This window comes from Tenrec ecaudatus, chromosome 7 (assembly GCF_050624435.1).
Source record: "Tenrec ecaudatus isolate mTenEca1 chromosome 7, mTenEca1.hap1, whole genome shotgun sequence".
Lineage (NCBI taxonomy): Eukaryota > Metazoa > Chordata > Mammalia > Afrosoricida > Tenrecidae > Tenrec > Tenrec ecaudatus.
This window is the reverse complement of record NC_134536.1, coordinates 54,865,963-54,938,051: the sequence shown is the minus strand read 5'-3', so window position 1 is coordinate 54,938,051 and position 72,089 is coordinate 54,865,963. Positions and strand designations below refer to the sequence as shown.

General features: G+C 38.8%; 1 protein-coding gene and 1 pseudogene across 1 annotated transcript; both read right to left on the bottom strand.

Moving 5' to 3' along the window:
- Positions 1–25,160: 25,160 nt before the first annotated feature.
- Positions 25,161–55,570, bottom strand: LOC142452746 (amine sulfotransferase-like). Its single transcript, XM_075553969.1, has 6 exons — positions 55,429–55,570; positions 50,128–50,336; positions 47,247–47,373; positions 43,792–43,886; positions 35,484–35,667; positions 25,161–25,282 (listed from the first exon to the last, which is right to left on the bottom strand). Exons 1-6 carry the CDS (start codon positions 55,568–55,570, stop codon positions 25,161–25,163), a joined length of 879 nt encoding a protein of 292 aa, XP_075410084.1.
- Positions 55,571–68,480: 12,910 nt separating this feature from the next.
- LOC142452369 (asparagine synthetase [glutamine-hydrolyzing] pseudogene) overlaps positions 68,481–72,089 on the bottom strand; it is a 6,440-nt pseudogene continuing 2,831 nt past the window's right edge.

Below are 72,089 nucleotides of genomic sequence, written 5' to 3'. Positions count from 1 at the left end.
GGGTTACGGAGAGTCAAAATTGTTACTGCTTAACATGCACGGGAATCCGCATATGTGCTCCACAAATGGCTAAGGATGTCAAATAGAAAGCACCAGGCATCGAAAATTTTGCTGTGTCAGCAGAATGGTGTACCTGCTTCATGAATAAGTTTGGCCTACTGCGTTTGAGACAAAGGACAAAGATTTCCAAGAAATTGCCACAAGACCTTGAAGAAAAAATTATGTCATACCAGTCATTTATTATAAAACAAAGAAGGATTTATAAATATGACCTGCCAGATATTGGGAATGTGGATGAAACTGCCATGACATTTGATCTTCCAAGCAACAGAACTGTGGCAAGTTTGGGAGAAAAAATATTTTTCTCAAAACCACAGGAAATGAAACAAAACCACTTTACAGTTGTTCTATCATATTTGGCTAATGGAACTGAGCTGCATCCTGTCATTATCTTTAAAAGAAAGACCTTGCCTAAAAAGATCAATTTCCCACCAAGAATTACTGTGCATGCACATGTTAAAGGCTGGATGGATGAAGACAGAACAAAAAAATGGCTGGAAGAAATTTGGAACCGACGACCAGGAGCACCCTTAAAGAAAAAGCCATCATTACTTGTTTGGGATATGTTCAGAGCCCATCTATCAAATGACATAAAATAAAAATGGCAAAATCTACTAAAGTTTCTTTAGCCGTCATTCCAGGTGGGCTTACATCTGTACTGAAGCCTCTGGGTGTATTGTTGAATAACCCTTTACAAAGGATGTGTACAAATGATGTGGCATGAATGGATGTCATGTGGTCAAGCCTGACTAACAAAAGGAGGAAATCTCATGAAGCCTGACATAGAGTTAATAGCAAAGTGGGTTCGAGATACATGGGACAACATTCCAGAAGACATGGTGCGACGTGCCTTCCAGAAATGTAGTATTAATAATGCTATGGATGGCAGTGAAGACTGAGCTTTATATGAAAATGACAGCAGTGATGGTGATGATGGTGATCTCAGTGAGGATAGCATCTATGATGACCTCACACGACATGAAGTTCTGCATTGGGGTACGGATGATGATGAGGAATCCAGTTTTGAAGGATTTTAACTCTTTACATTTTAGCTGGGTTGCTGATTGAGCTCAGGGAATAGTACTCTCAATGTATCATTGTTGATACTTTAATTGTTTTGTTTTGTTTTAACATTTTATTAGGGGCTCATACAACTCTTATAACAATCCATACATATACATACATCAATTGTATAAAGCACATCTGTACATTCTTTGCCCTAATCATTTTCTTTTTTTTCTCCTTTTTTCTTTTTTTACGTTTAATTAGGGGCTCATACAACTCTTATCACAATCCATACATATACATACATCAATTGTATAAAGCACATCTGCACATTCCCTGCCCCAATCATTTTCAAAGCATTTGCTCTCCACTTAAACCCTTTGCATCAGGTCCTCTTTTTTTTTCCCCTCCCTCACCGCTCCCCCCTCCCTCATGAGCCCTTGATAATTTATAGATTGTTATTTTGTCATATCTTGCCCTATCTGATGTCTCCCTTCCCCCACTTCTCTGCCGTCCATCTCCCAGGGAGGAGGTCACATGTGGATCCTTGTAATCAGTTCCCCCGTTCCAACCCACTCACCCTCCACTCTCCCAGCATCGCCCCTCACACCCTTGGTCCTGAAGGTATCATCCACCCTGGATTCCCTGTGCCTCCAGCCTCCGTATGTACCAGTGATCTGAATTCTACCTTGCAGGGCTGGATAGGGCAGAGGCTGTACACTTTAATTGTTTTTGTTGAACTTATTTTCCACTTACCGTGCTGGTTTACTAATGTTAAATGACTTGTTGTCTTTTTATTTTGTTTTTTATATAAATTAATTATTTAAATACATTACTCCACTGATGTCTCCATTTTTAGTAGTTTTATTTTCATTTGTTTTGATTATTGAAATTCACCAATAGCTTCTGCATTTTGCACCCTAGCCTTATACTCGAATCAATCAGTTTTTCCGGTTTCCCAGGTAATAATTAGGTACCTCGGTTTTTACTCAGGTCGGCTTATATTCGAGTATATATGGTACTTCCTTTAAGATTTACTAAATCAGTCTTCTTTTCCCATTATTTTATTAGCTCAATTCATGTTTATATGATTTATAATTCATTATATTGATTCATATGTAAAATGTCATTATAATTTTGTCTTCATAAGCTGCTCATTGAAATTTTCTGTTCAAGTCTTAGACTTCATCATTTCCCATTTGTCTAAATTGCTCAATGATTAAGAGCAAGTATCAAAGGCTCTCTTGACAATTTCTTAGGGTTTTTTTTCCAGCTTTTTGTCTTTTTAATTGCCTTTTGCATTATTTATGTTAATGTCATAACACATTAAATCTATTGTATAGATGTTCTCAAAATTGAGATGGGATACACTCAATGCCATAATTTAGCTCTCCTGGACTTGTTTTAATTTTCTTCAACTTCAGCGTTGACTTGCATATGTGAAATTAATTGATGGCATGTTCCACAGTCTGCTCTTGGCCTGGTTTTAAATACTGATATTGAACTTTCCATATATCCTCCAAAAGATGAACTCAATTTTATTTGAATGTATGCCAATTAGAAATCCACATTTTTGTTATCTTTTTTTTTGCTGGATTTATATATATTTGTAAAGAAGACGTCATGGGCCTTGCAAAATCCTATCATGTGATCTCCAGCTTCATTTCTAACACCAAGGCCATATTTTCAAAATGAGCACCTAAAACCAGAACAGGGGCCGACTGTGGAACAGTCCATCAATTGCTCATAAGTAAGCTCAGGTTACGCTGAAAAAAATGAAAACAAGTCCACAGGTGCCAAAATATCTTGAGTCTGACCCTTCTAAATGCTTGAGATCATCTCAATAAATGATTTGAACGATTGAATGCTAATGACAGAAGACTTGATGAGCGAGGGAAAGACATCAAGACCATCATCCATAAAGTAAAAGGTCATTTTTTTAAAAGCAGGAAAGAAAGAAAAGATGAGCTGTCAGAAGAGACTCTGATACTTGATAGCAATCATAGAGTAGCTAAAGCAAATAGAAGAATGAATGAGGTCAAGGAGCTGAATAGAAAATTTCAAAGGGCAGCTCGAGAAGACAAAGCTAAATATAACAAAATGTGCAATCACTGAGAATTATAAAACCAAAAGTGATGAACATGCTCAGCATATCTGAAATAGAAAGGACTCAAGTAAAAGTCAAGCCTTGAAGTGCAATTTTGAGATTCTATAAGCAAAATCTTGAATGATGCAGGAAATATCAAAAGAAGATGGGAAGAATACAGGGTCGTTGTAACAGAAAGGACCAGTCAACATCCCACCGTTTCAGGAGCTAGCATATGAACAAGAACCAGTGGTGCTAAAGGAAGAAGTTCACACCATACAGAATGCATTAGGCAAAAATGAGGTGCCAGGAATTGATAGAATGCCATTTAAATGTTTCAGAAAGCCAAAGAAGCACTGAAAGCATTCGCTCATCTATTCCAGATAATTTGGAAGACAGCTACTTGGCCAACCGACTCGAAGAGATCCACATTTTTTCCCATTCCAAAGACAGGTGACCAAAGAGAATGCTCCTATTATAGAATTATATCATTGATATTGCACACAAACTATTGCTTAATATCATCCAACAATGGTTATAGCAGTTAATTTGTGGGTGGGGGGGACTGACAGAAGTTTAGGCCAGATTCAGAAGAGGACATGGGACTAGAGATATCATTGCTGATGTCAGATAGATATTGGCTCAAAGAAGACAATACCAAAAAGGTGTTTACCAGTATGTCACTGACTGTTCAAAGGCATTCAATTGTGTAGAACATAGGAAACTGTGGATAACTTTGAGAAGAATGGGAATTCCAAAACCCTTCACTCTGCTCATGAGTAAATTGTACATGGATCAAGAGGCAATTCTGTGAACACAGCAAGGGAACATGGCATGGTTCAAAATCAGGAAAGGTGTGTGTCAGGGATGTATCCTCCTACCATACTGTTCAATCCAAATGCTGAGCAAATAATCAGAGCAGCTGGCTTGCATGAAAAAAGGTGAGGAATTTGGAACAGAAGAAGGCTCATTAACAACCTGCAGTACACAGATGGCACAACCATGCTTGCTGAAAGTGAGGAGGGATTGAAGCACTTGGTGATGAAGATAAAGGATTTTAGCCTTCAGTATGAATTACAACTCAAAGTAATCAACACTAAAATCTTCACAACTGGACCAAGAGGCAGCATCATTAAAAATGAAGGAAAGGTTGAATTATTAAAGATTTTGTCTTATTTCGAACCATGATCACTGCCCATGGAAGTATCACTCAAGAGATCAAAAGAAATGCTGCATTTTGTAAATATGCTGCACAGAACCTGACGAAGGTGCTCCTGACACAAGCCATGGTATTTTCAATTGTATCATATGCATGTGAATGTTGGATATTGAATAAGCAAGACTGGAGAAGAGTTGATGCTTTTGAATTGTGGGGCTGGAGAAGCATATAGAACGTTCCATGGACTGTAAAGGGGACAAATTAATCAGCCTTGGAACAAAAAAGGCCAGAATGATCCTTAAAGACAAGGATGGCAAGATTACATGGACTTATTGTCAGGAAAGATCAGTCACTGGAGAATGACATCATGCTTGATAAAGTACAGGGACAACAAGAAAGGGGAAGGCCCTGAAGGAGATGGATTGACACAGTAGCTGCCTCAATGGGTCTAAAAATAAGCACATTTGTGATAATGATACAGAACTGGGCTGTGGCACCTTCTTTGTGTACTGGGTCATTATGAGTCAGAAATGATTGGATGGTACCTAACAATAACATTTAGGATTATTACATAAGAATATAGTAACAAACCATGTGAGGCAAAAAACAAATTGAATGGCAGGGAAGAATAGGCAAAGTCATTATTATCCCCTCTTCTCCAAAAGTAAGACATTCCCCGAAAATAAGACCTATTTACAGTTTTTCCCCTTGCTGAAATATAAGGCACCCCCCCAAAATAAGACCCTTCCGAAACTTCCGTACCTCTGGACTATGGACCGTAGTAGTGAGTGCTGCCACGCAGCTCACTGTGGGCCGCAGTGCAGCTGATGCAGACAGGAAGTGTGAAGTCTCTTTTAAAAAAACAATAAACAATAAATATGTACCATATTCTGCTTCATGGAAAAATAAGGCATCCCTGAAAATAAGACCTAGCACATCTTTGGGGGCAAAAATTAATATAAGACACTGTCTTATTTTGGGGGAAACAGGGTAGTTGATAATTTCAATGCCACTCTATCAGTATTTGACAGGTTCAATAAGGACACAGTTGACCTGAATAGCACCGTAAGTCAGTGGGAACTAATTGATATTTGCTGAATCATCACTAATAACATCAGAATACAAATTCTTCTGAAACCAAAGAATAGAAACTAAGCAAACTCTGTCCTCAGAGCATAGTGGAATTAAACCAGAAATCAGTAAAAGAAAGATACCTTGCGATCCAAATTATTTGGAGATTAAGTAGCACACCTCAAAACAACACATAGGTGAAAGAAGTCTGAAGAGAAATTTGATGTTTTTAACTAAATGAAAAGAAGACATACTTTATTTGTATGTGTAGGGTGCAGTCGACGCAGTGTTGTGAAGGAAATGTAAAGTATTAAATGGATGTATGAAAAGAAATATCCAAAATCAATAAGTTTTCATGTGCTGCGAAAACAAATGGATCTGTTTTGGAGAAGTATAACCAGGCCAGATACTATTGTGTTGGTTAAGGTTGTATGTCAAATGATGTGAGCCATGATTCTCAGTGATTAGGCAGTTTTGATGTAGTCATCCCCTCGATGAGATCTGATGTCATTAGCACCTCTTTGTTGGGATCTTCTAAGAATAATTGATCAATGGCAATAAAGTGTCATCAAAGGTGTGGCCAGTTTCCAATATATGTGGAAATTCTAGCAAAGGTTGCTTGCTTTTTGCTGCATCTGGAACACACAATCTGACCTTTAGTTCTTTGGATTTGAGGCAGAATCCTGCTACATTCCCTGCCAATCTTATGAGTTGTAGGCAGCTTGCCAACTCAACTCTAACTGTGAATTCATTCAGCAATCAGCAGAAGTGCCCATGTTGGGTTTTCAGCCCCATAACATATGTGAGTCAGGAGAAGCCTCCATCCTGGCACCTGAGTCATAGGCTTAGAACTTTCCAATGTCTATAACTGTGTGAGCCTTTTCCTGCGATAAATAAGCCCCATTGGCTTGCTTCTCTAGAGAAAGGAAGGCCCTCAATGCAATGAAGTGACAGAATGGCTGCAATAACATTGTCAACTGACGCAGCAATTGTGCTAGGGGCACATGACCCCGCAGGGTTTTGTTCTCTTGTGCATGTGGTCACTTTGAGTTAAATTCAACTCAACATCCCCTAACAACCATAACATATCAGTCGTGCTAAGGAACCAAGAGAAAGAAGGACAAATTAAATTCAAATTAAGCAAGAGAAAATAAATAAGCACTACAGCAAAAACCAATTAAAGCTGAGTTTGTTTTGTGGTGAGTTAAATATAGTTTATAAATGTCCAGCTGGGCTAATCAAGCAAAGAGAATACACAAATTATAAACATTAGGAACAAAAGTGGTAGCATTACACCTGAAATCATGAAGATTCAAAACATGACAAAGGAACATTCCACGTAATTCTGTGTACACGTGTAAAAATGTAGACCGTTCCTTGAAAGAATCACGTAAGTAAGGAAAGTTAGATCATCCGATCAGGTGTACATGTACAGAGAAAATGAATCAATAACTAATAAGTAATAAACTTCCAAAACAGAATGCCTCAGGTACATATAGTTTTAGTAAGAAATCTGCCACCCATTTAAGAGAAAAATAATATCAATTCTCTACAATCTCTTTTTCAGACTTTTCTTAGAGCCTGTGCCCTGAATTCAGACTTCTCTCCTACTGAACTGATGAAGTTACCAAACTGTTTTTGAAAGAGATTGTAGAGAAAACCTTAATAAACTAGTTTTAGAATCAGTTTATTAATCATTGTTTAAATTTCTCAGAATAAGTGAAAATCGCATAGCTCTGTACAAGGATAGAGACAGGTATACATACATACACATCAGATAACCGCTGAGAAATACAAGACAGTCTAACACTAAGATCACTCAAAAGGTGGACACAGACTTCCCACAGATTCCAGACTTCTGCTTCTTCCCCCAAGACTTATTAAATCAGAATCTCTGTGGCATGAGGGTTTGAAATTAGCAATTGTACAAAGAAGTCAAGAGGTACTTTGATATTATATAAGGGCAAAAATTATTGTCTCAGTAAAACGATCTTGATTGCAATAAAACCTTTGCCTCAACTCAGGGAAAGTCATTTGTAGAAGGAAAATTTAGGGATAAGTTAATGTAAAATGTAGTAGCAAATATTCAGTTCTTGGGCACAAGACCCCTCCTCTATATTGTGAAATAATTTAACTGACCTATGCGTCCTGGTGGCATATTGGTTATGCATTACGCTGCAATTTCTTTGGTTGGCAGTACAAAACCACCAGCATCGTCACTTGAAAAACAAGACGTTAAGTGAATTTTGTTTCTTCCTGTGATTATATGGATACCCTTAATGTTTTTTAGTGTCTTATAGCTCAAACTAAAAGGTTCAAGATTATGCAAAATAAATTGTGATCAACGGAATCCTTTTCTAATTTCCGTTGGAAGTGGGCGAGTTTTCATTTTTCTCCATTGAGTGATGATGCCGTCATTGGTGCCAAGTATATGGCTTTTTATTGTGTTGGGTAATTTCCCCTATATATGTATATTATTGAAAAATTTTATCAGAAATGATGTTGAATTCTATCAGATGCCTTTTCTGCATCGATTGAAAGAATCTCCTTTATTTAGTTTTTGTGTTGAATTACATTAATATTTTCCCTAATATTAAACCATCTCTGCATATTTGGTAGGAATCCCAGTTGAACATGATGTATTATTTGGAATGTTTTGTTGAATTCTGTTGACTAAGATTTTATTGAAAATCTTGGTGCCTACATTAATTAGAGATACTGGTCTGTGATTTTCATTTTAAAAAATTATAAAATAATTTTAAACCTAAAACTTGACTCACTTGTTTATAGAACATTGCAAGTAAATGCACAAGAGAAAAGGGAAAATAAATGTGCTCAACGAATTTTAAATGGTAAGATATTTCAATATTTGTCCTTGTCCTTAAGACTTACAGCTTTGTTTGCCTTCAACTTACTGATTAATCTTTTCTTTGTTTTTCGTGATTTTGAAATGTGTGCACATGAGGACATGCACACATGCAGAGAGACAAAAAACAAAAAACGATTCCATACTATCATCTTAATCAGTCATTTCTACATATTTAACTCAAATTCTGAGCCAGACCAAGAGTTACATTTCATATATCTCATTTTTCACTCTCATTGTGCTATTTTAATTAAATATTATAAATGATCTTTTAAACTAAATATCTCTAAGTTTTTAATCAAACTGTGCCATAATAATTGCTAAAGCAATCCCTTATTTTAGTTTTCCCTAATGCTTATTTTTATTTGTATTTTTTTTTTAGGGAAAGGTATCTTCTTTAATAAAAGGTGCTGGAATCATTTGTTCTCCATTTGCTAAATAAAAGGTATAAGACCAAGTTCTCACCCCATGTACAAAAACGAAGTCAAGATGGATTAAATAGCTAAATATAAATACTAGAACTATATTGAATCATCAATGAAAAAAATAGGTACACATTTCAAGTGATCTCATAGAAGGCATAAACACTACTAAATATAATGAAAAACACTCATAATTTTGTTGTTTGGTGCTGTTGAGTATGTCCTGACTCATACCAGCTCTATGCCCAACAGAACAGAAAACTGCCAATCCTGCACTATGCTCACAATTGTTCTTGTTTTTTTTTAATCATTTTATTGGGGGCTCATACAACTCATCACAATCCATACATACATCATGTGTGTAAAGCACGTTTGGATATTCATTGCACTTATCATTCTTAAAACATTTGCTCTCCACCTAAGCCCCTGGCATCAGGTCCCCATTATACCCCTCCCTCTCCGCTCCCCCCTCCCTCATGAACCCTTGATAATTTATAAATTATTATTTTGTCATATCTTGCCCTGTCTGATATTGCCCTTCACCCACTTTTCTGTTGTCTGTCCTCCAGGGAGGAGGTCACATGTAGATCCTTAAAATTGGTTCCCCCTTTCAAACCCACCCTTCCTATGCCCTCACAGTATCGCCACTCACACCAGTGGTCCTAAGGGGATCATCCGCCTTGGAAGCCCTGTGTTTCAAGTTTCCATCTGTACCAGTGTACATCCTCTGGTCTAGCCAGATTTGCACGGTAGGATTCGGATCATGAGAGTGAGGCGGGGGGTTGGAGGGTAGGGAAGAAGCATTTATTAACCAGAGGAAAGTGGTATTTTTCATAGTTGATACATCGCACCCTGACTGGCTCATTTCCTCCCCAAAACCCTTCTGTAAGGGAATATCCAGTGGCCTACAAATGGGCTTTGGGTCTCCACTCCGCACTCCCTCCCCACCTCATAGGACTATGGTAAGATTTTTTTTTGTTCTGACGATGCCTGATACCTGACCCCTTCGACACCTTGTGATTGCACACAAGCTGGTGTGCTTCTTCCATGTGGGCTTTGTTGCCTCTGAGCTAGATGGCCACTTGCTTATCTTCAAACCTTCAAGATCCCAGATGCTATAGCTTTTGATTGCTGGGCACCATCAGCATTCTTCAACACATTTGATTGTTCACCCTCTTTGTCTTCAACGGTTGTGTCGGGAAGATGAGCATCATAGAATGTCAATTTAATCGAAGAAAGTACTCTTACATTGAGGGAGTACTTGAGTGGAAGTTCAATGTCCTTCTGCTACCTTAACACTAAACCTATTAACATATGCGCATAGATCTATTTCCCCATTTTCATGTATAAATATATTTGCATATGTACATGTCTTTATCTAGACCTCTATAAATGCCCTTTGCGTCCCAGCTCTTTCCTCTATTTCATTTGACTTTCCTCCTGGCCGAATATCATACTCAGTCCCTACCAGGGTTTCAGCAATTCCTCTTGGTTACATTACCCTTGATCATGCACATCCAGGCCTCCCACACCCTCCTCAACACCAATTTGGATCACTTGTTGTTCCCTTGTTCCTGGGTTTATTAACACCACTACCTTTCCACCCACTCCTCCTCTCCCATGTCCCAGCTGAACTGTCCGTTCCATTATTTTCCGCTCCAATTGTTCATCTAGCCTATCTTATTTAGACAGATCTACAGAGATCATAACATGCACAAAAAACAAGACTGAATAAAACCAACAACAATATACAACAAAACAACAACAAACCAATGACCAAAAAAATGCAATAAAGAGAAGCTTGTAGTTAGTTCAAGGATTGTTTGTTGGCCTTTAGGAGTTTTTTCCAGTCCATTCTGTTGGGGCACCAAGCCCTGGCGCCAAAGTCCACCTTCAGTATTCCCTAGGGACCTCACCGCTCCATTCCCTTACTGTTCTGTTGCACCCCTTTAATGTTTTGCCGCAGTGTGGCAGGATCAGATCAGGTGCAGTTCCCACACTGTGTCTCTGCTGTTGTCCCTTGTAGGGCTATGGGTCAGTGAAGGGCATCATGTTTCAAAATGGGGCTGGTCACGTGGTCCTCTCTGACAACTGGCTGTTCTAATTGGGAACATCGTCCTCATGGTCTGGTGGGCTAGGATGTGATCCACTCTCCTCCTCCCCCGTCATCTGCTCCCGTGTGCTCTAATCAGATATGTCCCTCTCCCGGAGCTGCAGATTCAGTGCCATCCTTTGAAATAAATTCTGAGGGGAGGAGCAAGTGTCCATTTAGTAGTTAGGGTTGGGGCCGGCCGCCCAGAACTCTCCACTGCTTCCCTACTCCATGCCGGCATGTTGCATTCACATCTTGGAGCACTGGGTTGAAGTCTGGTCCCTCTTTCCCTGTGGAAATATAAGCAATACCTTCCCCTTGGGTAGGTTAATGCCTTGTGCCCCCGGTATCCATATCTTTATTATTATTAATATTATTTTTTTTCTTTCCCCACCTCCTTTTTATTGTCTACCATGTGTATCCCTGTCTTTGGTCTGGTCCCTGCCATATTACCTGGTCCTCCACCCAGGAATGTTTGTATACCGTAGCTTTTTCCCTATGTCCCTTTTGCATTTTTTTTAAAAAAGCTTACCTCAGCAGACTTTGAATTCTTGCCAACCTTAAGCCAATGCTATCTTGAGGTCTGTTTTCTCATTGTTGCACTCTGGGTGCGGTTGTTCTATGTAACGGTCCCTTATTTATGCTTGGTGCGTATTGTTCTTCTGCCCATACTGGGTCAGCAAGGTTCTTTTGTAGGACTGGGTTTCTTCTAACGTATTCTTTGAGTTTTTCCTTGTCTGAGAAGACTCTTACTTCTCCATTTACCTTGATTGATAATTTGGCTGGGTCGAGTATTATTGGGTTCTCATTGTTTTCCTTCAATTTTTGGAATATGTTACTCCACTCGGCTCTTCTTCATAGTTTTTGATGATAGGTATGAGCATATTCTTATTTGGGAACCTTTATCTGTGATTGCTCGATTTTCACTAGCTGTTCTCATGATTTTCTCCTTTTCCTCAAAGTTGCATAGTTTAACTTATTATGTGATTTAGTGACTTCTTCTTGGAATTTAGTCTAGCTGTTGTTTTTCCAACCTCCTTAATGGTTGCCTGGTGTTCATTCATTAAGCTGGGGAAGTTTTCCTCCAAGAATTCTCTCACTATTATTGCAGATGACTTCTTTGTTGTGTCTTCCTCCGGTAAGCCAATAATTCCAATGTTGTGTCACTTCATAGCATCAGATATAGCTCTTAAGTTTTCTTCAGCTTTTCTGCTGATTTATTAGATTTTTGTTCACGCTTGTTAAAGTCTGCTTGGCTGTCCTCCACGTCATTGATGCGGTTCTCTGCTTCCTCCAGTCGATTCTCGAGTTCCGTGTTTCTGCTACTGCTTTCTCCTCCCTAAGCTCCTGTATTTCTCTTTGGTGTGTGGCCTTTATCTCCTCTATCATTTCATCCTTTTTCTGTATTGTTTCCCTCATATCCTGTATGCCTCCAAGCAGCTTTCTGAAAATTTCTTTCTGTGGCAGGTCAATGTCTGCTTCTTCTATGCATGTTGTTATGCTCAGGACATCATCTGTCATTGCCTTTTTTTTCTCCTCTTTTTTCGTTGAGATCATTGGAGCTGATGGTTGTTTGCATTGCATTGTTTTAGTGGAGCCAGCTGTCATTTCCCAGGGGGTTGAAGAGCACTGGCTCTCTCTGGGAGACTTGTAGGAATGCTTCTTAGAACTTCCTACAGTTAATTTCACTATGGAATTAACCTACCACTTTATCCTCCTGTGGCTTACCTCTCAGGGGATACCCCAGAAGACTTGTGGGTTTTCTGATTTGCTGTTGCAGAAGTTGGGAAGAGGTTATAAAGGGTAATTGTACATTAAGAAAGCATCCCAACCCAGATCAAGTCCATAAGTCCAATATTAGCCCATATGTCCAATATAAATATATAAAGTCCTCTTTAGACTCATGAAACACATGTAATGACACCGACTGCCGGATGATCACAGGCCAATGCATAGAAAGTCTGTGGATCCAGTGGCAATATTAGCACCTAAGTGCTGGCAGGGGTCTCCAAGTGGCTTCACCAGGACCCAGGGCTGCAACAAGGTAGGCCCATGTGGCGTCTTCTCAGGGATGTCTCACAAGGAGCCAGCCTTGTCAGTAGAGCATTTCTCAGGAAGTGAGTAGAGAGAAGAGGATTCTCCCACTTCCAAGGAGGAAAAATAGAGCAGCTCTCAGAATTCTCAGCAGAAGAATGTCCACACAGAGGTCTCACTGGCTATCTCGGGATTGACAGGTTAGATTCCACCCCTCCACTCTTAAGTCTCAAACTGACACCAGATTATATAACTACCACAGATACCTTGGATTGTGTAAGATATTGCATATATATATATATATATATATATATATATATATATATATATATATATATATGGTTCAGGAGAGTGGTAGGGGAGGGAAGGGGAAGGGTAAAGGGGAGCTGATATATAGGAGTTAAAGAAGAAAGAAAATGTTTTGAAAGTGATGATGGCAGCAATTGTACTACTATGCTTGATCTTATCAATAGATCAGCAGTTCTCAACCTGTAGGTCGCGACCCCCTTGGGGGTTGCAAGAAACTTTCATGGGGGTTGGCCAATTCATAACAGTAGCAACAGAAATACTTTTATGGTTGGGGGGTGACCACAACATGAGGAACTGTATTAAAATGTCACAGAATTGAGAAACACTGATCTAATGGAACTATGGATTGTAGTAATATCTGTAAAAGCTCCTAATAAATTCCTTAATAAAAAGAATTGAACGCAACCCTTCCCCTCTGGTGGAATAATCGACCATTAACATAATAATGGCAACATTTAGCAAAGCATAACCCCAAGGGATTTAGGATAACACAAGTTGGAAGTGGGATAAGTGATGGGACCTTGAGGGAATTGCAATGGACGGATTGAGTCAGAATGTGCAGTAATGGTTGAGTATAAAATGATTATCTGCCCTATAAACTTTCATATTTTTCACAATAAAAATGGTTTTAAAAATAAGAAAAATAAATAAACTATTGAATGCTTAGTATGTGCCAGGCAATATTTAAATGTCTAATGTCTCTTAAAGTCATATCAGCCTTCTGACTGTATTTCTTCCAAGACAGATTTTGGTGCTTCTTCAAAATATTATTTTTAGTATCCTTCATTAGTACCATAAATCAAGCACATTGATTCTTCTTTCATGTCTCTTATTCAAAGTTTAATGTTCACACGTATATGAGGCAATGGAAAACCATGACTAGCATCAGGAGCACCTGAGTCCTCACAGTGATGCCCTTGACCTTCCACACTTCAAAGAGGACTTGCACAGAGATTGCCCCATGTGCTCTATCATGTGATCTCTTCCTGACTGCTGGCCAGCAGTCCCGTGTCTCACTGCCTCACCCATCAAAACTCAGAGCACTCTCCTGAAAACAAGAGAATACCTGTCCTCAAAGTCAGAAACGGGGGAAAATCCAAAGCAGAAAAAGAAGCACTCTTTCTTATTTCATAGGGACCTCAATAAATGTAACTAATAAATCACCATAGAAACACTTGAAGATGTAATGCTGCAATGTGACATACTTACCGAGAGAGAAAAAAAGTTAATCAAAATTTTATATGTACAACATTATTCTTGAGAAGTGAAGAGGAAACAAAGATATTTGATAATAAATGTAGAAAACTTGTTACTAGCACACATACCTGATATGGCAAAACTATAAATCCTGAAGAAGATTAGTCATATTTCAGGTCTAGGGTTCGGGTGTGTGTGAGGTGTCGGGGAGTGTTCGAGTGTTCTGGAGTAATAGAGGCTTTATTTTTCAAATCATAAATACCTTTCAAAATTCATTGAGGTTATAATTGCACAATTTTGAAAATTTGAAACCCATTGAATTGTCTATTTAAATAGGTGATCAGTGAGAACTATATGATATGTGAATTATGTCTTAAACTATTACCGAAAGTTGTGAGGAGGCTGCAAGTTAGTTAATACAATTAACTGCTTTAAATGTGTGGCCATAGTAGCCCCATTTCCCATACTTTTTTCCTGTCTGTGTGCGGAGATCTTTGGGATGTTAAAAATAAAGAGTACTATTGAAAAACTATATAAAGTTTTGAGGAAATTCTGCACATTTTGATGATTCTAAAGACATTCTTTACAGAAACTTAAGTATTTCCCTCTAATTGCTAGCCAACATTGGATTCTCATTTGTGAATACAAATTCCCCAAAGTTAGCATATTTGAAAATATTCTCTAACATGGGTAAGCTGCACGAAGCTGCCCCATATCAAGCATGAAGCAAGATTAATATGAAAATCTTTAAATTCTAAGATTTTGGCAGCTGTGGTTTAGTTGTAGGTGATGATGTTGGAGATGAGAATTGTTGGCTATTTACTGATCATTGTTATGTATGCTAACTTAAAATGAATGTTAATTATTTATGGAAAAGGAAAAGAAGCTATAATAAAGTACTAACCTACAGAGGGTCTCAAATATTTGCCAAAAAATATCTGAGTAATATCATTTGAAAATAGATATTTCCTAAAATCTAGGTAACACAATAATAAAGATTTTACCAAAAGAAAAAAATTCAATTTAGATTCAAGAACAAACAGCATGATAAGACTATGTTTTCCTTGTTTTTTTCTAGGTGCCATCCATCATTTCTGATGCACAGTGACTTTATCCACACCGGGTGGAAACACTGCTTTGGTGGTCCTGTGCCCTCCTTGCAGATGTCTGCGAGCAACAGAGTGCATTGTTGCAGGCATGATGTCCATCCAAATTCTCTGGGGGACAAGTTAAACAACCAAAACAAAAACCCTGATATCCATTTGATTCTGGTATAGAGTGACTCTAAATTTTCAATCCTTAAGGAAGCAGACAGTTGCTCTCTGCTGTTGCATTTAGCCCTCAGATGTCGTAGGGCTCAAAGAGATATGCATGTGATAACAGGGTAAGAAAATTGCTGAAAGTCAGAGACAGAGAAAAGTCTAAAACCAATAGAAGAATTCTTATTTCATAGCAAACTCCATAATATTAATCATAATTTATCAATAGAAACAACTGCAGCTGGATGGCAGCAATGTGTCACATCCAAAATTTACCAAGAGAGAAAAAACCAGTAAGCAGAATTACACACATAGAAACCTGTGCTGTTGGGGTGAAGAGGAAATAAAGACATTCAATGACAAATAAAAAATATAAAATGTGCTACTACTGCATATGAGCCCCTAATAAAATGTTTTTTAAAAAAAAAGAAACAGAAAAGAGAGTAGTCAGGTAGTTGGACATGATGGAGTTACGGAGGGTGTTCTGGAGTGACAGTGAGAGGCTGTATTTTTAAAGTAATGAAAATGTTCTAAACTTAACAGAGGTGATAAATTGAATATATAAAACCATTTGATTTGTCCAATTAGATCAGATGAGCAGTGTGAACTATATGGTATGTGCATTGTATCATGGGAAAAGGTAACAATACCTTTGACCACGGGTCTTTTAAGATTAAGTGTTGCCGCTTGCTCCCTGAGACCTAAAAATTCAATTATCTGCATTGGAATTAGTTTTCCCAGCTCATTACTAATCACTTCCTCTTACCTACACAGAAGAGTAACCACAGAACTCTTCAAAGATGCTAAGTAAGAGTCCCGTTTCACAACTTTCTTCCTCAGTTGTAAGGAAAAGGGTGTCCCCTAGACACGCCTTGGTGGGGCTAAAATGAAGTAGATTGTATGTGACCAGCGCTAGTTACACAGAGGGGTAAAAAATAAAAATCATCCTCAATGAAAGACCAGGTTTTTTCTTTTAATAAATCATTTTATTGGTGATTGTTTCAGCTCATATAACAATCCAAACATTAATTGTATCAAGCACAGTTGTACATATGATACCATCATCATTTTCAAAATATATTTTTCTACATGAGCCCTTGGTATCAGCAACTCTGTTTTCTACCCCTCCCTACCCTTCCACACTTATAAACCCCTGATAAATTATAACTTATTATTTTCATCTCTTACACCATGCACTGTCTCCCTTCACCCACATTTCTATCATATGTCGGTCATTGTAAACAGTGCCCCCTTTCTGTGCATTCTTCCCCCATCTTCCCATATCCAATGGTATTGCTACTCCAGTTATTTTTCCTGATGGATTTATCTGTCCTGCATTCCAGGTGTCAAGAGCTGTACCAGTGTAATGCCCCGGTCTAGCTGGATTGTTAAGGTAGAACTGGGGTCATGACAGTGTGGAGGCAAAAGCATGAAAGACCTAGAGGAACGTGGTGATTTGTCCATGCTATAATACCCTGGCTGGCTCATCCGTTCTGTGATGGATGTTCAATTGGCAAAAGAAGGGGTTTGGGTCTCCACTTCAACCTCCACCATTTACATCCATATGATTGTTGTTTGGGGTCTTCTGATGGCTGATATTAATCCTGTCGACACTTCATGATCACACAGGCTTGGTGTGCTTCTTCCATATAGGTTTTGTTGCTTCCCTGATAGATGGCCACTTGTTTAACTTCAAGCCTTTAAGACCTCATAAGCTATACTTTCTAATAGCCAGCACCATCAGCTTTCTTCACCACATTTGCTATGCATCTAGTTTGTATTCAGTGATAGTGTCGATAAGGTGAGCATCACAGAATGCCAGCTTATTAGAACAAAGTGTTCTTGTGTTGAGGGGGGACTTGAATAGAAGCCCAATGTTCCTCTAATGCTTAACATATAAATTTATGTACATGGATCTATATCCCTATTGCTATACTTTGATATTTTTACTTATATACATGTCTATATTATTACCTCTATAAATGTCTTTTGGCTCCTAGTTATTTCCTCTATTTCTCTTTACTTACCTCCTGTCCCACTAGTATGTTCAACCTTCATTTGGTTCTCAGTAATACCTCCAGGCTATATTTCACCTGATCAAACCCCACCAGGCATTCTATATCCTCCTCACCACCAATTTTACGTCTCTTCTTCTTTCCTCATCCCTGCCTTTGGTGGCTCCCCTCCCATTTCCCCACCCTACCTCTCACTGACCCTGCCCCCCACCCGAACTGTTAATTCTGTTGTTTACCTCTTTAGATTGTTTATCTTGCCCATCTTATATAGATAGACATGAAAAAAAGAAGAACAAAAAGCTGGGCCTATAAATAGTACCCGGTCTGTCTCCTGTCCCTTATGTACATTTTGCAATCGAGTCTGACGAGGTGGCAATCCCTGCCCTCCAAGTCTGATGTCTATTTTCCAGATTCCTCAGGGACTTTGCTGCTTTGCTCCCTTTGTGTTTGCTCCAGTGTGTGTGTATGTAGGAGGAGGGGGCAGGAGATCCAGACTGAGCATGTTTCCTGCACTGTGTCTCCAGTGCTGTCCCCTGCAGTGCTGTGTTTCAGTGAAGGGACAACATGTCTAGTGGTGGGGCTGGCCCTATGGTCCTCTGGTCTCTTTGTTGCTCCAAGTTAGACTGTCCTCCTCAGGGCTTGGTGGGTGAGGATGCAGTCCACTCTCTCTCTCTCTTTCCTTCTTAGTTTATTCCCTTGTAGTCTGGGTAGACCTGCCACTCTCCCTGGGCTTTATCTTTGGTGTTGTCCTCTTTAATGAATTCACCAGGGAGGAGGTAGATGTAGTTGGGTACGGCCTGCGGACCTCTTTGTTAGTTCACTGATCATGCTGGAATGTTTCCCTCAAGACTTGCCATACCATTTGAGGTCTGGTCCCTCTCTCCCTTTCCTGTGGAGACATGAATAATACCCTCCTCATGTGTGGGTTAGTGCCCTGTTCCCCCACTATCCACGTCTTCTTTCTTTTCCCCCATCCTTTTTGTTTGGCTGCCCTATGCGTCCCTGAATTGGGTCTGACCTCTTCCAGAGAGCTGGGGCCAAGAAATTTGGAAGACAGCTAGCTGGCCAACTGACTGCAAGAGATCCACATTGTACCCACTCCAAAGATATGTGACCCAACAGAATGCACAAAATTTAGAACAATATCCTTGGGGTCATATGAAATTTTGCAGAAAATCATCCAACAATGCCTGCAACAGTACATTCACTAGAAACAGCTGGAATAGTGGTTCTCAACCTTCCTAAATCCATGACCCTTTAATACAGTTCCTCATAGTGTGGTAACCCCAACCATAAAATTATTACATTGCTACTTCATAACTGTAATTTTGTTATGAAAATTATTTAATAAAATAATTTATTACACTAAAAATTTAAATAAGTAAATAAAATTATTCTAAAAACTGCAATGCAATCACTAAGAATATATTCTAATAATAATAAATATATTTTTGTTAATGAAGATATGTTTATACATGTTTTGTTTGTGATAAATCTATGTATATATGAAATTGAATCCTATAGATCTATGATGTTTCTGGGTTTCATATGTGTTTTTACATAGTTGCAATTCTTTCTTTCTTTGCAACCTTTAAAAAATGTCAGAATTTACTTATTTTGCTGCTAATGGTCACTGGGTTGTATCTCTTGGTTGACTTATAAATGGTGTTTCCTTGAAATACAGTTTCTTTATGTTTACTATTTTTTTCTTTTTAGTTTATTCCACTGCTTGTAGCTACACAAGTTTTTCTCCACTTGGTTCAGAGAAGCACACTGAGTTAAAAATTGTGTACAATCCATCACCTCACATTGTTTGTGCAAATAGCATCCAGCTATTTACAAAAGGTTTGGTTCTGTAAAAGTGAATAATTCAGCTAATGAGATATAGAGTTAGTTTAAAATTGCACAATATCCCTCTTTCAACAGGCCATTTAAAAACTGGTACCAGTGGATAATCAAAGACAATATCAACAGAATACTATTAAGCTTTGGGGGCATGATATGAAGACTCTCTACCATAAATTAACAAAGAGGTTTTGAAAGGGAACCAAAGGCAGATTAAAAAAAAAAAAAACACCTTAGACCAGGAATGAATTTTTTTTTTTTTTTGGAAGAAGGGGAAAGATTTATACGAGGAGCAAAGACAGTCTCTCGCTAAGAACATAGTAAAACAATCTAAGGTCGCCGTTGCCATGCGTGCCCCAAACTCGAACAGCTCTTCTGGAGGGACTTAGGGTTTGTGTGAAGCAATAAACAGACAGCGAGGCAGAGGGCTTCCTTCCTTAATCCTGGAACCAAGAGTGCAAATGTATTTTCCCATGGGTGTGTATCATGAAGCTGAAAGGTCTTTCAAAAGGCACACGTGTCATACAATGAAATCATAACATAACTAATCAGCAATATACGCAGGTTGCATAAGAAACAGGCCATTAACTAATGCAGCCTCTTGACCTAGTGCTAGTTAACCTCAAGTCTCCTTAGTCCCCCAGAAGGGAACAATCTAGGATCCATATCAGAAAAGACGTCAGAAGGGGGCTTACTACATTTTACAGTGGATCAGGCTATAGAACTTGATTGTTCTTATCTACAGATAAACCTCCAGTAGAGTGGATAGCCAGATGTAGGATTGACATCCGTTATGGTAGCATCTTTAGGATAGTTCCTTAATGGGGGTGGGGGCATTATCGGAGGGACTATGTTCAGTCATGACAAAGTGTCTTTAGGTTTAGTATTTATATCTCATCAGTGGGAGGCGCTTAGCTCACCGGAGTTGGCTTTCCAGGCCCCGTCATGGGTGTAGAGGTTTTAGTTACTTAGGTTCTCATCCAGTCCTGCAATTTACCTCAATAGCCAAGTTTGCCGAGAGCAACTTTCTCTATAGTCCAAACGTGTCTTTGATGACTGAAGTTCACACATTTTCTGATACCCTAGGCCAGAGGTTCTCAACCTGTGGATCATGACCACTTTGGGGGGGTCAAATGACCCTTTCAAAAGGGTCACCTAAGACCATCGGAAAACATAAATATTTTACAATATATAAGTACATTTTTGTGATTAATCATTATGCTTTAATTATGTTCAATTTGTAACAAAGAAAATACATCCTGCATATCAGATATTTACACGGCGATTCATAACAGTAGCAAAATACCAGCGATGAAGTAACAATGAGAATAATTTTATGGTTGGGGGTGGGTCACTACAACGTGAGGAACTGTAGTAAAGGGTCAAGGCATGAGGAAGGTTGAGAACTACTGCCCTAGGTTTTTATCACATGCAAGTAAATTTTGTTAAAGATCAATCAACAAAGGTTGCATCATCCATCAGCAGGGAGCATCCAGAAATTCAGGCCTGACTCAGAAGAGGATGTGGAACAAGGGCCTGACTGCTGCTGTCACATGGGTCTTGGCTCAAAGCAGAGGAAACCAGAAGGATGTTTACTTGTGACTTCCTGACAACGGCAAGGAATTCGACTGAATAGTATCAGGACAATCTGTGGATCGCCTTGAGAAGAATGGGAATTCCAGCCGACATCATCATGTTCATGCAGGATCTCTACGTGGCTCAAGGGGTAGTTGTGTGAAGAGATCAAGGGAATGCTGTGTGGCTTAAAATCAGGACAGGTGTGCGTCCATGTTGTAGCTTTCCATTCTGTCTTCCATCTGTTTGCTGAGCACGTCATCAGGGAAGCTGGATTATATGTGCCCTCAGGGTTGGAGGAAGACATATTAACAGCATGATATCGGTGGATGGCACAACCTTGCATGCTGAAAGGGAGCGACTTGGAGCACTTGCAGTGAACATCAAGCTTTGTAGTCTTCTGCACGGATTACAGGTCCCTGTCACCAGGACTTCAGGAGTCAGGCTGAGCAGAGAGAAAAATGCAATCTCACCAGTTTATGTAATCTCCCAGGAATGGATTTTAGGCTCTCACTAAATCCTAGCTCCAATTGAAGAACAATTCGTTCTCGTATCGTGGCCCTGCTTGATACTTGCACTCGGGAAAGGAACACAGGAAATATGGTGGCTACAACAAAGTGTGCGGAGAAATTGAGATGTTGCCCAGCGATCAGAAAAAATGCTGTCTGGGATCTTAAAGGCTTGTTTCCAAAGAAGCAGGCATCTAAGTCAGTTGCAAAAAAGAAGCACACCAACTGAGTGACGGAAAGATGGTAAATCATATAATCCGAAGTGCAAGGAGATAACAGTTTCAGAGTCTAAATTGTGAGAACCTGGTTTGCAGAAGGCTGTGGATGATGGGAGGAGCCGAAGATGCATTCCTAGGATCTTCATAGGAAATAAGCTTCCAGTGATTTCCCTCTCTCCATAAAAGAGGAGGGGAGGAGAGTGGGTGCCCAATAGAGTGCATTGGAGAGATGACTATAGAATATCAAAATGGTAAACCTGATTCAAGTAGTTAAAACTTGGTCAATTGATCCCCATTCTGATGCGCTCTATGCCTGATTTGATTTTCAGAACTTTGTGTTTTTTGATTTGTTAGTATTGGAATTTATCTTGGATGTGTTATATCATTGAAGATGGCCCTCTTTAATTATTGTATATGTTTTTCTGTTTCTCAGTACCTGAAACCCAGGGACAACAAGCAGATAAAAGGTTTCTGGGGGTACAGTGATGGTGGTGTGTTGGGAGGTGGGGTGAAGTCAAAGTGAGCTGATGTCAAGGAGTTCAAGAAGGAAAAGAAAATGTTGGTAGCAACTGTATAATACTACTTGATGTGATTGAACTATGGAATGATATGATATCAGTAATAACTACAATAAAATGGTTATAACAGTTTCTATACATTCCAATGATTTGTCTTCAATATTGCACGATTAAACACACATAGGATTTGTCTGGTGAATGGCATAGTGTGGTAGTTACATAATCTGTTGTCAATTTGAGACTTAAGAGTGAAAAGGAGTGGAGTTCCATCGGGTGTCAGCTTGATGATCTCATTTGAAGGTGATAAGAGATAAACAGCTCCCTGGAGGCAGGACACATCTCACTCCCTGCGAGACAGTACTGATGACAAACCTGAGGGAGCTGCGCTGATGCAGCCAGAGCTCTGGGAGCTGGAGGCGCCACATGGAGACCCCTGCCAGCAATGAGATGCTTCTACTGCCTCTGCATCCATAACACTTTCCACCCACAGGTCTGTGAGCTCCTTCATTTGATATCCTTGCATGTGTTGCATTAGTCTGAAGGTGAACTTATAGATTGGTATTAGACATATTGGCTAATCGCTGACTTATGGACTTCATCTGGACTGGGCTGTGATGTTTCTCAATAGTCAATTGCTATTGTATATTAACCTCTTTCTTATGCACATGAGTGATTATGAATTTATTTCACTAGTCTACCCAGACCAACACACAGAGTCTGAGTTTTAGGGTGTCTATATGTATGATACATTTTATATCTCAATTTTAAGTGATTAAACCATTTAATAATTCATCTTTTTTGACTCACTGATCTGATTTTTTGTGCAAACTTTGAGATGTTAAATTATCATAATGAACATATATTTATATTTGAGTTCTTTATTTGCTTTACTAGCAAACCCCATTTTCACATTCACATAGATTTTGAAGATAAATAATTAGAACTTAAGAAGTTGAAATTACTTTTAATGTTTAAATGGTCCTGGATTTAATTGTGGATATGTAATTATCCATACTACAGGAAAAAAAAATCTCAAATCATTTAAAGACTATGCTGCATGCTTTCTGTTTTTACATTTCAGTTTAACTATACTTCCCAAATAATTTTAATTTTTAAAATTTAAATATTTACAATTTAAATTTAAGTAAAATTTAATTTTTTTTTAGCCCCTTGCATCAGGTCCTCTTTCCCCCCCCCTCCCTCCCCATTCCCCCCTCCCTCATATGCCCTTGGTAATTTATACATCGTTATTTTGTCATATCTTGCCCTATCCGGAGTCTCCCTTCCCCCCTTCTCTGCTGTCCCTCTCCCAGAGAAGAGGTCACATGTGGATCCTTGTAATCAGTTCCCCCTTTCCAACCCACTCACCCTCCACTCTCCCAGCATCGTCCCTCACACCCTTGGTCCTGAAGGTATCATCCACCCTGGATTCCCTGTACCTCCAACCCTCATATGTACCAGTGTACAGCCTCTGTCCTATCCAGCCCTGCAAGGTAGAATTCGGATCATGGTAGTTGGGGGGAGGAAGCATCCAGGATCTGGGGGAAAACTGTGTTCTTCATCGATACTACCTCACACCCTAATTAACCCATCTCCTCTCCTAAACCCCTCTATGAGGGGATCTCCATTGGCCGACACTTGGGCCTTGGGTCTCCACTCTGCACTTCCCCCTTCATTTAATATGATATATATATACATATATACACATACATATACACATATATACACATACATACACACACTTATATCTATTTTTTTTGCATGATGCCTTATACCTGGTCCCTTGGGCACCTCCTGATCGCACTGGCCGGTGTGCTTCTTCCATGTGGGCTTATTTGCTTCTGAGCTAGATGGCTGCTTGTTCACCTTCAAGCCTTTAAGACCCCAGACACTATCTCTTTTGATAGCCGGGCACCATCAGCTTTCTTCACCACATTTGCTTATGCACCCATTTGTCTTCAGCGATCCTATCATGGAGGTGTGCAGTCAATGATATGATTTTTTGTTCTTTGATGCCTGGTAACTGATCCCTTTGGGACCACTCGATCACACAGGCTGGTGTGTTCTTCCATGTGGACTTTGTTGCTTCTGAGCTAGATGGCCGCTTGTTTATCTTCAAGCCTTTAAGACCCCAGTCACTATCTCTTTTGATAGCCGGGCACCATCAGCTTTCTTCACCACATTTACTTGTTCACCCACTTTGGCTCCAGCCGTTGTGTTGGGAGAGTGAGCATCATAGAGTTCCAATTTAATAAAAGAAGGTATTCATGGATTGAGGGAGTGTTTGATTAGAGGCCCAAGGTCCTTCCACCACCTTAATACTTGACCTATAAATATAGACACATAGATCTATTTCCCCATCCTCCTATATATATTTGCATGTACATGTCTTTGTCTAGACCTCCATGAATGCCCTTTGACTCCTAGCTCTTTCCTCCATCTCCCTTGACCTTCCTCCTGCCCTATTACCATGCTTCATCGCCACCTGGGCTAGAGTATACTTCTTCTCTAAGCAACCTTACCCTTGATCATTTCCCACCAGGCCTGCCACTCCCCCTTCTCTACCATTTGGGGTCCCATGTTTTTCCCTTGTCCCTGGGTTTGTTAACACCACTTCCTTACCCCCCCTACCCCCCCACCCCAAGTCCCCCCGGAACTGTCGGTCCCGTTGTTTTTCATCCAGATAGTTCATCCAGCCTGTCCTATTCAGACAGACCTAAAATTTAATTTTTAAATAAAATTAAATATGATTTTAAAATTCAAACTCATGCCAATTTTCTGAATATACTTGTAGTCATTTAAAATTAAAAAGTAATTAATGTTAAATTAGCTATTACATAAGGAACACATCAATATGTATATCAAAGTATGTATTCTGAGTAGTAGATTTTTATGATGATTTTTTACTGCAGTTAGAATTCTACTCCTCATTTATATCCCAGATGAACTTCAAGGAAACATTCTTCATCTTCTTCTGGAAGACCTTGTCAAACTTTTCACTCTGTTCCACGGTCAGGTGATTTTTCCAGTCTCCAATGGTACCTAGTAGGATAACACATGAAGCGCAGCTAGTGACAATGTAAAATGCAAAGGAGGAACGTTATCCCAACCCACTTGAATCTTCTCTAAGCAAAGCTAAATATCTGTTAGTTTTCCAAGAGGTTTGATTTTTCATCTTTTCTTTTGTGACAATAACTCCAGAAACGCTGTTAGGAATGGACTAAAACCATAAGTATAGTATAGATTACGTTCATCTCTTTTAGGCATGCACTAGTAATATCATTGAAACCTGATGTTTACTGAAATGAAGAAATAAACCATGAATATACATAAAGAGATTTCCCCCAGTTTCACTATGTATCTAGCAGTATAGCCTCCATTGCCCATGAGTTGATGCTGACTCATTCAACCCTGGAGGACAGGGTAGAACTGTCACTGCTGGTTTCTGAGACGGTGACTCTTTATGGGAATCAAAAGCTTCCCGTTCCCCCCATCAAACACTGTACAGCAGAATACTTACATCCTAAAATAAGCCTGTAATATATTCATTCATCTTTAAGTTGATAAAAGATCATAAAATTTAAAGATGGTCAAGTGTTAATGTGAAGGTTACAAAGAGGATCCTATACATTATAGAAAGTTTAAGTAGCACATGAATTTATTTTTCAAGTGAATCCAGTCGTTTAGCATATGTTGTTAACAGGGTTTCCTTTGTACACATTTTTATTGTCAATTACAGCAATAAGAAAATGCTTGTGGGCATAAAATTGTCTCATGTTTGATATTATGTTTAGCTGAACAATGAAAAGTTAATAGTAAAACTTAACCATTAAACCCACTGTCTTCCGGTCAATTTTGACCCATGATGATCATTAGGACAGAATAGAACTGATCCAAGTTTTCCAAAGTCAGATATCTTTATGGAAGCAGACTGCCATATCTTTTCTCCAAAGAGTGACTCAGAGGTTCAAACTGGTCCTTGTCATAGGCATAAGGAAACTGAGCATTAAAAAAATATGACTATTAGGGGAAATTACAGTTAACATGCTGATATGCGGGTAAGTCAACATGTATTGCTACAAAATCATGGAAACATTCATTAAACAAAATTATGAAGCTCTGAAGCAGTTGTTGCGCATCACATCATTCAGCCAGATCTATGTAAGCCCAAGGTGCTATTTTATTCTCCCTAACCCTTGCCTAAGAACTCTTGCTCTTTTACTTACAACACATCAAAACAGCACTTTGCGCATCCTTGAAGAACTTAAATCGTGTTCCTTTACAGTTATTACAGTTTGTGAACAAAAGAATTCTAAAGCAGCAAGATTGGGAACTTGGGAGGATAGAGTAAGATGGCTAAATGAAATTAGCATAGTGAAACACGTGATATCTTCAAAATATGAGCATCTGTATGATCACACTGAAAAAGGTTCTCTCATCAAATCTATTTTCCATTTGCTACAACGTCTTCCAAATAAACCTCTGTGATTATAACTGTTTCCTTGGAGAAAATCTACCAACATTTCTCATTTGAAATGGTATAAAAGAGACTTCCAGAAAGATGGTGATGGAGAGTAACACATTCCAGAAGGACTCCGCCGAAATCAGCCCGGGAGAGTTGCTTAGCTGGAGATTCAACAATGCTGAATCACAGGATGAGCATCATGAAGATAAGTAGGCACAAGCCCACAAGGTTTTGAGTTGCTGGGGGCTTGTGGCGTACCACAATGGAGGCAGGCAAGGGCTTCACTTTAGCCTCACCACTGTCTCTGCTGGGTCTGGGAAGGGTTCAGCTATATTGTTACTTTTGTTTCACTCTCTTCTCTCTGCCGCCCCCCCCCCCCCAGTCACGGGGGACTGCGCAGGAGCTTTTTATCAACACATTCACAGCTTGCCACCTCTGCTTCTTCCGGGCAGGGACTAAATCCTTGCAGCCCCATGGGCAGGGATTAGAGTTCAGCTACATTGTTACTTTGTTTCCATCTCTTCTCTATATCCCCCCACATTCTCAGAGGGATTGCTTTTTTATTCTTTTTCTCCTCTGTCTCTTTTCTGTTCTCTCACCCTCCACTACTGACTTTCAGACCACTCCAATTAGCCTAGCGCATTTATGCCTGCACCACACACAGCTAAAAGAAAATCATGAGAGCAGCTAGTGGAAAACAAGCAATCACATATAAAGGTTTCCAAATAAGAATATGCTCAGACCTATCAGCAGAAACCATGAAGAAGAGGAGAGAGTGGTGTAACATATTCCAAAAATTGAAGGACAACAATGCAAACCCAAGAATACTCTACCCAGCCAAATTATCCATCAAGATAGATGGAGAAGTAAGAGTCTTCCCAGACAAGAAAAAACTCAAATAATACGTTAGAAGAAACCCAATCCTACAAAAGATCCTTGCCAACCCAGCATGGGCAGAAAAGCAGCACTCACCAAGCATAAATAAGAAACTGCCACATAGAACAATCTCACCCAGAGGGCAACAAAACACACACACACACACCAAGATAGCATTGGCTTAAGGATGGAAAGAAGTCAAGAGTGACACACACACACACACACACATGCACAATACACTAATGATAAAGGAAGGTAGGAAAACACCCAACACAAAGGGTAAAGGATGACATCACAAAGTCTGCAGATGGAGATAATAACCCAGAATATCAATGACCTGAATTCAGGCATTAAAAGACTGAGACTAGCAGACTGGCTTAGGAAACAAAACCCATCAATCTGCTGCCTACAGGAGACATATCTCGTGGCAACAGGCAAAAATAGACTGAAAATCATAGACTGGAGAAAGGCATACCAAGCAAACAGCAATTCAAAAAAAGCAGGGGTTGCAATCCTAATCAAAGATAAAATTGACCTGAAAGTACAAAGCATAAAAAAGATAAGGAAAGACATTATATAATGCTCAAGGTAATGGTAGGTGAAGAACCACGCAGCATTGTAAATATATATTCCCTGAATGAGAGACCTGCTGAATACATCAAACAAAAACTCCAAAACATGAAAAAAGAAATCAGAGCCTCAACAATTACAGTGGGTGACTTCAATATGCCGCTTTCTGAGAAAGATAGCTCACAGGAAAAGAAACTCAACAAGGAGGCTAGAGACCTAAGCACTGTGATCAGACAATTAGACCTGATAAATAATCTCAGAGCTTATCATCCAAATTTTTAAAAATCACATTCTTTTCATGCCCACATGCCACATATTCAAAGATAGACCACATGCTGGGGCATAAGACAAACCTATATAAATTTAAACATATTGAAATCATACAGACCTCTTTCTCTGACCACTTTGCCATAAGGCTGAAAATCCAAAAAATAAAGATGAAGAAAACAAGAGCAGACAATTGGAGGATGAATAACTCCCTACTGCAAAAGGAGTACACACTGGCACACATCAGAAATGAAATTAGGAAATTTCTAGAAACGAACAAGAATGAGCACACAACATACTAAAACTTATGGGACACAGCAAAGGCAGTTATCAGAGGATGTTTCATAGCAATACATGCACAGCTGAGAAAGGAAGAGAGACTCATTATTGATATGCTGGTACAAAATTTACAAGTAGAGAAGAATCATCAGGACAATCCTACTAATAGCAAAAGAAAAGAAATAATAAACATCAGGGCTCAGAGTCAGAAGAGGGAATATAAGAAAACTATGGAAAAATTAATGGTGCTAAGGATAAACAGAATTGACAGACAGCTGGCAAACCTAACAAAAGAAAGGAGGGAACAAATTTCAATAACAAGAATGAGGGATGAAAGAGGGGACATTGCACCAGACCATAATGAAATCAAAAGGTTAATTACACAGTACTACGAAGGATTGTACTCCAATGAATTCAAAAATTGGAAGACATGGACAAATTCTTGGAAAAACAATCCCTACCTAGAGTATCCCCAAAGGACATGAAGAATCTCAACAGAACAATAGCAATAGAAGAAATAGACAACATTATCAAGGGATTATCAACAAAAACAAAAAATCCCCTGGACCAGATGGCTTCACTGGAGAATTATACCAAGCATTTAGGGAAGAACTAGCACCAATCATACGCAAACTCTTCCACAACATAGAAAATGACAGCAAACTCCTTCTATGAAGCTAGTATAACTCTGATACCCAAACCAGGCAAGGATACCACAAGAATTGAGAACTACAGACCAATATCCCTAATGAACATTGATGTAAAAATCCTTAACAAAATACTGGCCAACAGAATACAAAAGTATATAAAACAAATAATTCACCATGACCTAGTGGGATTCATACCAGGGATGCAGGAATGATTCAACATATGAAAGACCATTAGTATTATTCATCACATGGACATGAAAAACTGTAAGAACCACATGATAATATCAATAGATGCAGAAAAAACATTCAACAACACCCAACACCAATTCCTGCTTAAAACACTTGAGAAGATAGGAATGGAAGGAAAATTCCTCAAGACAATTTAAGCTATATATGAAAAATCAACAGCAAATGTGGTAGTCAATGGAGATAAGAATAACACAATCCCACTGAACAAGGGGGCCAGACAAGGATGCCGCTTGTCCCCACTCTTATTTAATATTGTACTTAACAACATAAGGCAAAGAAAAGACATCAAAGGTGTTTGTCTGGGGAAGGAAGAAGTGAAATGACCATTACTTGCAGATGATATGATTTTGTATTTGGAAAATACCAAAATTTCCACAAGAGGAGTACTGAAAGAAATTGAAGACTTTGACATAGTGGTAGGATATTAGATCAACAAACAGAAGTCCATTGGACTGTTATACACATTGGATAAGACCACAGAAGAGGAGATCAAAGAGGTGGTACTCTTCACAATAGCTAACCACAAATTGAAATACCTGACTAAAAGAACAAAAGATTTATATGGGGAAAACTACAGAACACTATTACAAGAAACCAAGAGTGACCTCAACAAATGGAAGAATATACCATGCTCGAGGATTGGAAGATTCAATATAGTCAAGATGTCAGTTCTGCCTAAGGAACTATATAAGTTTAATGCAATCCTGATACAATTACCCTCATATTTCTTCAAAGAAATGGAAAAACTGATTACCAACTTCATATGGAGAGGTAAGAAGCCCAGAATTAGCAGAGAACTCCTCAAAAAGAAGGACACAGTAGGAGGGCTTGCTTTACCTGACTTTAGCACATACTATATAGCCACAGTTCTTCAAAGAAATGGAAAAACTGATTACCAACTTCATATGGAGAGGTAAGAAGCCCAGAATTAGCAGAGAACTCCTCAAAAAGAAGGACACAGTAGGAGGGCTTGCTTTACCTGACTTTAGCACATACTATATAGCCACAGTTGTCAAGACTGCATGGTATTGGTACAATGCCAGAAAATCAGACAAATGGTAAAGAACTAAAAACCCGGAAATAAAATCATCAGCATACAGACAACCGATCTTTGATAAGGGCCCCAAAAATTTCAAATGGGAAGCAGATGCCCTCTTTTACAAGTGGTGCTGGAAAAATATGGATATTTACCTGCAGAAGAATGAAGCAAGACCCTCATCTCACTCCATGCACAAGAATAAACTCAAGGTGGATCACAGTACTTGAAGTTAAACCACAAACTATTAGGACTATCAAGGAGGAAATTGGGACCAACTTGAGAACTTTGGCACAGAAAATACATAGGATTTCAGAAATAGGGAAGGACACAAACACAGAGGAGGCACAAATTCACAAATAGGATATACTGAAGATAAAACACCTGTGTACATCAAAAGAATCCACCAAGAGGGTCCACGTACTGGGAAGAGAGTACACAGAGTGGGAAAACATCTTCAGCAATCACACATCAGACAAAGTCCTTTGTACTAAAATCTACAATACTCTGATAGCTTCCAAAAAGAAAAAAAAAACTAATTGCCCACTGAGAAGGTGGGCAAAGGACCTGAACATAATTTTTATATGTCCAGAAATCCAAATGGCCAACAAACATATGAGAAATTGTTCCTGATCTTTAGCCATAAGAGAAATACAAATTAAAACAACAATGAGGTACCACCTAACACCCTCAAAAATAGCCCAATGCAAAAAATCAAAAAACAACAATGTTGGAGGGGCTGTGGGGAGACAGGAACTCTCACCCACTGCTGGTGGACTTGTAAGTATGTACACCCACTATGGAAATCGATCTGGCGATATTTAAAACAGATGGAAATAGAGTTACCATATGACCCAGCAATCCCCCTACTGGGAATATCCCCAGAAGAGGCAAGAAACAAACCACGGCCAGACATCTCTGTTCCAGTGTTCATTGCGGCACAGTTCACAATTGCAAGGAGTTGGAAACAACCCAAATTTCCATCAACTGACAAGTGGATTAAAAAGCTATGGTATATGCACACAATGAAGTACTATGCATCTCTAAAAGGCAGGGATGAATGTATGAAGCACATCACTGCATGGGTAGAATGGGAAGAAATCATGGTAAAGGAAGTATGCCAAGTAAAAATGACAAATACAACATGAATCTATGCAGGTTAGCTTTTTAAAAAATGCAAAAGGGGCATAGGGAAAAAGCTATGGTATACAAATATTTCTGGGGGTGATAACCAGGTAATATGGCAGGGACCAGACCAAATACAGGGAAACATATGGTAGACAATGAAAAAGGAGATGGGGAAAGGAAAAAAATTATAATAAAGAAATAGGTTGGGGGCACAGGGCACTAACCAACCCAAGGGGAGGGTATTGTTTATATCTCCACAGGGAAGAATGCAACATGCTGGCATGTAGTCGGGAACCAGTGGATAGGTCTGTGGGGCTGATCCCAACCCAAACTATTACATGGTCACCTGACCCTCCCCTGAGAAGAATTTATTTCAAAGGATGGCACTGAATCTGCAGTTCTGGGAGAGGGAGATATCTGATCCGAATGCACGGGAGCAGATGAAAGGGAAGGAGGAGAGAGTGGAGCATATCCTGGCCCACCAGGCCTTGAGGATGATGTTCCAGATTAGAGCAGCCAGTCCACAGAGAGGACCACATGGCCAGCCACACTATGAGACATGACGTCCCTCACTGACCTATACCCCTACAAGGGATAACATCAGAGACACCGAGTGGGAATTGTGCCTGATGTGATTCCACAACACTGAGGAAAACCACTAACGGGTGCAACAGAACTGCTAGGAAACAGAGTGGCTAGGTCTCCAGGGAATGCTGAAGTGGACTCTTAGGCCAGGGCATGGTGCCCCAACATACTGGACTGAAAAACAATCCTAAAGGCCAACAGTCCTTGAACTAGCTACAAGCTTTTCTTTCTTGTTTTGTTTTTGTTATTGCTTTGTTGTTGTTTTGTTGTATATTGTTGCTTGGTTTTGCTCTGTTTTGTTTTTGTGCATGTTATTATCTCCGCTGGTCTGTCTAAGTAAGATAGGCTGGATGAACAATCTGACGGAAAAAACAACAGGACCGACAGTTCGGGGGGGTCATGGGAGAAGAGGAGGTTGGGGGAAAAGTAGTGGTGTTAACAAACCCAGGAACAAGAGCACAACAAGTGATCCAAATCAGTGGTGAGGAGGGTGTAGAAGGCCTGGTAGGGCATGATCAAGGGTAATGTAACCAAGAGGAATTACTGAGACCCAAATGAAGGCTGAGCATGATAGTGGGACAAAAGCAAAGTCAAAGCAAATAGATGAAAGAACTAGGAGGCAAAGAGTATTTATAGATGTCTAAATAAAGTGATGTACATATACAAATATATTTATATAGGAGGATAGGGAAATAGATCTTTGTGTATGTATTTATAGGTTTAGGATTAAGGTAGCAGAAAGACATTGAACCTCCACTTACGCACTCGCTCAATGCAAGAATAATTTCTTCTATTAAATTGGCATTCTATTATGCTCACCTTCCCAACACAACTGCTGAAGACAAAGTGGGTGAATAAGAAAATGTGGTGAAGAAAGCTGAAAAGAAAGCAACAAAGCCCACATAGAAGTGCACCAGCCTGTGTGATCACAAGGTGCCGAAGGGATCAGTTCTCAGGCATCAAAGAACAAAAATTCATAACATTGTGTGCTCACCTCCCTGATATAATCGCTGGAGACAAATGGGTGCATAAGTAAATGTGGTGAAGAAAGCTGATGGTGCCTGACTATCAAAAGATATAACATCTGGGGTCTTAAAGGCTTGAAAGTAAACAAGCGGCCATCTAGCTCAGAAGCAACAAAGCCCACATGGAAGAAGCACACCAGCCTGTGAGATCACAAGGTGCCGAAGGGTCAGTTATCAGGCATCAAAGAACCAAAATTCATGTCACTGTGTGCTCACCTCTCTGATACGATCACTGAAGACAAATGGGTGCATAACCAAATGTGGCAAAGAAAGCTGCTGGTGTCCGGTTATCAAAAGAGAAAGCGTCTGGGGTCTTAAAGGCTTGAAGGTAAACCAAGTGGCCATGTAGCTCAGATGCAGCAAAGCCCACATGGAAGAAGCACACCAGCCTGCACAATCAAGAGATGTCAACGGGATCATTTATCAGGCACCATCAGAACAAAAATTTATATCATAGTGAATGAGGGGGGTGGGGGGTCGAGTGGAGACTCAAAGCCTATTTGTAGTTCAGTGGACATCCCCTTACAGAAGGATCTCAGGGAAGAGACCAGCCAGTCAGGGTGCGATGTAGCAACGATGAAACATACAACTTTCCCCTAGTTCCTAAAATTTTCTTCCTACCCCACTATCATGATGCCAAGTCTACCTTGCAAGTGTGGCTAGACCAGAGGATGTACACTGGTATAGATAAGAACTGGAAACACAAGGAATCCACGGCGGATGATCCCTTCAGGACCAGTGGTGTGGGTGGCAATACTGAGAGGGTGGAGGGAGGGTGGGGTGGGAAGGGGAACCAATTACAAGGATCTACATGTGACCTCCTCCCTGAGGGACAGACAACAGAGATGTGAATGAAGGGTGATGTTGGACAGGGCAAAATATGACAAAATAATAATTTATAAATTATCAAGGGTTCATGAGGGAGGGGGGCAGAGGAAGGGAGGGGGAAAATGAGGATCTGATGCCAACGGATTAGGTGGAGAACAAATGTTTTGAGAATGATGAGGGAAATGAATGCACAATTTTGCTTTATACAATTCATGTATATATATGGATTGTGATAAGAGATGTATGAACCCCTAATAAAATGATTTTTTTAAAGAAATGATATAAAATAATCAGTACACAGTTCTGAGAGGACCTTTCTGCCTTGAACTAACCTGGAGTGACAGAAGTCACTCTTTTGAACAGAACTTATTATTTTAAGAAAATATGATGAGCAAAAGAGAAGTATGGTATTGAGAGACTATTTTCTGCATCCTTCACTAATCACTAAGAGATATTTAATATATTTAGTTTGGAATAAACCATCATGTATAAGAACTTGAACCCTAACAGCAATACTTTTTAACTTACCCAGGTATGATAACATATTAATTAATGTCCATCAATATGACATTATGAATAAATCAGAGAATAAAATATATATGAAATAGAGAAATACACATTTTGTTTTAGAATGACATACATTACCATGATTAAAATAAATTATTTTAACTTAATTGGCATCAATATGAAGGTAAATACATTCATTCTTAAAAATAATTTCTTGTACACATTAGATATACAACAAAACTTTTTTTCCTGTTGTTCAATAAGTTCAATAGCTGAATTTATAACACATTAGGTATTTATATATCACTCTACACTTTATGATGAAAGAATGTGGCTTATGAAAAATAGTAAGAATCCAACCCCAGCAACCTCCACACAATAGAGATAATAAATTCAGTATTATATTTAAATTTCAGAATGTTTTAGGGGAAATATTAGAAAATAACAATTGGACCTGCCCTGCATATATTCATATATATGCATTATGTTCCACTAAAATATTGCTAATAAATATTGAAGAGTGGCAGCACGTAGAATAGAAAGAAGATAGCTAGTATTGATTAGATAGGCCCAAGGGTCAGGAACTGCTCTCAAGGTGTGTTGCAGTGTCTGGGACACACTTTAGGGCCATGTTAGGTTAGAACCTTAGATAGTCACTAGGAATACAATGGCCAGGATCACTCAGAGAACAACGTTGGAAAAAACTCTTAATTCCCATATGGACCAAGGACTCAAGGGACCACTCAATACTTTGCTTCTATAATTCCCTGGACATCACCTTTGCGTAGGAAATGTCCGTCTTTCCTTGTTCCAATTTCCTCTTTAAGGACTTTGATATAATTTGCTAGTGCATCAGACTTCATGTTCTGAAAACTGGCCATGTTCACGACTGCATCCACTGCCTCATCACTCAGTTTTTTCTCAAGAAAATTGCAGATTTTAAGCACAGAACCTCTAAGATCCTAAAAGAAATGGTGGGAATGAGAAACTAGTCAACTTCTGCATGAGTCACAGAATAGCATTTCAATCCTTATTTAACTGTCAGATATAAAATTTGACACAGATATATTACATTTCTCTTCCTTCTTCGAAAATGAGTATTTGTTAGTCAACTTTTTGAAAGTGTCTTGTTTGAATTTATAGAGTTCATTGACTTTGCTCACTAAGTCAAGGTTTATAAAATTTGATGTATCCCAAAATATTTTGGATCCTGGAAAAGTTTAAGAGAAGAATGAAATTTTACTTGTATTTATTAATAGTGCACACAGTATTTTAAAGGAAATTATTATAGAAAACAAAATACGATAAGGGCTATAATAGAAAATAACATTCAATGTATTAAAGAAAGATTACTGTTATCTTGGTACATTTAGAACAATAGTCAAGGGGAAGAATTATGTCATCCAGTTTGAGCAAGAGGATGAAGAAAGGTCCCTGCAAAAAATGTGTGAATTAGTTTTTGGTTACAAAAGTAAGTGCCAAATTATAAAAACATTTAATGCTTTTAATATTTAATGAAAATTGAACCTCGGTGTGTGTGGTATTTGATAGCTCTAAGACTAAAGTGAAGAGAGACTTCTGGGAAGATGGCAACTGAGTAACACATACCAGAGGGACTCCAAAGAAATCAGCACGGGAAAGTTACTAAGAACAAAATTCCACACTGCCAGGTCACAGGAAGAGCATCATAAAGATAAGTAGGCACAGATCCATTAGGTTTTGAGGAACTGAGACCTTTTGGCTTACCACAATGGAGACCTCTAGGGTTTGACCTTAGCCCTACCACTGTCTTGGCCGGAACAGGGATCATTTGGAGCCTTTGCAGGGGCTTTATCTCAACACATTCACAACTTACCACTGCCTCAGGGCAGAATTTAAGCTCTTCCAGCCCCATGGTCAGGGATCAGGGCTCGGCTATATTGTTACTGTTGTTTCTCTTCTCTCTCACCCACCAACGGCTCAACCAACTCGGGGAAGGGTTTAAACCCTTCAAACCCCATGGTCATGGATCGAGGCTCAGTCATTTTTACTTTTCACTCCCTCTAATCTCTCTTTCCCCCACCCCCTCACCTCAGTCTGTGCCAACACTCTCCAAGAATTCACGTGGCTGCAGGGACCTCTGTGCAACCTCTGCAGTAATCTACCTAGCCAGGGAAATTCGGCCCAACATTCACGGTGCTCTACACCAAAGCCGGCAACCCACCAGATTTCTGTGGCCCTCCCGTTGCAGCAAGCAACACCTCACGCCCTCTGCGGTACCCCAAGCTGCCATAGGCCATACCATCACAGCTTCTGGTGAGATCACCCAGTACAGCACCATCTTAGTGAGTCCAAAACCGCACAACCAGCATCCTCTGAAAGGACCATCCAACTTGCCCTCCAAATAAAAAAATGCAAACAAAAATCTAATAAGATCATCAGAGAAGCTGAAGAAAACCTAAGAGCTATGCCTGATGGTATGAAGAGGAACAACATCAGACTAATTTCTCAAAAACAGTGAGAATTCTTGGAGGAAAACATCCCTAGCTTAATGAATGAAAACCAAGCAACCATTCAGGGAGCTGAAAGAACATGACTAAATACCAAGAAATCACCAATATTGGGGAAAGGAGAAAATCATGACAGCAGCTAGGGAAAAGCAAGCAATTATATATATATATATAAAGGTTTACAAATATATATATATAAAGGTTTACAAATAAGAATATTCTCAGACTTATCAGCTGACAGTATGAAGAAGAGAGAGTGGAGTGACATATTCCAAAAATAGCGCAAACCCAAGAATACTCTATCCAGCCAAATTATCTATAGATAGATGGAGAAATAAGAGTCTTCCCAGACAAGGAAAAAAACCAAAGAATATGGTATATATATATATAAACTAGCCTGACAAAAGATCTTTGCCAATCCAGTATGGGCAGAAGAAAACACTCACCAAGCACAAATAGGAGACTGCCACTAAGAACAACCCCACGAAGAGGGCAACAAAGAAAAACACAGGCCCCAAGATAGCATTGGCTTAAGGGTGGAAAGAAGTCAAGAAAGAACCACACACACACATGCACAACACCGATAAGAAAGGAAGTTAGGAAAACACCAAGCACAAAAGGTAAAAGATGACATCACAGAGTTCAATGATGGAGATAATAACCCTGAATATCAGTGGACTGAACTCAGGCATGAAAAGACTGAGGCTAGCAGACTGGTTTAGAAAACACAGCACATCAATCTGCTGCCGACAGGAGACACATCTCAAAACAAACAGACAGAAATAGGATGTGACTCATGGGCTGGAGAAAAATATACCAAGCAAACAACAAGTTAAAAAGAACAGGGTTTGTAATCCATAATCTGAGATAAAATTGACCTCAAAGTGAAAACCATAAAAAGAGATAAGGAGGGACACTGTATAATGTTCAAGGAAACAATAGACAAAGAATCATCAAGCATTTTAAAGATATGTTCCCCGATTGAGAGACTTGCTGAATACAACAACCAAACGCTCCAAAAGATGAAAAAAGAAATCACAGCCTCAACAATTATAGTGGGTGACTTCAATAAGACACTCTCTGAGAATGATTTATCATAGGGAAAGAAAGTCAAGTAGGCAAGGGATCTAAAGACTACAATTAGACTATTTTTCCTGAGATGTTTACTGAGCTCTTCATCCAAATACAAAAAACCTCTCATTCTTTTCAAGCCACATGGCGCATATTCGAAGGTAGACCACATGCTGGGTCATAAGGCGAATCTACATAAATTTAAGTACATTGATATCATACAAACCTTTCTCTCTGACTACTGTGCCACAGGGCGGGAAATCAGCAAAAGGAAGATGAAGAAAACAAAGCAAACAATTAGAGGATGAATAACTCTTTATTGCAAAATAAGTGTGTACTGGCCCAGATCAGAAATGAAATTAGGAAATTTCCAGAAACCTATGATAATGAGATCATTATGTAACAAAAAGGCAGTTACCAGAGGAAGTTTCAATGAAGACCTATCTAACATCAGTGAAATCCCTTATTTCCTATTCTCCTCAAAATCTGGTCTGAATATCTAGCTGTTCTCAGACAATGTATTGCTTCAAATATTAATGGCTGATCTTTAGCAAAATTTTAGTTGCATGTGCTATCAAGGATATTTGTTGTATTAGTCTGGGTAGACTAGAGAATCAATTCCATTAAACTGCATGGTCATATCTGTCCTCTGGCTAGCCAAAGAAGAAAAACTATTATGAAGCAGAGGTCAAACAAGCATCTACTCTCCATCTTCACATGTTGTTTCACTAGCACCCTACTCTGGGTAGCATAATGTGTTAGTCTGGGCTGACGAGGCAAACAAATCCAGGGAGACACTCATATGTGTGCAAGAAAGAGCTCTATATAAAAGAGTAATTGTATATTGAGAAAACATCCCAGCCCAGTTCAGATCAAGTCCATAAGTCCAAGATTAGCCCACATGTGGATTACCAGTCTATAACTTCCTCTTTAGACACACACAGTCATGAAATAATGCTGAATGTGTAAAGATCATGAGGCAACAGGTGGAAAATCTTGTGGATCCAGTGGTTGTGGAAGTATCTCCATGCTGATGTGGGTCTCCACAATACTCCTCAAGCTCCAGGGCTCTGGCTCCTTCTGCTTGGGTCCATATGTCTTGTCAGCAGGAAGATGAAGCAGATTGTGACTGTGCATCTGGTCTCCAGTGAGCTATTTATCTTCATAGTTCCTCCAAATGAGATCATTGAGAGGCGACCTGATTGACAGGCTAAACTCAACCCCTTCAATCTTAATAGCGTCAAGTTGACACCAGATTATTAATCTTAAAATTTGAGCATTATGTTAGGTATCCATTCTGTGGAATGGGCAAAAGCATGGATCTTTTCCAATCCGTTGGCCAAGTAGTTGTCTTCCAAATTTATTGCCTTGGAGTTGTGTTTTTAGTGCTTCGTCAACTTGCTGAAACATTGCAATGATATACCATCAATTCCTGGAGCATTGTTTTTAAGCTTATGTTTCCAGCGCACCTTGGACTTCTCCCTTCAGTATCTTTGATACTTGCTCATAGGCTACCTCTTGAGATGCTTGAATGTGACCAAGCTATTTTGGGTACAGTGACACTGTATCCTTTCCATTTAAAAACAATAGTGTTATTGATACATACTTCATACATTGTGTTAGGTTGGGTTGACTAGAGAAACAAATCCACTGACGCTCATAGATGTGTAAGAAAGAGCTTTATACCAAGAAGCAATTGTACATTAGGCAAACATACCAGCTCAGTCCAGATGAAGTCCATGAGTTCAATACTAGTCCATAAGTCAGATACCACACCATAAGTCCCTCTTCGGACTCCCACAGTCACATGAAATGATGCAGAATGCAGGAAGATTTCAAACTGGGGGTTGTAAAGTGTGGATCCAATGGTAGTGGCTACATCACAGGGTTCTGACTGCCATCAGTGTTAGCCATCAGGAAGGTGAAGGCACATAAAGGGGGAGGAGATTCCATGGACCCTTCTTAGGAGGAGGCCATGCACACAAGTAGTCACAATCAGGCTGTGGCCAGATTGACAGGCTAGAATACACTCCTACACTTTTATATATCAAGTTGACATGAAATCATGTAACTACTACACACATCATGCCATTTAATCATTCAGTCTTATTAAGAAGATTTGCACAACCATAACCTCAATCAATTCAGAACATTGTTTTCTCATTCTCATTCTTCTTAGCTCCCAATTTCCACCTATCCTCCCCTGCTATCACCCTAGGCAACACTGCATCCAATTACTGTCTCCGTAGGTCTCCCTGTCCTGGATTTCATATACAGATAATCATATACCACACAAACAAGAAGCAAACAACTACAAGGATGAGACAAAACAGAGAAACATCTCAATACAACATAAAACAGAACATATTAAAAACCGAAACAACTTTAAAATTGGTCAAACAGGAGATCAAATGGTAAGATATTGCATTTTAACCTAACTGCATCTGCCTCAATGGATTTTTAAATGCTGTTTGACAACAAGGTTATAACTAAAATATGACCAGAGGGCAGTTATTAGAGGCTTAACCCTACAACACCGAGCCTGATGTTTTTGGAAAATTTAATTAAATGTTAATATTAATATATATTGATGACTATGAAAATAATGAATAAAACAAATCTTTTTTCCTGAAATTAAAATTTCAGCCATTCTAAGGCTACTCCACATGGAAACACTTCAAAAGTATTTCGGGCTTCCACTCTCATCCAGAGCCTTCTACAACTGGGTGTTCTCAATTTGAGCCTTTGATACCATTTCCACCTTTGGATTTGAATTTTATGATTTACCAACCTGGCAACCCAGAGGCTGTTATGATTCTTTCAGGTGAAATTAATTGATGTCTTGTGCAGATGACTACTTATTTGAAGATAAGCCTTTATGACGCTATTCTTTATTGTTTTTGATAGCCAGGCACCATCTGGTCTTGTCACCACAGTTTTTTATAGCACCCATATCCTTAGTAATCACTTTATAAGTGCCATATCTTAATAGCTAATTGTTTTTAGATTAGAACTAGAATTTTGTACAAGCCCCAAATCCACTCAGATAACTGTGGTTTATTTATGTGTCTGGTTCACTTTAGAGACATGATTGTCATTTTATCATAGAGAACATTATGTCATCAGCTGATCAAGCAGTTGTCTTCCAATATTCTTGGCATAGACAAGTAAGTGCTTCCAATGCCTCATCAGGTTTTTAAAACATTTCAGTGTGCATTACATCAATGCCTGGAGCCTTGTTTTTAGCTGATGTATCCTGGACTTCTTCCTTCAGTATCACAGGTACTTGCTTCAATGCTGCCTCTTGGAATGGGTTAAATGTTCACGAGTTCTTTTTGGTATAGCGACTCTGTGTCTTCTTTCTATCTTCTTTTGATGCCCCCTGCATCTTTCCTTATTTCGTTTGTAGAACCTTTAGGCTTTCCACTGGAGACTGACCTCTCAGTCTATTGTCCTTTGGTGGCTTGTAGGTTACTGTAATGAAGGATGTTATGTCGCTGGTGTTTGAAATACTAGCAGGCTTACGAAAAGTGAACAGGTTTCAGCAGAAGTTCCAGACTGAGTGAAAACTACAAAGAAAGTCACATGTATCGGCTGGTGAGAGAGTTGGAGTTCATCACATCCCCAGCAAGTTACAATCGAGCTGCTGCTCAACCTACCATGCTTGACATTTTTTTTTGCTTTTATTTAACTTTGTTATTTGCAGTTTTAATTATTTTTTGCATTCTCTATTTCTCAAAATAATCTGTCATGGTTTCTGAATAACAATACACTCCAATTTTGTTTTCCCAATACAATTGCTCATTTTCTTCCTTTTTAAAGGGTTCAACTCTCTTTTCCTAAACATGTCAAGATTAACTTCCAAGCATTTTGAGGTATCTTTATTTTTCATGTGGGGTTTCTTTCTTTGTTTCTCCCTATTTTGATTTCATTATTTCAACCACAATCATGGCTTCAGTTATATTCTACACAGTGGCACTGATGTAATTAATGTATTCTGTTCAGGCCTCTTCACTGCACTTTAGTCTTGCATTTTCCACTTGTTTCTAATTTTCTCCATTTTAGATGCTTCTAAAGCAACTCAACCTCCACATATCAAAATTATCCCATAATCATCTCCAACTATCTGTATCCTGCTTTGGTGATGACTAACATCTGCATGAATAGCACTAAAAGCTACTTAATTATATTATCCAGAAACCTAACACCTGTCCCTTTCTCATTAATTCTGTTGGTAGGGGAAGTCCTTCAGTTCCAACTCTGAGCAACCATATGCAAAACAGAATGAAACATCACCCTGCAAGATGCTCTGGCCACACTTGCTGTGATGTTTCAGTTCACTGCTGTAGCCTCCTTTCAACCCCTCCCTTCCACACTCTTCCTATTTTCCACAAGCCTCCCCTTTTACAAAGCCTGGTGTCCTGCAGGGAGAGTGTCCCCTCATGATACCATGTCCAAAGTGCATGAGAAATGTTGATGAGCTACTGCCTCTTGGTTTTCTACCTCTTGATCCTTTCACATTTTGCTATAAGAGTTCACCATTTCTTCCACAGCCAGCTTTTGAAATGTTCTTCTCAGCTCACCCACCTCATCATTATCCCAGTAGTTTTAGCTTTTCTATATTCTAGATAAATTTTCCAGGTTTCTAATTTGGTCTTTTCTTTCTTTCCCATAATTTGAAAAACTCTTTATGCTTTCAATGGATGATATTTTGATGTAATCCCACAAAATGTCATGAGTAAATAGTGTTTAATGCCATATTAATTGGAGATCATAAAAAGGTAAACATAAGATGTGTTTCAATTGATTTACATAATGCTTAAACCAACTTTGCCAGTATTTAAATTTTATATGATTTTTCATGATCTTCCTAATAAAACAACCATGATATACAAGCTTGGGTACAAATTCACCAGCGGCAATAAGTTCTCATATCATAGGAATGGTTTCTCATCCGAATGCTCCACATTGCTCCCCCTCTTTGTTTATGTCTGGCACTCTTAGAGGCAAGGATGGCAAGACTTTGTCTTGCATATTTCACACATGTTTTAAGGAGAGACCAGTCCAAGAAGAAGGACGTCATTCTTAGTAAAGTTGGGGGGTGGGGATACAAAGGAAGGCCCTCAATAAGATGGAATGACACCGTGGCTGCAACAAAGGGCTCAGACATGGGGACAATTGTGAGGGTGGCAGGGATGGGGCCGAGGGACATTTTCTAGCGCATATGTTCTGTATGGGGAGAAGCTGACTCAATGGCACCTACCAACAACAAGCTCTGGATATTTGGGTTTGCCTTGATTGCTCCTATATAGAAAACTGAGAACAGCTAAAAAACACAAAACCTTGAAGCTAGTGCTGGAAGAAAATACTAATTAAAGTATGATCATAAAATTAGAGGCCTCCCAAAATAGTCTCACGGAGGATAGAACAGTGAGATCCTAATAGAACCAGGAGATTTTGGTTCACTGAACTCAAGATAAGAAAGGGTCTTAAAGGGGAAAATATTATAAAATAACCCAACCTTACCTTCTTCATATCTTCATACTTCATAAAGAGAATATTGAAATTATGTCTGTGCTCATACCAACCTCTGACGTGATCAAACCAAAGGCTTCCTACCACTGTGGGAAGAGAAGATAGCATGGTAAAGAAGTTGGGCTAGTTGTTAAAGAAAAATTTGCATTTATTTTTGTTTTGTTTTGCCATTTTTCAGTTTTCTGAGAAATAATAAACCCCCCACTATTGGTCAACTGTATTTTCTTCTTTTAAAGGAGACAAAGCAATTTTCCTTCAAAAAAGCTTCTCTGTGCATGTAAGAAAGTCGCAGCACAGAGATAAGAAGGCCAAGGATCTTCATTTAAGACATTTTTTGTTTGTTTGCTTGTTTGTTTGTTTGTTTTGTTTTAAGACTCCTTACCTGGCCCAGATCCCTCTAGGACTGTGTCAGGGTTTAGGTCCCAGTTGTGCGCTCCTCTGTGGCCATGGCCTCAACAAGGGCTGCAGGTGACCCAGAGAATGAGCAAGCCCAGGCACAGCCACTGCGGTCGCTTCACCCGGCACACCAAGTTCTTGTTGGATGTGATGCCAGCGGCGCCCAGCTGCGCACGCTAAGAGCTCAGTGCCGTGAAGCTGCTAAAGGTGTCCAGGGACAAGCAGCACTTCAATTCATCAAGGCACGGCTTGCCAAAGGAAGTAAGCCAAAGAAAGCAAGGAGAGCTGAGCAACTTGCTGGCTGCCATGAAGGACGTGTGCGCCTCCGCCCCCAGTATCTCCCCCCCCCCCCCCCCCCCGGCCGCCTGTGCAATAATAAAACGTTTCCAGGAAAAGAGAGAAGAAGGCCCTTCACTCGTCTACTTTCTCTCCCTTAAGTAAGGAGCCTTGATGACATGGTGAGGTTCACACTCCACTGCCAACTGCAAAGTCAGCTGCTTGACCCCATCGCTGGGGAAGGATGAGGCTTTCTGCTCCAGTAAGAACCCAAAAGGACTGTGTCTTGCAGGATCAGTGTGAATTGGAATGAATTTGATAGTCAGGGGTCTTAGTTTTGTTGTGTTATTTAGTTCCACCTGAAAACATGTTTTTCCTTTTCCTCCTCTTTGCTAGACTAAGATCTCTGGAGAGTAATTTTTGATATCTGAAATGGTTGAGAATCTCTCCAATTTATCAGTGGTGCAATGAAATTCCACAACTGACATATAAGAGTGGCCACAAATCCCTGATAGGCACACAAATTACACATTGTTCACATGACATTGGTTTTGACTCATGGTAACACCATGTATGTTAGAAGAGTAGAATTCAATAGTTAATGTCAGGAGTGGATTAATAAATCCATCTTCCAAAGTGCCTCTGAGAGGATTTGAACCTCCAATGTTTGGTCAGCAGCTGAGCATGTTGAACATTCAACCACCAATGGACATTACTCTGGTTATGTCGGGGTTAGCTTTAAATTGTCATTGTGGTAGTCTGGGTACTTTAGAGAAACAAATCAACAGAAACTAATGTATAAGAGGGAGTTTTATATAAAGGTTAAGTGTGCATCAAGAAAAACAACCCAACCCAGTGTTGCCCAATCCCACAAGTCCAAAATTAACCCATTAACCCATTTGTCCAATACCAATCCACAAAGTCCTCCATGTCAGAAAACAGACCCAATGATGCGGACTGCAAGAGGAAAGTCGAGTCAGTGAATGTGTAAGCATCTCAGCACTGACAAGGGTCCCCACACAGCTGCTCCAGCACCCAGGGCTGCATCGGGGTAGGTCTATGTGGCTTCTCCTCAGGGATGTCTTGCAGAAAATGAGCCTTGCCAGCTGAAGCAGGGAACTGGCTAAGGCAGCTTCACCCTCCTCCGACCATCAGAAAGCAAGAGACCCGAGAACTAGAAAGATGAGGCTCACTGAGCCATTTTCCCCTCTGCCCTTTAATGAATCCCACATGTGTTTATAGGCCAGGTTGGCACAATAAACTAGTCACGTTATCAAATCATTTCGGACTAAAAGCAACCCTTCACACACAGGATCCAAACATTCAGGGCTGTACATCTTCACAATTGGTATGTTTGAGCCCATTCTTGAAGCTTCTGAGACAATTCATCTCACTGAGGGTCTTTCCCTGCTTTACTAAGCATGATGTCCACTTCCTGGGAATGGTCCCTTCTGATAACATATCCAAAGGGGCCTCTGACTGCATGTCTTCCAAGACAGGATGGGTGTTGTTGAGAACTTGAGAGTGCTTTCCCAACAACATATGTCAGATATGTGGTTTCCCTTATTATCCAACTTTCACAAGCATATCAGTGTATTAAAAATATTATCGCTTAGGTCTATTGGTCTAATTATGAAAACATTTTCTCTTTTTGATTTAAAAGCAATCCATACTGAAGGCTACAGTCCTTGATATTCATCAGCACGTGTTTCAAGTCCTCCTTGTTTTCAACAGACCAGACTATATTGCAGGTTATTAATAAACGTGCCCCAATCTAGATTCTACCTTCTTCCTTATGCAGATTCTCACATTGTTTTTCAGCATACAGGTTGAATAACTATAGGAAAAGCACACAACTGAAAATATACACCTGTCTTGTGTTTAAGCCACACATTGTTCCCCTGCTGGGATCCTATAGCCAGCTATCTCTTGGTCACTCTATAGGTTTGACATGATTACAACTAAGAGTTCTAAAATTTCCCATCTTTGCAATGTAATCCACAGTTTTTCTCACCCACAAACAAATGCCTTTGCCACTTTCAGGCGAGATCTAGATGATGTCTGCAATGCTATCCCTCAGCTGCTGTATCCTCTCTGAACCAGGCTTGCGTTGCTGGCAGCTCCATTTTGACAGACTGCCGCAATTGTTTGTAAATTATCTTCAGCAAAATTTTACTTGTGGGTGAGGATATTAGTCTATAATTTCTGTAGTGTCTTGGGTCATCGTTCCTTAGAATTGATGCAACTATAGACCTCTTCCAATTAGTTGGCCAGGAAACTATCTTTCTTTCTTTCTTTCTTTCTTTCTTTCTTTCTTTCTTTCTTTCTTTCTTTCTTTCTTTCTTTTTTTGGCATGGACAAGTGGATGCTGTCAACATTTCATCAGCTTGTGGAAAAACTTCAACTTTCATCCCATCTATTCCTGACACTTGTTTTTCACTAACGCCTTTATTGTAGCTTGGATATCTTCTTTTCTTATCATTCTTTCTGATCTTTCGCCACATGGGGTGAGTTAGTAGCAATTGCTGGAATTCCATGATTCTTTTATGATGTGATGATACTAGCTCCTATAATAAATGGCTTTGGGAATTTAGCACCCTTAAAGCGGGCCTTGCAGCAACAGGGACGGCACTGGGCAGGAAAATAAAATCCTGCGCATTGCACCTTCAATGATCTCCCCACTCCATCCCCAATTTAGTTACTTAAATATCACAATTGGGCTAAATGTTGATGTAAATTATTTCAGAAACATGTTAATAAATATACTCAGTCACCTTTTCCATCCAGGAATCGTTCCATGAATCTTTCCAGAGATTCTGAATCTTCTAATACAGCCACAAATTGTGAAAAATGGAAAAATGAGACCAATACATCCTTAGGATTTCTGTAGATGTAAATAATCTGCAGTGGGAATAAAATAACAATTTCAGCAATTTCTTAGTTGTCCTCCCAGATATTTTTATATCTGCACACTATTTTATTACCTCAATGTACAAGAACATATTATACAAGTCACTTGTTATAGAAATTTAAGTTATTAAGTTTTTACTATTGATAACAGTGTTTCTGATCCCTTCATGATCTGATGAAAATATATTTTATGAGATAAGCTTTACCCATTAAAGTGGTCCTTCGAGGAAAAGTGAGGCCATGGAGCAGTAAGATAAAATCCCGTTCATTCCACCTTCCATTATTTTTCTACTCTGTCTGTAATTGTGTTCTTTAAATTTGAGAACTTGGCTAAATGCCAATATTACCTTAAAATATATTGGTAAATAAATGTACAAATATGTGACTTTATCCACATGACTGTCACATATGTGTAAGGGTGTAGGATAAGAGAAGTGGTTTAATTTTAAGGTTGAAATATAGAAATTTGGTTTTCATAGAAATTGCTTCAACTTGACACCTACAATCAATATGAAAAAAGTGGAGATGTCTAACAACAAAAACTTTTGAAGAATGAAGATCAAGATACATTCATAGAACTGTCTTGCCAAAAAAATATATATAGCACCAACTTGTAAAGTTGTGTATTCTGATACTGTGACTTCACCATTCTGATGTAGGTGACCACCTAAAGTAAACTGATGTACATGTGCACCAGAAGAGAAATTCACGAATATAGAAAGAAATATGTGCCAAAGTACAAGTAGTAGAATACCCTAATTTTGTAGTGAAGAAAAAACTAGAATTGATAATGATATATTTACCATCTGGTATAGTTATTGGTCATAAAATATGAATTCAAGAACAAACAAAGGCATATAACAAAATATTAGGCACAATGAAGATATTTGATAATATAAATGAAAAATTATGAAAAGTTAAAGGTCAAATGAAAAGACAGTATGACAAATGTTTTTAATGACCAATCAATAGTAGAGGAATTTTGTGAACACACACCTGAACACAAAATCACTACCAGATGTAGTTAAAATAAATTGAATGGTGTTAATTGTATTAAGTACATAATAATTCTGATTTGCATTAATAAAAGACAAACTTACACCTGGCTTTACAATAAGGAAAAATGTGAGTAACACAATAGAATTTTATATACAATTGTGTGCTTTAATATGTCACAGATAATATACATACTTCTCTTACTTAGAAAAGTTTATCACATAGTTGGGCATAAATTTATAGTAAATTCCAATGTCTTGAGTTCTTACATCATTACCTGGTGAAAGTGCCATAACACTAAGTACTAGGAGAAACTTTGAATATAGAGTGGAATATAAGCATATTATAGATTTTTAAAATTAATAATTAAGGCAAATAAAAAAACTGACATTGCAATTTTTGAATTATGAAATTATTATGAACTATACAAAGACTATTAATAGTCTAACAACATTAAAGGTTTTAAAATATAAACTAGAAAATAGAGGAACATTTCCTTTAAAATGCTAACAAGCATAAACAAAGTATTAGAAAACAAGAAATATAAAAACAGATTAATAAGATACAAAACACGGAATTTTGTTTTTAAAAAGAAACTATGTTGAAGGAAACTTCAAAGTGTCTTTGTAGTTTTGAAAAAATCAAAGAAGATAACATTTTCCAAAGGAACTTAATATATGACATCTTCAGAGTTTCTCAAAATGCATTCAACATGATTTTCTCTACTTTGAATAAACAAAAATTAAATTCCAGGTAATTTAAGCATAAAATTATTTCTGACAATTATGTTCCTTAGAAGTCCTTAAGAAAACAGAAAACATTCTAGAAATCCCAGGCAGTGAAGGAAAAGAGAAGCGTATCTGCCAAAGGATTTCGATTTTGCTTCTACTCCATAGAGTAGAGTGAATTCTGACTAATGGCAATTCCTGTGCTGTCGTTTCCCTGGCTGCGAGCTATGCAGATCCCTGGACCATTGTTCCATAATGCTGCCGAGGGAGATGACACCACTTGCCTTAAGGTGAGTAGCCAACCTTTAGGTTAGTAGTCAAGCACAACCCGTTTGTGTCATCCAGATATCTTAAGCATTTCTAGAAAACATTACATAACGATTAAAAGCCTTTTAAAATTATATAACAACATAGAATAATTTAAAATCTTAGAAACATATAAAAGATGCTCAATTTATTAAAAAGTAGAATAAATTAAATGTATTCAAGAATGAAATTTTTTACCTAGCATATTAGCAAATTGATCATTCCATTCACTCAAAAATGTTATTAGGAACAAGAATCCTTATATGCTATTTGAAGAAACCTAAGCAGACACAGTATATTTTTAAAAGTAGGTAATACTACCAATACTCAAATTATTTATAAACAAAAACCTGAAAGCTTTGCCAACATAGAAAAATGCAAAGAACTACAAGAACGCATGCTACAATACAACAAAGACATTTCCTTTAACCTAACTCCTCTCATATATTTTATATACAATTCATAATGAAATATAATCAAATCATTAAAATAATTTTATGTGCTGATATGAAAGTCATTTATATAATTACACTGAAAAACCACATGTGTGGTGAACCAATGGAAGCATATACTTAAAATTCCATATACAATGTTTAAAATTGTAAGATAGTATCTTCAAAATATAATAATTAGAGCATTTGAAAGAATGTGGATTAAGAAAGCCCGGGAAAAAGACATCTTGGAGAAAAGTTCATAAGCAATTTTTATGACATACTTTAGCTTTTTTGTTCTGCAACCCCCTTGGAACTAAATAATATGGAAGGTGGGTAGAGAAGAGACGAGGAGATGGGCGCTTGGAAAAGTCCATTTTGCGTATATTATATTCCAAGAAAGGTATTCTATCTAAGATGTTCTGGTGGGGGGTTTTGTTCCGATGATCCTCAAAATAAATAGAGCATACAATCTGTCGACTCCACACTGTACCTGTAAAATAAATTATCTTGTTTTCAACCATGTAAACGGTCATCCCATCACCCTTTACTTATTAATTTATTACTGGTATTTGTGGACACCCACACCATGAACAAATGTGAAAGTGGTTATGAGAAGTTAACAACTCCAGTTTTACTTCCTAGCCAACACCTCATACTGTAAAAATTCAACCCAAGTCTACTCCCAATTTTCACTCTGTACTGAAGGAGATCAGCATCGGAAAAGGTTTTTCATGGCCTTCCTGAACCACGAGGGTCACACTTTATCTCACCTCTGTAGTGATCCTTCTAAAGACCTAAAAGAGAGAGGGAGGGAGGCAGGGAGAGAGAAAGATATAGGAAGAGGGTGAGGAAGGGGGGACAGGAGAAAGAGAAAAAGAGTGGGCAAAGGAGTAGTGTCTAGTGGCCAAAGGCTTTTTGAGAGCCTTATGCTAGAATCCCGCTGTCTTGAAACACATCTCAAGAAAGTGAAACGTGAGTCCCAGAGCGACCCTGATCCTGTGCTGAGTGTCCTGAGCTCTCAGCCCACCCTCTCTGCCAGGAAAGCGGCTGATCAGAGAAATACAACAGATAAGTTGATAAAACAAATTTCTAATTTTCTTGTAGTAAAAGTGGAAAATCATATTGCATACTCAAGCAATTAGATATATTTTAGTACTTGGGGTGGGGGGAGCACGTCAAGGAAATAATTAATTAATGGGCAGTTGTCCAGGTGGCTCTCTCAGATAGATTTTGAATACAAACTGCAAGGTGAGCAATTCAATCCCACCAGCCATCCCCATGGAGAAAGATGAGACTCTCTACTCCCGTAAACACTTCCCTGCTTTGTACAAGCTCACCCAGAGTCAGAATCAACTCAATGCAGTCAGTTTGGTACATATTTTGGTTCAACATGAAAATGATTTCTAATAAAGTCCTAAGCCTTAACTTGCAATTGGTGTTTTTCTGTTTTTCGGTATATGGAACGCAGGATTGATGAAGCCACAGGGACGGCAAGTAGAATAGCATTTTTTCTTTGTTTTTTGGGGGTGGGGGGGTCAGGGGTGTAAGTGTGGTGATGGCGGGGGATCATTAAAAGGGAGACAATGTCAAGGCGTCCAGGAAGGAAAAGAATATTTGGAAACAGAATGTGAGAGCGACGGTACAACACTGTTTCATGTGACTGGACTGTGGAATGATAAATTATTAACTCCCAATTAAGAAAGTAAAATAAAAATTTTAAGAAGACTAAATAAAATACTTTTGATTGCATAGATAGGAAAAAGCATACTTTTCCAAAGAGAATACATTTTTAAAAAGAAAGTGAAACCGCTTAGAGATGAACTTTTATGACACTTTTATGGGGAGATTTAAAAAATTACTTCGCTTCCATATCAAATGATTATCTTTAGTGCTATATATTCACAGAGTTTGTTTAGGCCTGCTACATTCTAAAGCCCTGGTGACACCATCACCAAGAAACATCTTCCCTATTTAATATCCCTGACTTTCTATGCAAAAGGGGGTGGAGGTTTGGTGGGTTATGTGTTTGGCTGCTAACCACAAGGACAGCCTTTCAGAACCACAGGTTGGCTACTTCTTGGAAGAAGGATGAGGTTTTCTATTTCCCAAAGATTTACAAACTCTGAAACCCACAGGGGCCACACTACTGTGTCCTATAGGCTCATTATGGGACAGAATCTCCTCAATGATAACGAGTGAGTGTGATTTCTTATGCAATTCTCTCTCTCTCTCTCTCTCTTTTTTTTTTTGTATACTACTTCTCAGGTGGTTTTAGTCTAGTGACCTCAGACTAGAGGGCATTTCACTAGAGGGTGCTCCTTCAAGTTCTGTCTGTTGCAGGAAATATGCCACCATATTGTTCAATCTGATGGATTAATAAGGAAGAGGGTGAGGAAGGGGGGAGAGGAGAGGAAGAGGAAGTTAAGGGGAGGGAAAAGGAGTGGGCAAAGGAGTAGTTTCTAGTGGCCAAAGACTTTTTTGAGAGCCTTATGCTAGAATCCCATTGTCATGAAACACATCTCAAGAAAGTGAAACGTGAGTCCCAGAGCGACCCTGATCCTGTGCTGAGTGCCCTGAGCTCTCTGACAACCCTCTCTGCCAGGAGAGGGGCTGATCAGAGAAACACAACAGGTAAGTGGATAAAACAAATTTCTTATTACTTTAGTTAAAGTGCAAAATTCATAATTGCATATTCAAGCAATGATAGATTTTTAGTAGTTGGGGGAGAGGGGCATCAAAGAAATAATTAATGTGTGGTTTTCCAGGTGGCTCCCTGGAATAAACTTTCAATTGCCAATTGCAAGATCAGCAATTCAAACCCTCCAGTCACTCCCATGGAGAAAGATGAGAAGTTCTACTCCTGTAAACATCATCCAAGCCTTTTATAAGCTCACCCAGAGTCGGAGTTACCTCAATGGCAAATGAGCTTGGTAAGTTTTAGGTTCAATATGAAATGATTTCTAAAAAAGGAATGAGCCTTAACTTTGAACTTGTGTTTTTCTTTTCTTTCTTTTTTGTAAATGAAACACAGGATTGATGAAGCCATAGGCACAGCCAGTAGAATAATGCTTTTAAAATTTTTCTTTGTTTTGTTTTGAGGGGGTGGCAGTAATGGAGGTGATGGGGGGGCATTAAAAGGGAGACAATGTCAAGGCGTCCAGGAAAGAAAAGAATGTTGGGAAGCTGATTATGAGAGCGATTGTACAACACTGTTTTGTGTGATTGAACTGTGGAATGATATATGTATTACTTCTTGATTAAAAAACTAACTATTTTAAGGAGACTAAAGTAAAATAATTTTTAAATTTGCATGCATAGAAATCATATTTTTCAAAAGAGAATAAAAATGTTAAAAAGAAAGTGAAAGCTCTTAGAAATTTTTTATGGAACATTAAGCTAATTAATATAATATTCACACTCCAGGAAGAGGAAAATACATAAAACTTCTCATGAGGAAAACAGTATGTTTGCTGAGGGGAACAAAAGTTCATCTTGGGAGATAAAAAAAGTACCATTCTTCCATATCAAATGATTGAATTTAGTGTATTGTGTTCACAGAGTTTATTCTGCATTCTAAAACCTTCATGTCACCCTAACAATGACGTAATCACTAAGACACATGACCTCTATTTAATCTCCCTGACTTTCTATGCAAAAGGGGGTGGAGGTTTGGTGGGTTATGTGTTTGGCTGCTAACCACAACAGCCTTTCAGAACCACAGGCTGGCTACTTCTTGGAAGAAGGATGAGGTTTTCTATTCCCCAAAGTTTTACAAACTCTGAAACCCACAGGGGCCACACTACTGTGTCCTATAGGCTCATTATGAGGCAGAATCTCCTCAATGATAACGAGTGAGTGTGATTTCTTATGCAATTCTCTCTCTCTCTCTCTCTCTCTCTCTCTCTCTCTCTTTTTGTATACTACTTCTCAGGTGGTTTTAGTCTAGTGACCTCAGACTAGAGGGCATTTCACTAGAGGGTGCTCCTTCAAGTTCTGTCTGTTGCAGGAAATATGTCACCATATTGTTCAATCTGATGGATTAATGTTCTGCCTAAAAGAACATCTGGTGCCTTAAAGGCTTGTTTCCAAACAAGCAGCTATCTCAGAGAAATGTCAAGTAAGTCCACATGGAGGGTTCAAACCATCATCAGTCCTGAAGGGTGGTAAACCATAGAGGTGATGTGAAGTCAGGGCAGAGGCTAGTATCAGAGCCTGCATTGTGAGAACCTGGTGTACAGAAAGCCACAGCTGACAGTGGGGGCCCAAGATTCATTTGTGCAACTACATGGGAAATACGTCTCCAGAGAATTCCCTCTATCTACAGTGAGGGATGGAAGGAGAGTGGTTACTAAACAGAGAGCTTTGGAAAAATAAGTATAGAAGATCAGAGGCATAAATCTGAACTGGTGAAACTTTTTCAGTAGAATCCCCTGCGATGCATGCTGGACCTGATCTGGTTTCCTAAAACTGTTTGGGTTTTGCTGCTCCATATTAGCATGTGTCTCAGAGATGTCATGTCATTGGAGGCCACCCTCTTGAAGTTGTGTTACATATTTTTCAATAGGTGAAACCCAGAATTGATGAACCTATAGATACACCAGGTAGAATAAGGGTTTTGGGGGGAAAGGGAGAGTTGATAGGGGTGTAGGGGAAATGATGTCAAGGGGTCCATGTAGAAAAAGAGTATTTGGAAACTGATTGTGAAAACAATGTACAATCTGCTTGACATTATTGAACCAAGGAATTCCATCCTGGATACACTATTTACCAAGAATATTTCTCTTTTTTATGGGTGGTTTTCATTCAACCAACTGAAAATACTTTTGTTTCATTATAAGGCACAAACAACACATTTTCTTGAAACATAACTTCAAGAAACAATTATATGTGTAAAATTTTCAATAAAAATTTTCTCCTCTGCAGCTAACAAACTAACTCTCAGACATAACTGCTGTCAACAGGATAAAATATAGCCTTCCTGACACATCTGTCTATGTAAATAATATTGAATTATCCTTTGAAACCAAAACCCCACCTGTTTTACCAACTAACCTATGATTTGCTTTTTAAATAACAATGAAGACTTCTCTTGTCATTTCAATGAAGACTTCTCTTGTCATCTCAGCAAGGAACTACAGATGGGTTGACTAGGAATTCCATCATAGAGTCAAGTATGGTTTCACGATTTTTGTTTGTTTTTCTAGGAAGATGAGATTCTATACTCCATTAAAGTTTACAATCTAGGAAACCCAAATAAAGACTAGTTCTAGTCTCTCCAGTAGGAGTCACACAATTAAACAAACAAAAAACCCCTGCCATCCAGTTGATCCTGATTCACAGAGACCCTAAGGGCAGAGCAGAACTGCCTCTGTAGGTTTCTGACACCGGAACTCTTGAAGGAGAAGAGAATTTTTCTCTGTTTCCCAAGTAGCATCTCTTGGTTTCAAACTGTGAACTTTGTATTTAGCACCCCAACACATAACATAAATAGACTGCTGTCAATGTCTGGGAAAAGGCACGTGTTCACAGGTATTAACAAATCAGAATAAAGACAGAAACAGAGGCCTCGCTCTCAAACTTACCAGATTTCGGATATGTGGCTATGAAGACATCATCATCTCTAATTTCAAAATCATCTAGATTTTCTAGGTGGTCAACATCAATCAGAGAACGCAAAAAATTATAGCCTTTAAAAGTAAATACGCAAGAGTCTGCATCATCCATAATTATTCACCTACAAGTAAAAACATGACATTATCTTCATGTTCTTAATATTTTCTAATAATGAGTAACAATTATTGAATGCATAGTATGTGCCAGGCAACATTTAAATGTCTTGCGTCATTTAAACTCATTTACCCTAGTAAACATCCCACAAATATCAAATCAGTTAATATTCACAGCAAGCCAATGAAGTACATATTGTCATTATCACTCTTTTAAAGATTGAAAATTGAGATTCTAACAAACTGAACAACTCTCCTTAAAGTCCACTGAGACAGGTATCATAACTTCAAGCACATGGCTGAAGAAATCAAGTACAGACTTGCAGAAGTTGCTCAAAGATTCCCAGGCAGCAGAGCACAGAACCATGACCTGATGCAAGCAGTCTAGGCACAGAGGGAAGGGTAGGAGTCGCGTTACCATAGAGGGGCTCATTTAGTATTTTGTACTTTGCATTGCTTACATTGTCATACCTATAGAACACTCTTTAGTCACTGGCTGTTTTCTCCAGAGCATGAATAATCTGCTTTTTCTGAAATAATATTCTGAGGATTTGGGATGTGTTACACTGTATCACTGGATTTTTGGAACATGCTCTGCATGTCTAATAGCATGTTTGACACGTTTGACCTTGTCAGTGTTATCCTCAAATATTTCAAGATATTTGTAAAAATTGTAATAATAATGTTTAACAGAAAATAGTTCTTTTAAAAAACAGAATTACATCTTTAATCAAGCCTAGGGTGGAAAATTCAGAAGCTATTGGTGAGTTTCAATAATCAAAACAAATGAAAATATAATTACTAAAAATTGAGACATCAGTGGGGGAATATATTTAAATATTTATTTTAAATAAATAAGATATACAATGAATTTTTTTAAAGTAGAAACTATGTTTCTAGCACACAGATCTTACAAAGAAAATAAACACTGCACACCACAAGGAAATGACATCAGCTAATACTCAAATCTACATGAAGACATAATGAACACCAGAAAAGAAATTATGGAGGCAAATAAAATGATAATACATATGTATTTATTGATAATTGATCATTTCTTAATTGATTCAAAATATAAGACAAAAATAATTGTAAATCTGTATTTCAGAATTTATGGCATCTACCCACTGCTATTAAGTCAATTTCATTGTCACAGTAAAATTATCTTGGTCAAAATAAGACCTTTATCTCAAGTCAGTGAAAGTTCATGGAGACAAGATCATCAAAATCTATTGTTAAATAATTTATCCCAGTTAATCAACTGAGATGTGATAAAGGTTATATTCTAGATTTTATATCGGGAACATCAATCTTTCCAGTGATGAATTATATTCATCTGTTTATCCCCTTTAACAATACAAACTAACATAATACAATGATTAAGGGACAGTGCTGTTCAGGTGTACAATGATGTGGCATTATTTGTGAGCAGTCCAATATGATAAGAAAATTGAAACACACTCAAGCAGACACCTCGTGTGATTAAGCATATGAAAGCTTTCAGAGTCATTGTCTAAAAAGCTTGAGTAAACAGGGAAGCCATAAACTTGGGTTATCCAATTTGTTCATAAGTCTGTGATTCTCACTTAAGACCCATGATGTGCTAAAGATGCATTTTAGGTTAAAAGTATGAGTGAAATTAACTACCAAAACTTGTCAGTGGATTTTTTTAACACCACTGAATCACTAAACTACCTGAAGTCTGTAGACCTGGAGAGTGATCATACTGACTCAATGCTACAGCAAATGGGAAACTATAGTAATTAATCTGTATTCAAAATGTAGTTTCACTGCAACAACTAGTAAAAAGCAGGTCAATACAAAAATTAGTTTTTTAAATATCAGCTCTGCAGAAGCAAAAAGTTCAGACTTGCACTTCACAGATTAAAGACATCCTTTTAGATGATTAATAGTTGCTTTTCTTTCCTGGGTGTATTAATGATGTGTGGGTAGGCTAAGGATCAGGCCTGCCGTAGTGGGTGGTTTTGATCATGTAGGTTAGCGTAATGAATTAGATGCTAGAGGACTGTCAGAATCACAGAGGTTCTCTGTTCACCTTACAATTACAGAAATTACCTGGTTGCAGGGTAGAAGTGGAGACATGTGGTACAAGTATTTATGTAACACGAAATAAAATTTCTACATGAGCTCTATGAATTATTTTGTGTCCAAATTATATTTTATTAAGCTGTTACAAAACACACAGAGAGATGTATTAAGCTATGTGGCATAAGGTAGAAACAAAAAACATTCATTTTGATTTAAAGGATAATTATATATACATATTTCTACATGAATGTGCTTCATAAAATCAATTCATGAATATTTGACCCAAGGAAATGTAGCACTTCAAAATGGGGTTTTAATCAATTTAGGACATTTCACTAAATTGGTATTACTTTAAAGTAGGGATTTGAAGAATGGAAATGACTCAACATTTCTGTCTAACAAGAAAGAGTAAAGCAAAATAGAAATGTAACCAGCTACATTCACATTGTGCATGAAGTCTTGTAAACTAAGTGATGATTTCAGAGAGAGATGCAGAAGAAAACTAAAATAAAAATCCTTTCTCCTGTGAAGAACAGAAGAGGAATAACTGGCAGTTGGTGAAGATTTTTTAAAATTGTTTCAGAACAAAGAACAATAAGAAGATAAGAACTAAGTTCTGTTGCTCTCAGGGTGGATGTGAGCCAGTGACTCACAATGCTTACCCCTGGATTTAACAGGGACGATATTTACTTTTTGTGGATTTATGTTCTTATTTTACAAAAGTCTATGAAACCCCTTCCTCATACCCATCAAATTCACTAAAATCCTCCCTTAAAAAGCATCTTAAACTACTGGGAAGTAGATTATATTTGAAAAAAGAAAACAATTCATGGTCAAAGTACAAGCCTGGGGAAAACCAAAAACAAAAAGAAGGAAAGCTTTATTTGTGTATCCTAAAAATAATGTCCTCACTTGTTAACACTTAAAGGACGTGATGTGCAGCATATTTACATGATGAAATGTGTCCTTCGTCTCTTTACTGCTGTTTTCATGAGTGCTAATTGTGGATCCAAGCCAAGTCAAATTCTTGACAACTTCATTTTCATTGTGATGTTACCTTCTGGTCAAATTGTGAGGATTTAGATTTTTTTTTTTTACATTGAATTGTAATCCATTGTGAAGGCTGCAATCCTTGATGTTATCATCATGCTTACCACAGATTGTCAACTCTCTTCCCAAGCATGTAGTCAATTTTATTTGAATGTATTCCAATTGGAAACCCACATTTTTGTTACCTTTATTTTAGTGAATATATACATTTGGAATGAAGAAGTCATGGGCCTTGCAAAATTCTACCATGTGATCTCCAGCATCATTTGTATCACCAAGACCATATTTTCCATAAACAAGTTAAAACTCGAGATGGGTCGACTGTGTAACAGACCAACTGCTTAAAGGTAAGTTTTTATAAAGCTGAAGAAAATGAAAACAAGTCCATAGGAGTCAAAATACCATGACCTTTCCCACCTAAATTGAGAACATCTCAATAAGAGATTTAAACAATTGAATGCCAATGGCAGAAGACCTGCTGAACTGTGGAAATGCATCAAGACCGCAATTCACAAAGAAAACAAAAGATAATTTTTAAAAAAACAGGAAATAAAGTAAAGGTGTCAGAAGAGACTCTGAGACTTCATATTAATCATTGAGTAGGTAAATCAAATGGAAGAAAGAAGAATGTCAAGGAGCTGAATAAAACATTTCAAACGGATATCAGAGGGACTCTGCAGAAATCAGCCCAGGAGAGTTATTTAGAGGGAAATTCAACACTGCTGAATCACAGGAAGAGCATCATAAAGATAAGTAGGCACAGATCCACAAGGTTTTGAGGGGTTGAGACCTTTAGCTTTTGGCTTACCACGGTGGAGGCCGGCGAGGGTTTGACCTTAGCCCTGCCACTGCCTCGGCCATAGCTGGGACCATTTGGGGCTGGTGCAGCTTGCCACAGCTTCGGTGCAGGAATTAAACACTTGCAGCTCCATGGGAAGGGATCAGGGATCAGATATATTGTTACTTTTGTTGCCCTCTCTTAACCCCACAGTCTCAGCAGACAGTTTATTTTTTCTTTTTCCTCTTTGTCCCTTCCCTGTTCTCTCACACACCTCCACCACTCCCCTTTACCTAGGGCATTTATGCCTGCCACACACCCAGTTACATGAGCTCCACCCTATACAGGTAGCCTGAGGCCGGGGAAAGTCCTGCCCAACTTTTTACCAGGGAATTCCTGCCTCTGTGGCTATATTTCCTCTATTGTCCTATGTGACTGAGGGAACTTCCTCCTGCCTACCTTAGTGCCTCACACAGCCTAAGGCAACTCGGCCAACACTCTCCCAAAGTTCCAAGCTCTAAAGGAACCTCTGCCCAACTCTGCAGTGACCTACCTGGCCAAGGCCATTCTTCCCACCATTCGTGGTGTTCTACACTAAAGCAGACAACCCACCGGCCTTCTGGGGCACTCCCCTGAGATGGAAGCCATAGGAGGAAAAAGTGATAGGCTAATTCATAGTGAAATTAGCTGTAGGCGGTTCAAAGAAGCATTCCTACAAGTCTCCCAGAGAGAGCCAGTGCTCTTTGACTCCCTGGAAAATGATGCCTGGCTCCCCTAAAACAATGCAAACAGCCATCAGCCCCAAAGACCTCAACATAAAAACATGAAAAACAAAAGACACGGGAAGAAAATTCCCTGATAATAACGACATGAATAGAAGAAGCAGACATTGAGCTTCCACAGAAAGAAATTTTCAGATTGCTGCTTAGATTCACACAGGATATGAGGTAAACAATACAGAAAAAGGATGAAATGATAGAGGAGTCCATACAAAGTCCATACACCAAAAGGAAATACAAGAGCTTAGGGAGGAGATAACAAAAACGAGCAGCTGACATATGGACCTCACGAATCGACAGGAGGAAGCATAGAATCACATAGGTGATTGGAGGACAGCCAAGCAGACTTTAACAAACACGAACAAAAATCTAATAAGATCATCAGAGAAGTTGAAGAAAACTTATGAGCTACGTGGATGCTATGAAGAGGAACAACATTAGAATTATTGGCTTACCAGAGGAAGACACAACACAGAAGTCATCTGCAACAATAGTGAGAGAATACTTGAAGGAAAACTTTCCCAGCTTAAGGAATGAAAACCAAGCAAACATTCAGGAAGGTGGAAGAACACCAGCTAGCCGGAACCTTAAGAAGAAGTCCCAAGGCACATAATAGTTAAACTATCCAACTTTGAGGACAAGGAGAAAAATCATGAGAGCAGCTAGGGAAAAACAAGCAATCACATATAGAAGTTCCCAATTAAGAATATGATCAGACCTATCAGCAAAAACTATGATGAAGAGGAAAGAGTAGAGCAACATATTCCAAAAATTGAAGGAAAACAACGCAAGCCCTACGATACTTTACCCAGCCAAATTATCAGTCATGATAGATGGAAAAGTAAGAGTGTTCCCAGACAAGGAAAAACTCAAGAATACGTTAGAAGAAACTCAGCTCTACAAATGATCCTTGCAGACCCAGTAGGGGCAGAAGACCAACACTCACCAAGCATAAATAAGGGAACAACCTCATAGAACAAGCAACATTGACCCACCTCACACAGAGGGAAACAAAGAGAAAGTAGACCCCAAGAGCACTGGCTTAAGGATGGAAAGAAGTCATGAATGATACACACACTCATATGCACAACACCCTAATAAGAAAGGTAGGTAGGAAAACACCCAACACAAAAGGTATAAGATGACATTACAGAGGCCACAGATGGAGATAATACATGTGAATATAATTGGCCTGAACTCAGACATTAAAAGACCGAGGCTAGCAGACTGACTTAAAAAACACAATACATCCATTTGCTGCCTACAGGAGACACATCTCAAGACTACAGACAAAAATAGGCTGAGAATCTAAGGCTTGAGAAAGATATGCCACGCAAACAGCAATGCAAAAAAAACAACAACCAGAGGTTGCAATCCCAGTCTCAGATAAAATTAACCTCAAAGTGCAAACCATAAAAAGACATAACAAGGGACACTATATATTGGTGAAGGGAACTGTAGAAAAAGTACCACTAAGCATTGTAAAGAAATATTCCCCAAATGAGAGACCCGCTGAATACTTCAACCAAACACTCCAAAGCATGATAAAAGAAATCACAGCCTCAACAGTTATAGTGGGTGACTTCAATACACCCCTCTCTAAGAAAGATAGATCACAGGGAAAGAAACTCAAGGAGGCTAGAGATCAAAACACAACAATTAGACAATTTGACAAGAGAGATATTTACAGAGCTTTTCATCCCAATACAAAAAAAAACTCACATTCTTTTCAATGCCTGCATGGCACATATTCTAAGATAGACCACATGCTAGGGAATAAGGTGAATCTACATAAATTTAAGCACACTGATATCATACAGACCTCTCCCTCTGTCCACTATGCAATAAGGCTGGAAATCAACAAAAGGAAGATGAAGAAAACAAGAGCAAACAATTGGAGGATGAATAACTCTCTATTGCAAAAGGAGTGTGTACTGGCACAGATCAGAGATGAAATTAGGAAATTTCTAGAAACCATCGAGAATGAGCACACGACATACCAAAACTTATGGGACACACAACAGTAGTTATCATGCATGCAATACATGCACACCTGAGAAAGGAAGAGCAACTCATGATTGATATGCTGGCACCAAATTTACAACAACTAGAGCAGAGTCAGCAGGACAATTCTACTAATAGTAAATGAAAAGAAATAATAAAAATCAGGGCTGAGATTCACGAGAGGGAAAATAAGAAAAAAAAAGGGAAAAATTAACGCTGCTAAAAGATAGTTCTTTGAAAGGATAAACAGAATCGACAGACAGCTGGCAAACCTAACCAAAGAAAGGAGGGAACAAATTTCAATAGCAAGAATAAGGGATGAAAGAGGGGACATTGCAATAGACCATAATGAAATCAAAAGGATAATTACACAGTACTACAAAGGATTGTACTCCATTGAATTCAACAACTTGGAAGACATGGACAAATTCTTAGAAAAACAATCCCTCCCTAGATGATCCCCAAAGGACGTGAATAATCTTAACAGACCAATAGCAATAGAAGAAGTAGACAAGTTTATCAAGGGATTACCAACAAAAAATCCCCTGGACCAGATGGCTCACTAGAGAATTCTACCAAGCATTTAGGGAAGAACTAACACCAATCCTATACAAACACTTCCAGAACATAGAAAAAGGGGGAAAACTCCCAAATGCCTTCTATGAAGCTAGTTAACTTGGAGTACTACACATCACTAAAAAACAGTGATGAATGTATGAAACACATTGTCGCATGGGAAGAACTGGAGGAAATCATGCTAAGCAAAGTAAACCAAACACAACAGCACAAGTACAACATGAGTCCGCTGAGGTAATCTTTAAAAATATAATGCAAAAGGGGAATAGGGAAAAAGCTACTGTATACAAACATTCCTGGGGTGAGAACCAGGCAGTATGGCAGGAACCAGACCAAATCCAGGGATATATATGATAGCCAACTAAAAAGGAGTTGGGACGGGGAGCGAGAAAATAAAAAGAAATGGGTTGTGGGGGCAGAGGCCAATAACCCAGGGCATTGTTTATATCTCCACAGGGAAAGAGGGACCAGACTTCAACCCAGTGTACCAAGATGTGAATGCAACATACCGGGCATGGAGTAGGGAACCAGTGGAAAGGTCTGAGGAGCCAGCCCCAATCCTAACTACGTGGACATCTGCCCCTCCCCTCAGAAGAGTTTATTTCAGAGGACATCACTGTACCTGCAGCTCTGGGAGAGGGACATATCTGATCAGAGCACATGGGAGCCAATGAAAGAAAGAGAGAGTGGAGCATATCCTGTCCCATCAACCCTTAAGGATGAAATTCCTGCTCAGAGCAGCCAATCCACAGAGAAGACCATATGGCCGGCCCCACTAAGAAACAGGACATCCCTCACTGACCCATAGCCCTACAGGCAACAACATTGGAGATACAATGTGGGAATTGTGCCCTATCTGATCCCATCATACCGAGGCAAAACACTAAGTACACGGAACAGAACAGCAAGGGAAACAGAGGAACAAAGTCTCCAGGGAATACCAAAAACAGACTTTGGGGCCAGGGCTTGGCGTCCCAACAGACTCAACTGGAAAACACTCCTAAAGACCCACAAACAGTCCTTGAATTAGCTACAAGCTTTTCTTTCTTGTTTTCTGTCTTTGGCTTGTTGTTGTTATTGTTTTGTTTTCTTTTGTTGCTTGGTTTTTCTCTGTCTTGTTTTTGTGCATGTTATTATCTCCACAGGTCTGTCTAAGTAAGATAGGCTGGATGAACAATCTGGGGGAGAAAACAAGACCAACCGATAGTTCTGGGGGGACATGGAGAGTGGGTGGTAGGGGTAAATATAGTGGTGTTAACAAACCTATGGACAAGAGAACAAGTGATCCAAATTGGTGGTGAGGAGGGTGTGGGAGGCCTGGTGGGGAGTGACCAAGGGCAATGTAACTGAGAGGAATTACAGAAGCCTTAAGGAAGGCTGAGCATGACAGTGGGACAGGAGGAAAGTACAAGGAAATAGAGGAAAGAGCTAGGAGGCAAAGGGCATTTATAGAGGCTTAAATAAAAACATGTATATATGTAAATATATTTCTATATGAGGATGTGGAAATAGATCTATGTGTATATATATATAGATTTAGTATTAAGGTAGCAGATGGACATTGGGCTGCCACTCAAGTACTCCATCAATGCAAGAATACTTTGTTTTACTTAATTGACATTCTATGATGCTCACCTTCCCTACACAATCGATGAAGACAAAGCAGGTGCATAAGCAAATGTGAAGAAAGCTGATAGTGCACGGCTATCAAAAGATATAGCATCTGGGGTCTTAAAGGCTTGAAGGTAAACAAGCGACCATCTAGCTCAGAAGCAACACGGCCCACATGGAGGAAGCACATCAGCCTGTGCGATCCCGGAGTGTCAAAGGGATCAAGTATCAGGCATTATCAGAACAAAAAACCATATCATTGTCAATGAGGAGGAGGCTGAATGGAGTCCCCAAGCCCATCTGTAGGCAATTGGATATCCCCTTCCAGAAGGGTTGTGGGGAAGAGACAAGTCAGGCAGGGTGCAGTGTAGCAACAATGAAACATACAACTTTCCTCTAGTTCCTAAATGCTCCCTCCCTCCTCACTATCATGATCCCAATTCTACTTTACAAATTTCCCTAGACCACAGGATGTACACTAGTACAGATAGGAACTGGAAACACAGGGAATCCAGGGCAGATGATCCCTTCGGAACCAGTGGTGAAAGTGGGGATACCGGGAGGGTGGGGTAGAAGGAGGGTGGGGTGGAAAGGGGGAACCGATTACAAGGATCTACATATAACCTCCTCCCTGTGGGATGGACAATAGAAAAGTAGGTGAAGGGAGACATCAGACAGGGAAAGATATGACAAAATAATAATTTATATATTTTCAAAGGTTCACGAGGGAGGAGGGAACTGGGAGGGAGGGTTAAAAATGAGGAGCTGATGCCAGGGGCTTAAGTGGAGAGCAAATCATTTGAGAATGATAAGGGCAATAAACGTACAAATTTACTTTACACAATTGATGTATGTATGCATTGTGATAAGAGTTGTATGAGCCCCTAATAAAATTATTTTTTTAAAAAACAAAGAAGGAACATATCAAAGGGCAGCTTGAGAAGACAAAGCCAAATATTATCACAAAATGTGCAGTGATCATTACAAAACCAAAAGTGATGAACGTGCTCAGAATATTTGAAATTGAATGAACTCAAGGAAAAGTCAAGCCTTGAAGAGCAATTTTGAGATTTTGAGTTTGCAATTATTATTCAATGATGCAGGAAGCATCCAAAGAAGATGGAAAGAACACAGAGTCACTGCAACGCGAAGAACTAGTCAACAGTCCACCATTTCAGGAGGTACCATATGAGCAAGAACCAGTGGTGCTTAAGGAAGAATGCATTAGGCAAAAGCATGGTGCCAGGAATTGATAGAATGCCCATTGAAATGTTTCAGAAAGCTGAGAAGCACTGGAAGCACTCGCTCATCTGTGCCGGGAAATGTGGATGACTACTTGGCCAAATGACTGGAATAGATCCATACTTTTGCCCATTCCAAAGAAAGATGACCAAACAGAAGTTTCAAACTATAGATCTATATCACTGATACTGCATACAAGTAAACTATTGTTTAAGGTTACCTAGCAATGTTTGCAGCAGTAAATTGGGAGGGAACTGCCAGAAACTCAGGCAAGATTCAGAAGATGACATAGGACAAGGGATCTCATTACTGGTATCAGATGGATCGTGGTTCAAAGAAGAGAATACCAGAAAAGTGTCATTGTCTAGGCAAAGGCATTCAATGGTGTAGAACATAATAAACCGTGGATGACCTTGAGAAGAATGGGCATTCCAAAACACTTCACTGTGCTCATGAGTAAATTGTACACGGACCAAGAGGCAACTGTGTCAACAAAACAAGTGACCACGTAATCAGGAAAGGTGTGGGTCAGGGTGTATCCTCACCAGACTGCTCAATCTATATGCTGAGCAAATAATCAGAAAAGCTAGATTACATGAAGAAAAGTGAGGAATTCGATTGGGGACAGGCTCAGTAACAACCTGCAGTATGCAGATGGGATAACCTTGCTTGCTGAAAGTGAAGAGGGATTGAAGCACTTGCTGATGAAAACCAAGGATTGTAGCTTCCAGGATGAATTAAAACTTAAAGTAAGGAAGACCCAAATCCTTACAACTGGACCAATAGGAAGCATCATGATAAATGGAGAAAAGGTTGAAATTGTCAAAGATTTTTTCTTACTTAGATCCATGATCAATGCTTATTATGGCAGCACCTAAGAGGGCAAAAGATGTGTTTCACTAAGTAAATGTGCTGCACAAGACCTCTTCAGAGCATTGAAGAGCAAGACTGCTACCTTGAGGACTAAGGTGCTCATGACACAAGTATTTTCAATTCTATCATATGCATGTGAAGGTTGGATATTGAATAAGGAAGACTGGAGAAGAGTTGATGCATTTGAACTGTGGTGCTGGAGAAGCCTTTAGAAAGTTCCATGTACTAATTGATCCACCTTGGAGGAAGTAAAGCCAGAGTGCTCCTTAGAGACAAGGATGGCAAGAATGTGCCCTACATATTTTGGACTTATTGTCAAGAAAGATCAGTCCCTGGAGAACGACATCATGTTTGATAAAGTAGAGGGGCAACAAAATAGGGGAAGGCCCTGAAGGAGATGGATGGACACAGTAGCTGCACCAATGGGTCTGAACATAAGAACAATTATGGTGATGGCACAGGACTGGGCTGTGTTACCTTCTGTTGTGTATAAGGTCATTATGGGTCGGAACTGATTCGATGGTACCTAACAACAACAACATCTATGATTATTACCTAAGAAGAGAGTATCAAAATATATGAGGCGAAGACAAATAGAGTAGTTTAGAGGAATAGGCAAACCCATTATTATAGTTGAGAAATTCAACACCACGCTATCAGTATTTGATAGGTCTAATAAGGAGATAGTTGACCTGAATGGCACCGTAAGTCAGTGGGAACTAATTTATATTTGCAGAATACATAACTGACAGCGACAGGATGCACATTCTTCTGAAACCAGAATAGAAGCTATGCAAACTATGCCCTTGGACCATAATGGAATTAAATCAGAAATCAGTAGAAGAAAGATATCTTATGATCCAATATTATTTGGAGATTAAGTAGCACACATCAAAACAATACATAGGTGAAAGAAGGCTGAAGAGAAATTTGATTGTTTTTTAACTAAATGAAAAGTAGATACACTTTATTTGTATGTGTAGAGTGCAGTGAATGCAGTGTTATGAAAGAAATGTATAGTATTAAAAGGATTTGTGAAAATAAATATTCAAAATCAATAATATAAGTTTTCATGGGCTACCAGAACAAACAAACCCCTTTTGGAGAAGTATGGCCAGGCCAGATACTTTTTCCTTGGTTACGGTTACAGTCCACTTACCTAAGCCGTGAATCTCAGTGATGTGACAGTTATGATGTAGTCATTCCCTTGCTGAGATGTGACATAAGGTAGCACCTCTTTGATGGGATCTGCTATTAATAATCGATCAATTGCAATGTAGTTTCATCAAAGGCGTGGTCACTTTCTAATATATGTGGACATTCTAGCAAAGCTCCACTGCTTTCTGCTGCATCTGGATCATGCTTCTGGCACACACAAAATCTGACCTTTAGTTCTTTGGATTTGAGCCAGGATCCTGCCATATTTACTTCCAATCCTGTGAGTTTGGGGCAGCTTACCAACTCACCTGAATTCATTCAGTAATCAGCAGAAATGCCAATGGTGGGTTTGTCAACCCCAAAATGTATGTGAGTCAGGAGAAGCCTCCAGCCCAGCCGTTCTCAACCTGTGGGTTGTGACGCCTTTGTGGGTTCAACCACTCTTTCACAGGGGTCACCCAATTCATAATAGTAGCAAAATTACAGTTATGAAGTAGCAACAAAAATAGTTTGCCATTGGGGGGTCACCACCACATGAGAAACTGTATTAAAGGGTCGCGGCATTAGGAATATTGAGAACCACTGCTCCGCCTGACATCTGACTCAAAGGCGTAGAACATTCTAACCTCTACAAACTGTGTGAGCCTTTTTTATTTTCAGATTTCTTTTATTTTATTTAATTCAAGTAAACTTGAGTAGTTGGCTCCTTGTTCCCAGGATCCAGCTGTGGTACCGTACAACACCAAACAAGCAGCATTTTCCCGTTGACTATTCTGCTTAGAGAGCACTTAAGCTTTGGAGGCTGACTTGTAATGGGCAAGTGGATGGGCGGATGGGTCAGTGGCATTGATCCACTTAGGCATCCAGTAATGGGTCAGCCAGTCAGCCCCACCAGGGTAGTGGCGTTCAAAGATCTGGCGGTAGTCGTAAGCTTCTTTCGTTTTCAGAGTGTGGAAGGGAACCATCTCCAAGGCAGTTGCCACCAATTGTATCATCAACCTGACATTCAACAAAGTCCTGTAAAATCTTACACCAAGAATTCTTCACCGAGGTGATCCCATTGCTGAAATCTTCTTTCTGTCACCAAAGAATCTCTTTAGGTAACAGGTTAGTGTCCTCCAAAGCCTCTCACAGGAGATGTTTCTCTGTCCCACGCTTTGGAATATTCATTTCTGGTGGAGGAGACAAGTAGTAGGAAGAGAATCGATGATCCAGGAATGGGACTCTCAGTTCAAGGCCATGGGCAGCTGTAGTTCGACCTGCCTGGAGAACATCAAATATGCAGAGTTCTTTCAGGAGCCTCTCACTCTCTTCCTCAGCTTTCTCAGCAGATGGAGCCTTGTGAAAATATATGCAACCTTGTGTAAGTTCATCTGCACCTTCTCCAGAGATCACACTACCTGTGTTCCTCCGGATGTATTTGGGAATTAAATACATACCTATGGAAGCACGAACTGTTCTAATGTCATAAGTTTCCAAGGAAAATATGACTTCATCCAGGGCCTGAATTCCTTCCTGAAAATTAAAGAGGACCTCATGGTGCTCACTTCCAATGTGCTTCGCTACTTTCCTTGCAGCCTGTAAATCAGGACTGTCTTCCATCCCAATCACAACTGTCTGGAAGGCATACTGAGCATGGGCCTCTTTAAGCTGCTTCATCGGGGTGGCAACAACTAGGCTGGACTGCAAACCTCCTGATACTAGGCATTCTGTCCTTCTATCCGTCCTCACACGTTCTTAACAGCATTGTTAACGAGGATCCAGATGTTGTTCTTGATGAGTCGTTTTTTGTGTGATAAACAAGCTTCATTGGCTCGCTTCTCTAGAGAAAGGAAGACTCAATGAAATGAACTGACATGTGATCACTTTCTGTTAAGATCAACTCAACATGCCCTAATAACCATAACAAATCCACCAGGCTAAGGAAGCACAAGAAGGAAGAACAAATTCAATGCAAAGTAAGCAAAAGAAAAGAAATACGCACTGGAGCAGAAATCAGTTAAAGCTATATTTGATTTGTGATGAGTTAAATCTAGTTTATAAATGTCCAGCTAGGCTAATCAAGAAGAGAAGACACAAATTATAAACATCAGAAATAAAAGTGTTAGCATTACTACTGATATTATAAACATTTAAAACATAATAAGGGAAATTCTAAATGACTCTATGTACACAATGAATGAAACTTTAGACCATTCCTTGAAAGATTCACAAAATTAACCAAATTCAAAAGAAGGAAAATTAGATCATCTAATTAGGTCTATATGTAAAGAGAGAATAAACCGATAACTAATAGGTAATAAACTTCAAAAACAGAATGCCTCAGGCCCATGTAGTTTTACTAGTAAATCTACCACACATTTAAGAGAGAAATGAGAACAATTTTCTGCAACCTCATTTTCAGACTTTCCCTAGAGCCTGTGCCCTGAATTCAGACTTCTCTCCCACTGAATTGATAAATTTGCAATATTTTTTGAAAGTGGTTGTATAGAGAACCTTATTAAATTAGTTTTAGAATCAGTTAATCATTTTTTTAATTTCTCAGAATAAGTGAGTATGGGATAGCTCCATATAAAGATCAGAGACAGATACACATACATACACACCAGATAGCAGCGATAAATACAAGAAAGTCAACCATTAATGTCACTCAAAATGTAGGCAGAGACTCCCCACATATTTCAGACTTTTGTCTCTTCCCCCAAGGTCTATCAACTCAGAATCTCTGTGGGGTAAGGACTTGAAATTAGTAATTTTACAAAGAAGTAAGGAGGTTCTTCTATATTATTGAGGGCAAACCTATTGTCTCAGTAAAATTGTCTTGGTTGCAATGAAACCTTTGCCTCAACTAAGGGAAAGTCATTTGTGGAAGGAAAATTTGTGGAAAAATTAATGTAATAGTGAATACTCCGTTCATGGGCACAAGAGCACTTATCTATATTGTTAAATAATTTAACCGAGCTAGGAGTCCTGTTGGCACAGTGATTATGCATTGGGCTGCAATTTCATTGGTCGGCAATAAAGAGTCACCGGCAGCTCCACTTGAAAGACTGGACTTTAAGAGAGTTTTGTTTCACCTGTGCCGAATGCCTGTAATGTCTTTTTAGTGTCTTCAAGCTCTAGCTAAAAGTTCCAAGATGATATAAAATAAAAATTGATAAGGGAATCTTTGTCTAATTCCTGTTGGAAGGCAGAATCTTTTCAATTTCTCTCCATTGAGTGATGATGCTGGTCATTGGTTTCAAGTAATAGCTTTTATTGTGTTGAGAAATTTCCATTATATATCTATTTTATTGAATTTTATTATCAGGATGATGTTGAATTTTATCAAATGCCTTTTAGGCATTGATTGATAGAATACTATGCTACTCCTTTATTTAATTTATGTGAGGAATTACATTTTTTCCCTAATATTAAACCCTCCTTGCATATTTGGTAGGAATCCCAGTTGAACATGACGTATTAATTTTGGATACTTTGTTGAATTCTTTTGGTTAAGATTTTATTGAAAATCTTAGTGCCTATCTTAATTATAGATACAGGTCTGTAATTTTCATTTTAATATTTTAAAAATATTTTTAAACCTAAAACATGACACATTTGTTTGTAGAACACGGCAAGTAAATACACAAGAGAAAAGGAAAAACATTTGCTCAAAAGAATTTCAACTGATAGGATATTTCAATATTTGTCCTTGTCCTTAAGACTTACAGCTGTATTTGTCTTCAATTTGCTGATTAATCTTTTCTTTGTGCTCTCAGTTATTTGGAAATGTTTGCACATGCACACATACACATGCATGCACATACACACACAGAAAAAAAACCAATAAACTCTTCCATAATTATCTCCCTAATCCATCATTTCTACAAATTGAGCTCAAATTCTGAACCAGACTCAGAATTGCATTTCATATATCTCATTTTTCATCGTCATTTTTCCATTTTATTTGTACATTATAAATGATCTATTAAACTAAATTTCTCTGTTTTGATCAACCTGTGTCATCATAAATGCTAAAGTAATCCCTTACTTTAGCTTTTCCTTACCATTATTTTCAAACAACAAAAACTGCCTAAATGGAATGATAATGAATTAGCTAAACCCCCACCAACTTACTACATAACCAATCACCACCAGACACACATGAAAAGAATGCACACAAAGAACATAAAGGATTGTCCATCACCACTGGAATTAAGAAATTTCTTGTGAATTACCATAAATTATAAGCATTTTCACATTTTAATAAATGATATTCTTTTCCTGAATTTAAAAATATATGTTAATTTTTGAAATTAAACCAAACTACAAAGATATATTATTTTAAATAATTCTTCTCAATGCCAATTGTTTATAATTTATTTAGAATTTAATGCATTTCTATTTTAAAGGTG

Excerpts from the sequence above, each read along its gene's own strand:
- LOC142452746 (XM_075553969.1), bottom strand. The coding sequence starts at position 55,570 with ATGGATGATGCAGACTCTTGCGTATTTACTTTTAAAGGCTATAATTTT. Across the intron at positions 43,887-47,246 it reads ACGATTCCTGGATGGAAAAG|TGGTAGGAAGCCTTTGGTTT; the intron begins GTGACTGAGTAT and ends CTCTTCCCACAG. Across the intron at positions 25,283-35,483 it reads CGGACATTTCCTACGCAAAG|GTACCATTGGAGACTGGAAA; the intron begins GTGATGTCCAGG and ends TTATCCTACTAG.